Source organism: Lates calcarifer, linkage group LG14 (genome assembly GCF_001640805.2).
Source record: "Lates calcarifer isolate ASB-BC8 linkage group LG14, TLL_Latcal_v3, whole genome shotgun sequence".
Lineage (NCBI taxonomy): Eukaryota > Metazoa > Chordata > Actinopteri > Centropomidae > Lates > Lates calcarifer.
In genome coordinates, this window is record NC_066846.1 from 11,020,029 (window position 1) to 11,088,285 (window position 68,257).

The following is a 68,257-nucleotide window of genomic DNA, read 5'->3' on the forward strand; positions in this document are numbered from 1 at the left end:
TTTCCACTGTCTATGGCTAAATTTAGGCATCTAACTCCCCCCTAGTAGTACACTGCACACTTTATAGCATATAAGGACACTGGCCTTTCTTTATTTCTGTCTTTCTTCCTTTCTTTCTTTGTTGATGCTGTGTTTTTTTTTTTTTTTTTTTTGCTTTGCTTTGTTAGCCTGACCTCATTCCACTTTCCCCGAAGGCAACCGAATGCGGGGTTCGGCGAGCACAGCATGCTCGCTGTGAATGAGAGGAAAGGATGGGTGGAATAAAAAGCTTGTCTCACTGCTGTGATCATGAATGGAGCAGAGCTGCATATAGTTTGTCCAAGATGGTTTAAGTGAAGTCCCCACATCCTCCTTAAAAACCTCTTGACGTCACGGCAGACAAGAGCTTGGCAAACAGCGGCCAGGGCTTGTACATACCATTTATACACTACAGCATCTGTACAGTGTCTCCCTTAATCCATGCTTGCTAACTTAATATTCTCCTCTGCTTGTATATGTTTATCTACATTCACTTCTTATTATGCTTGACGAGAATATAATGTACTTGATAGTGAAAGTAATCGGTGCAGTATGCCAACAGCGGATATTTGGGCCCAGCTTTACAGCCTAGAAATGACATCAAAGCCATACTTTAGAGAACAAAAACATGTATATTTAGATAATCTGTTCTATACATCCCTTCTTTATGTTGTCTGTAGTGCAGTAAAGTAACAGTCAAACAACCCAGAAGAATAAATCCATTGTATCCCACCACGATGACCATGCTGCAACTGAGACAAGCGTGTTTTCAGTGAACGGCGTGGACAGTTTGTCCACAGTTACGACGAGAAAACATGTAAAGGAGGATTTTAGTTTGATGGTTGTGTGTTCACATTGTGGTGTTGAGGCGTGGCCTGACCCCTCACAGCGTGGCCAATCAGTGACCACTGTCCTTTCAGGGAGGCATCTGCCAATCAGGAAGCTCTACAGGGCCCCATCTCACAAATCCACCAATCTTATTGTCTCATCACTTTCTTCTACCATAATGATTGATGCTTTATTACTGGTTTATTGAATTATGTTTCTATGATTTATGTGGATACCTGCGGTGGTGTGAACTTCTCCAACTTGTTTTGTTGTGTTTCTGGTGTGAAGGCATGTGAAATCCAGATTTGTATGTTTTACGATATGAATTCCCTCTGTGTATTTTGACATTTCAAACTATGATGTGTTGTTGGATTTTAAGAAATGGTGGCTAAGGTGAGAACGCACAAGAACACTCCTTGTATTGTGTTTTCTGCACTAAATAAAATTTGCTGCATATTGCTTTGAACTCTATTCAGTTTGCTTTCGTCAGTTTTGTCCCTTACTTGCATTAAACATCATCAGCCTCTTCCCTTTATCTGTTTTAACTGCACTTGGACTGACCAATAGTCTATACATTTACATATATATGATCCATTGCCATAAGTTTATTACATATGATGAATCAATTTCAGTGTGGAGCTCCCAAAGTTGCTTGAAGGAGATCTTGCTGACCTGGACCCTTCAGGGGATGTTAGCACTGCCCCGTAGGAGCTGGTTTCAATCTGGTCCCCCCTGGGTGCTGTTCCAGTTCAAACAGGCTCATGGATGACGCTACTGAACATGGGTTCTTCATTATAGTGCTGGAATTTAGGAATTTGGAGCACTCAATTATACACAGGGTAAATAGGACGCTATGTCTTTGCATACCCCCTTGACACAAATGAATGCATGTGCATGTCTGATACCACAGGGTCATAGAGGTCTGCAGACTGTAACGGTCTGACCTGAATACTTTGTCTCCATTTATCGACAAGAAAATTATGTAAAAATGATAATGATCAGTTTAATAAATGTCAACAATCGACAATCAATGGATTTTTACCATGTGTAGGATGTTTAAAACGTCGCTGGTTTATCTCCTTATAGCAGTGGCCTCGTTACACCAGGATGGAAAATAGGCACAAGACATCTTCAATTATTAGGAAGAACTGTGATAGAACTACAATGGCTGCTCTTGATTACAAGAGACCAGCGCACACCTCTTGTCTGGTGGCAAAGGGATTATGGGAAATAGAGGATATCAAGTGAAATAGAAGCAGTGGAGGAGAGAAAGTGGGAATACCAAATAAATAACTTAGGAACATTTGGACTGCACTTGAACTTTGTGATAAATTCCTTTTCCACTTATTCATTCGTCAGAGTCCTCCACCCTGTATATTTATGTTTTTAACTGTGACAGGAATAGACATCACTCTGGTTTGGGGGGTCTGAGGTTGAGACGGTTGAGGAATGCTGCAGATGAAACTATGATTTTATTCTGTCCAATTTAATGATGATCCACAACTCACTCAGTAGTTTATTTATTTAGCTATTGGTGAAAGACTTAAAAGAAAACAACTTCAGCACATTTAAGGACGATTCAGTGACAGACTTGTCAAGGTTGCTGTGAGCAGCACAGACAGGGAGGACCCAAATGCAGTCTTAAATGGAAACAGATACAGTGAAGATATTTGAATGGTGAAAAAACAAGGGCGGATGAAGAATGGCAGGTCTGAAAGGGAGAATGTGGAGATGAAGGAAAGTCAGTGAGGGCTTGAGACGGGGGCCAGGAGGGACTAGGAAGCCGGCTGATACAAGACTTCAGACTAAAAGGAATTCCCTTTCTTGTACTTTGACTTGAGTGATAATTCAAGATTCAATAAGATTCATATAAGATACTATAAAGCATACTTCACAGTGTATTTGATGGGAAGAGTTTGAATTCTGGGGGACATGGAAGATGCCTGAAATGAATTTGCTAATATTTCTGCAGCGTTACTTAGATGGAGCGGTGTTCTCTTGACCCCATAACCTTCGTTTCACTACACCTTTGCAGTGATCTGAACAGAATGCTCCGTCTGTGGTATCACATTTCTCTCTTGAAGATCAATTTTCTTTTCTTTTGAGAGATCAGTTTTCCCTCTTGTCAATTTCTCCGTTAAATCAATAAAGAAGTCAATGCACTAAAAGCTGAGGATCACGTCTGTCTCTTTTGAATTCACATTTTAGGTCGATCAGCTGATTATGTTTCACAGAATGACTGACACTGTGAGTAAAACTAAACTCAGTTCGACTTGCTTGAGCGCCAGCGTCATGAGGCTGAAAGACCGGATCATCCAGACAAAGGATTTAAGATACATCCATTATACCCTAGAGCACGAGTAAAAAAATCCTTTAGATGGTCAGAGGTCATGATGCTTGGTTTATGTAAAAAGAAAATCCTGTAGAAGGTCAGAGGTCATCCTGCTTGGTTTATATTTATAAATTAAAAAAGAGAGAGAAAATAGAGAGAATGTATGTTTGAAGACAGGTGAAATAATTTGACCAAGTCATGTACCTTGAATAAACATTTCCAAATAATCTATATGATAAAGTCCATTTTATTTCTATGTGGATAAGTTGCTCAGATAAGGAATAATGAAAAGAAAACAGTTTTTCCCAGTAGCTTGACTTTAGATCCTTCAGCCTGAGATTCTGCTTGATCTCGTATTTCAACACTCAGCTTAAACAAAAGAATCCTGCAGCTAAAAGGAACCATTGTTTTCAATAGTCCTATTTTTGGAGTCCATAATTTAAGGCTAGGATTTCACATGTTCATTGAACCTCATGATCTTTAGCCTCAAAATGTCTCGTATCATCACATGATAAGGCAAGCTGTGTGCCTTTTGTCTTCCGTGGCTGTCAGCGTCTTTATTAAGACATATGCGGAAAATATTTCAAAACTGCACAAGATGAGGAGAGACAGGATGCGATCAGACGGCATCAGATGAGATCAGATCACATCTGAAGGGAGAGGAGATAATGCCGCTGTCAACTGCAGCGCTGAGCTCAGCTGTTTAAGCTGTTTAAGCAGAATATGGTTTAAAGAAAATCCCACATTGGCCCGAATGCACATGCTTTCATGTCTCAATTACATTCAAAGAACACATGAGTCATCAGGGCAATAAAAGCCATGTGATGCATGAAAAGGTATTACCTGATACGGGTGTGATACAGATGTTACAGTGAAAGAATTCAGTCATGGAATGTAGACGTGAAGATTTACTTCCCCCATCCAGGGATGGCAAGCACACACACTCACACACACACACACACACACACACACACAGAGAGAGAGAGAGAACAAACATGCAGCAACAGGCAGGAGCTGCAGGAACAGAGTGCAGGCCACAAACCGATGCTGCATGTGAATGAAGCATTGCAGTGTTGTAGCTCTTCAGAAGCTGCATGTATCTGGGTGGTGGAGCTGCACGGAATGATGGGGGAGAAAAAAAATGCTTCTCTACAATTGTTTGGCTAAAAATAAAATCATTTCAGAAGGAGAGTATATTGTGGTTTTATTGCTTTTCTCAGCATTGTTTTGTTTCACATTCACGCAGTGGCAGTCTTTACCACGCAGAGACTGCTGATGTCAATGGAAGTCATTCTTACTGGGGAAAATCCTCTCCTGCACAGGAGGTGAAGAATTTTAGCATTTAAAGCAGCAGTAATGGTTGTTTGGAGTAAAAATTAAAAGGTTCAAGGAATGTAAGAAGCTATATCTACACTGAAAGTCTTATTTAGCATCTAGAATGTGTAATACATCGAAGGCAAGACGGATGCCAAAATCAACAGAAGCCACAGTCTTGCAGATGATTACGGGTTGCCGCTGAATTTGAGGTCAGTTGGAACAAGGCTTTTATTCCTCTGCTCAGACCTTTCCAACCTCTGAGTCATTATCCCTCTTCTCAGACTTTTAAGCTGCTGCTCTGTGTAGACATGGGCTGACATCGTGTAACAAGAGTCTACATGCTTGAGTCACATGGCACTGTGAGGCTGTACATAGGCACAGCAATGCTTTAAGCTACATGCTAATGTCACAATGCTAACATGGTGACAAATAACATGCTTATGCTTCAAGGGTTTAGTGTTAACCATGGTCACTATCTTTTAGCATGTTAACATGCTACAATTTGCTAATTGGCACAAGCACAAAGACTGAGGCTAAAGGCAATATCATCAGTTTAAGGTATTTGATCAAAAACTTAAAATATTCTAAGTTTTAAGTTTTTTTTTTTTATTGTTTTACATTTTGGTAATAAGTTTATGAGCTTACCGCTAAATGTTAAATGACAGGATTGATACCACTCTCATATCTACATGCTAAATATGAAGATACAGCCAACAGATGATCAGCTTTTGTTTAATCCATGCAAACCCCAAAGAGTAAAACCAAGCTGTTCCCTTCAGAGAGAGCCATGTTAGCTGTTTCCAGTCTAAGCTAAGCTAACCGGCAGCTGGCCGTCATATTTTCTCCACTGCAGCCTAACTACTTTTAATCTGTAAATCGGCAAATGAATGCATGCATGATTCATTAAACAACATACATTTTGGGGTTAAAGGTTTTTTTTTTCCAGCTACTGAACAAGCCAAATAAAATGAGGAGTGCAGCTTGGTGTGTATGTGCGTCTGCCTCATGTATTTTTTAATTTCATGACATGACTTGTTACATCACTGATTAACACATCAGCTATTTCACAACACTCCTTTGGAAGAATCAATCATTCAGTCTGAGCCAGTACTTTTACATAACCACGGTCAGCTAGGGTTAGCTGTGTTCACCTTTAAAGTAGCAGACATGGGGTACACTCTGCTTTAGTGCTGTAGTATCATCTCCTGACCTCCTAAAAAGTCCAAACAGAATCTCCAATATAAGGCTCACTATGCACTTAGGAGCGCTAATGGTGCAACATGATTGCATGTTTACCCCATAGAGGAAAAGCCACATGATCAGATCCAGGAGGTGGCATCTTAGCTGTGGGTGTTATCCTCCAGTAGCCGGGGCACAGCGAGGTTATCAGTAACATAGAGAGTGTGACAGTATCCGCACCGACTATCAATAATGCTCACTAACGCTACCGTATCCCCCAAAGGAGGTGAGAATACCGATACCCTCTCTGAGAAACCAGAGAGCATCTGGAGGAAGGCGGAAGACGACATGGAGTGTGTGTGAGCGGGGAAGGCTCAGAGGAAGCAACATGCTGAGATGTGGGAAAACTATATGGAGAGCGAGCTTAGCGGTTTTTCTTGGGTGTTTGAGGGCGATGAGGATGAAGCGGAGGAGAGGAAAGTGAGACGAGCGGGTTACCTAAAGCTACAATTTCTTGAGAAAGACCTATGTTTATTTACAGACAGCTGAGTTCTTCAAATTATAAGATGAAGGAGTGAGATGGAGGTGCAACATGAGGGAGTTTAAAGTGAGAGGTGAGGAGAAAAGAGGAGGGGGGTTCAAGGCAGGGAAAAAAAACAGTGCAGTGTAGCTTCCAGCAGAGACTCTGCTGAGTGCCGGATTGCAGGGAGGGAGAGAAAAAACAGGAAGCAATGGAGAGAATAAGAGAGGGACAGACAGCAAAGAAGAAGGGTATAGCTTCTATTTATAAACCTGAAAGAGAACATTTGGATGGGGTTATGGAAAATAAAACACAGAGAGAGAAAGAACAAGGAGAGGGGGTAGAAAGAGAAGACAGGCAGATGGGTGAAAAAGATGAAAAGATGGATGGATACAAAGAGGGGCTGCCAGTGAACAGAAAGAGAGAGGAAGAGAAGGGGGGGTGGGGTGGGATACATTTACCTTGACTGACACTGCGACAGGAAGAGAAAGCAGAAATCCCCCCCACTCCAAGAAACTGTAGCTCCATAACATCATGCGACACAATCTCTGCAGTGTGTTTGCTGTAGGGGCTGCACTGACTATCATCACCACGTGCACATATAGAGAGATAATCAAAGACTAAGAAGAGACTGTGGTTGTGAGTGTGGAGGTGAAACATCTGTTTTACACCAGTCCAGACCACAGAGTTCAAACACCTACAAAAGTACACAGATGTACTGCAGTAATTAAAACACTAATAAAGCCCTGAGTCAATTTGGCAAGTTTTAAACAGACAGCAGGAACATCCAGCCACATAACTGGTGGAATATGACTATAAACAATACAAGCAAAGGCAGTTTCTCAACAGAAACAGAGGAAAATGAAGATGTACAAGACGATCAATAATATACAGCAGATAAATAGAGATGCAGTGACATTTGCAGGAAGCAAGAATGGTCGATATCATCTGAGAGACCTGGACAAGTGGTCATTTTTAGAACAGAGCCCCCTCTTTAATGCCTTATTGACACCAATGTTGTCAATATGCTGCAGTACAAAGAAATCTGTCTCTTTGAGACCTGGGTGCTGGTGGATTTAAGGGTCATAATTCCAAAGAGAAGAGTGGAGATAAAAGAATATTCTGGGAAATTACAATGACTGCATCTTATTTCCTGTATAGTATCTGGTGGGTGCAGCAGTTTGATTACGTGTTGTGTGAATAACCACAGGATTTAAGCCTATATTGTAGTTGTGCTCATACGTTGCCATGGACGACAGCATCAGCTACTGTATAGGGTAAAAATGCATGATGAATGTAAAGTGTCTGTTGACAGAGGCTGGTGTTCCCTCAGTGCTGACCAAAGGCTGCCCACTTGTGGTCAAGATAAAGAATTGCAGCTTATTCCACATGTAACTGCTGTCTGCAATAAACTGAAAACCTATAGCCAGAACATATGAAGGGGAGTAAACTGCAACTTTGCAGCAACTGGGAATTTGTCTTGGCTGATTCACAAGATGGCTACACACAGTGGACAATTTCATTTCAGTATTACTCTTCACAACATAAAACCATGCCCTTATACAGAAACTGTTATCATTTTGTGGACATTTGCCACCAACAACAGCTTCATTCTTCGACTCTGTCTGGCCCAGCGAACAAAACCCGTCACACAAAGAACTTAGAGAAGCTGACTGCTGGTCTCTGTGGCAACTGCCTCTTGCTTATCAAGCAAGTCTGTGCCTGGCGCTCCATGCAGCGTGAGAGCCACCACCAGGTCGCAGGAGGCGAGAACAGTGCCACTGCCAAGGTCAGTGAAAGGACAAACCAGACTTTAAACTTTTCAGCTTTAAGGCCAAATGATGTCATTACACAGTGCTCCATGACGAATGGCTATCGCCTACTATCAACAATTGCTTCTTCCTCATGATACACTCAGTGTGGGAGCCTATTTTTAACCTGTTAGATTCCTTTAAGCCTGCTTTATGAAGGAAGAGATGAATTTCCCCCAGCTACACTGGACATGAAGGCAGGCATCACTGACAAAATTTCCACAAGTTTGACTGTAACAAAAATTCAGTCTGCCTCATGTTAAAGTCTGAAGAAAATAGTAGCCATTTTATTCCAGTGTTTGATGCTATTAGGCTCTTTCTAGCTTTTAAAAAGTACTATAATTCATGTTATGTTTTTTGCATCAGTTTCACACTCCAACCTCGACCCCATGCAGACAAAATGTATATTATTTATATATTTTAAAAGAAACCGGAGCTTCAGATCAATGTCTCCTTCCAAGAGACTGTCAATCATTCTAAAAACACAAAGGCCCAATAAGGGACAGTTCATATGTCAGATCTGTGCTTTGACTGGCCACATATGTCCCCAAGTTGTGACAAAATGTTTCACTATAAAGAAACCAGGACCTCTCCCACATATCAGTACTCTCAAACAGGCTTCTAACCTGTGCAGGAGGGAAATTCAGAGTGTTACAGACAAAGCAGAGCAGCTCGTTTAGCTCGTTTTTATCAGGTGTGCTCACCTGCATCAACTCAAGCACACCTGTTAGTAATGTGCCTTGATTACTCCCCCACTCTCCAAACCTGAAAGTCTTATTTACACAAAGAAATGCTCCCAAAGAACCATTTATGGTCACAAACATTAATTTCTGACACAGGAATTTAAACTCGAACTAATTTCTTTTAAATCCTCACTTTGAGTTCAGTTTCTTTCCCACACCTTAAAGTCCATGTAAAGCAGTAATACTAATGTGTTCCAGGTTAGTCACGCCACAGAAATATGCTATTAACCACCCAGCTAAATTTGAATGGTTAAAATATATAAAATGAGGTTTCAAAATCGTGATAAAATAAGAAGCTCTCTGCTCTGAGACGTTGGGGGCGTGTCCGCTGCAGGCGCTGAAACCACGCCCACTCTAACGTGCAGCACAGTGACCGTTAACGCCCTGTTAGCATCCTGCTAGCACCCTGTTAGCATCACGACCTGTAAAACAGATACTAGCAGCCTTAGAGTTGTACAAACGTTCATGTTTGAGCCACTACAGGATACACACACACAGACAGTGAGCAATGTAGGCGGGACGAGAGTGTGTGTGGGCGGAGGGGGCGTTCAAAAGTGACAGCGGACTACTGGTGGATTCTCGTTGTCTCTGATGAAACCTGGGACGACGACATAGCTAGCTTGCTAGCAAACCTTACAAAGGTTTACAGTCGAGCAGGAGGGGCTCTGTTGCTAACACAGAGCAGCTGTTTATAACGGTTACAGTGTTAGGGGCGGGGTTATGCTGAGTGGTGGCTCCAGTGCGTCATCGAGCCACCATTTTAGCCCCGCCCATAAAATCCAGAGAATTAAAATTGACGGAAAACTGTGAAAACAAAAAACCCTAACAAAAACAACACAGTGAGTACAAAGTTTACAGACTTTACACACATTCAGGAACTGTTTTCTGACTTAAATAATGTGTTTAGAAACAAACGTCTGAATTTGCTTTACACAGACTAACAATCTCAGGCTAGTTTCTTTGTTTGAACTTCAAATAAATTCTTAACTTTACACAAACAATTAACTTTTTGTCAATAATTTCCTTGTGTTGATAACCTTTTTTGTGTGTTTTTATCAACCCTGTCTCAGAGCAGTTTGTAAAAATGCAATCTACTGAATTTACCATTTTTTCGTGACAGCCAACATGACCTACGGATCATTAAATCCTCACGGCATTTAATGTATTGATTCATTTAGTCTACATGGACAGGAATTACAATATTGCTGTGATGTAGGAATATAACATAAATTTATGGTAATGTTCAGGCATACGCAGCACTTGGTTAAGGTTGATGATTGTGGTCTCGTTAACAGTTCACAGTGACTGCAGACACATCCTGTTGACTTAAATTTAACCAAAATTGTGATCTTTTACTAACCTTAACCTAAGTGCTTCTGTTGCTTAAAGCTAGCCACATCTGTCAGCATCCATGCCCACAGATTTGTTATAAAAACAGAGTGCAAATCCAAGAACACGGCTTAAACCATTTGAACAGATTTATGCTTTTCTTTTTGACCCAACATTAACAATTGTTGGATGTTAAACATACTCACGTTTAGCATGTAGCATGTTAGCATAATAGTCTGTTAATTTCATCATGTTCGCAGTTGCCAGCAAGCTAACAACAGGCAGTGAAAGTGTTGTTTTTGTTTTGCATTCAACAGGCATTCAGTCGAGCCTGCACAATCAATCAGCTCAGAAATGGCCGAGCAGCCCTGTTAATGAAGTGGATTTGGATGTACGTCAAACATCTCTGATTAATGTGTGTGTGGACTGATGTGATATAGCCCTCTAGCTACACGGTCTGAATCTTCCACTTTCTTTTGCTCAATGCATGCTGGGCTTACTAAAACTGGTTTAAAACACTGAAGGAATTAATGAATAAAGGAAAAAATGCTTAATAACTCTGACCCTGTATCACTGGAGGGTGTGATAAAGTGAATGGAAAAATGCACATAAAGAGGATGATAAACTATGTTGTCAGCAAAGATGATTTGAACACAGCAGGTGATTTGATAAATAGAGCTATTTTTAATCATTTAACCACTGTGTCATTTATCGTTGAATACATCAACTGCACCATTTATCTCCTTGGTAATTATGTTCTGTCTTCTCCTGTAGAGCTCAAGAAAGCTGAACGATTCGCAGGTTTGTCATTTTTTACTGAGCACTTCAAACTTCTAAGTTGGATGTCTCCATGTGATCTTTATTCAAATTTAAAATGGAGTTGATAATTTCTTTTTAGCACAAAATAATATGTGTAAAAATGAGATGCAACATTTTAATTTTCACATCCCATCTGTTCTAACAGAGGGCACCACCATCAACTCTGACAATGCAAGGCCCTAGCTTATCGTCTCTGAAGATGGGAGAGAAGTTATAATGTTGTAAATTAACAAACAGGATGTCAGTGGCAAAAACAAACACAAACAAATGCATAGTTCCATCTGTGTTTTTCAGGGAAAGACCTTAATTCAAATGGGGAAAAACACAACGTCCTTTGGTTTAGGGCTTTGCATATCTACACCACAGAGCCATAGAAATTAGCGTGATAATAAAACCAGAGCATGTGTGGAAATCTGGGTGTGTCACCGAGAGTGGGAGGGCCACCTCACGATCCAGGAAGACTACCTGAGCACCTGTCGCTGTGCGCTTCATAGGCAAGTGTGTGAAGTGAGGGACAGCACTGATCCACGTCAGAGGAAAACATGCAGAGTAAGTTCTACTTTACCTTACTCAGTTTTAGTAGCAGTAACTTTGTTTCACTGTAGAACATATTCTGTTTTGTGAATCTGTTTTTTCAGCACAGTTTTCTGTCGGGCTTGTCTCATATATACAGTAGAAGAGTTACAAACAATGTGAAAAGTTAGGCTCAGTGTTCTACAATGACACATTTGAGAAAACATATTTCAGTGTCATTTATTAACAAGAAATCACAGCTGACAATGATTTGTTTGGATAAAAACACTGAAAAAACATCATTTTGAAATTACACAACATAAAAAATACATTCTTCTTTTATAACGTCTGATTCTATACAATCCAGTTCATTTTGGATTAAAGAGACAAGCTATTGAAGGCTAAAAAAATATACCAACAGTGATTGTTTGTTGTAAGAGGTACAGTGTAACTTTCCAGTTTGAGTTGTGTTTTCTTTTCAAACCTGCTGTAAGGTAGACAGGCCAGAGTTTCTGCATTCCTTACATAGTTTGTCACCCACCACTGGGGGAGAATGACGTTTTTAAAGATACTTCCTGCCTGTGAGAAAAAGCTTTTGTGTTCTGTGGTGTTGATTATTTGGCAAGCTTTTATGGTTTTGGGGGAGTAAGAGTCGTTTTCTTGTCTCACTCAAACTCCTGCCGCTCTTTTGGAGTACGGGTGTAATGAGTTCCTCGTCCTTTATCAACAAGGCGTCTTTGTGCTGTTCCTATTGACACTGTCTCACTTATATCACCTCCCAAAGTATAGCGTCAGACTTTATATGGGTATCACCCTCACTTTGCTCTCTCTTCTACTTTGTGAGTTATATGAGACAGAACAGACAGCAATCATCAGAATAAGTACCACTTAGAATACAGTCTCTGTTTTAATCTACATTTCCACCCAGTTTTTTTGAAACCTTTGAAATGTTTTTGAGTTTCAACACTCACCACTAATTGCAGGGTCGGCCCTTCTGCCCACATGTTTAAGTGTACATGAGCATGAAGTTGAACCACAGTTCCTCCAGATAGTTCAGCCACAGCCTTTCATGGTAGCTCACTGCCATTGGTTTGTGAGTGTGTGTGTGTGTGTAAAAAGAAAACACTTTACTTGAATCACATCTATTACTCATTAGTCCCTCTCATAGAAGGCTGGTCTCTCATCCCACTGTGAGGTATTCAACCTCTGCCATTCAAGCATTTTTTGGAGGGTGTGCTATTCATTGCACTGATTTATCTATTTTTAAACACCATGTGATGGTTGTGGTTAACCTCACAAGGTTTTCATCAAACATCAGCACATACAGATCGGCTTAAAAAAGCAACTCACAAGTGTTAACGACCTTCTCGGGTAAGAGACATGTTGGAGACCAAACCAGTCTCATAATCAGAGTCAGGTAATGTAGCTGAGACTTGTGCATCTGTATCATGTCTCTCTGTCTTTGCCTCTCTACCCTTTTTCTTCCAGGCATAAGCTCCCCGAGAGGCCGGGTCCTCTCCGAGGACCAGTTCAGCTGCTCCATCTGTCTGGAGGTGTTCGTGGAGCCCGTCTCCACGCCCTGCGGCCACAGCTTCTGCAAGGCCTGCCTGCAGGGCTACTGGAACCACAGCAAGAGGTTCTCCTGCCCCATGTGCAAGAAGAGCTACTCCAAAAAACCAGAGATGAGCGTCAACAGGGTCCTGGCTGAAATATCCTCCCAGTTTCAGGGGCTCATGATGGCTGGAGGGGCCGGTGGGGATGGAGGGGCTGCCTCACGGGGATCCACGCTGAACCTGAGCTCGGATACAGGCCACAGTGGCTCTCTGGGCCCCGACACAGGAGAGTTTGCCCGGGCTGGGGAGGTTCCCTGTGATGCTTGTATTGGGAGGAAGTTAAAGGCACACAAGTCCTGCGTGAGCTGCCCTGGATCATTCTGTGAGACCCACCTAAGACACCATAAAAAGGTCAGTTAACATATGTGCCCACTTCTGCATGTTCTCACGATTAAGTCTTGTTCAAAGGCAAATCACTGGCAGTAAGGAGAATTCCTAGGGATCAAAACCACAGTCCTGGGGTTTATTATGCTTACATTTGCACATTCAAATCCACGGCTCTCTCCCTTAATACAGGTGAAGTCTCTGATGTCTCATCGTCTGATCGAACCCACTTTCCACCTGGAGGAGAAGATCTGTAAGAAACACGAACGTCTTCTGGAAGTCTACTGCCGCACCGACCACACCTGCATCTGCACGGCCTGCGCTGAGGCCACGCACAAATCGCACGACATCGTCTCCATTGACCACGAGTGGAAGAAGAAGACGGTGAGCTGCAGTCACTCATTATATATATATATGTGCTGGTTTTGCACGGTATGTGAGGTTTAGATTTCCTCTCTTGCCTTAAAGGTACCCCATGAAGGCCTCACTGACATTTGGTCATGTGATTTTCATTTTCAATGTACAATCCTGATTCTCCTTTAACAGAGTAACCTGGGGAAGAAGAGATCGGAGCTGAAACATTTGATCAAGGAGAGATCCAAGAAACTGGAGGAGATCAAACAATCCATCAAGGTCATCAAGGTAAGACCACTGACGGTTTAAGAAAGGTGGTGGAAGGAAGTGGTTAACCTGCCAGGAATCAGGATCACACCTATGAGTCTTACCTGCTTAAAGCCCAGGTGACTGGAAGACAAAAACACAACATGTTTGCAAGTTTCGGTGTCAGATTTTCTGCTCCTTGAAATTTAAGTCCAGTGCAAGTATCTGCAGTTTTGATGATGCCTTTAGCTCCTATTTCATCAATACCGCATTTTATATTTCCAAGTTAAAAATTAACAAGAGTTTGATAGACTGATATGAAAATTCAAGTCAGCCTCTTGGTTTACTTTATGCCTTACTCCATTTTAAACTGGCTTTTATCATGCCTGTCACATGTCTGTTGTATTGCAGTTGTTATTTCCCTTGTGTATCCCATGTTAAATATTTGCCCAGTCCACTCTAATGTAGTGCTTCTCATGCACCGAAGCTCAAAAGCTTTATTTGCACTTCAAGCAGCCCTCTGATCCAGGCGCATTTACAAAACGTGAGCAGGCTGTTGCTCAAGGGCACTTTGACAGGACACTGGAAAGATGACCTTTAAATCATATTTTCAGATGGGTAATCCTGCCTGCAAATTTACCTTGCAAGAGAACAAAAACATATTTTGGCAGAACTTTCTCAGTGGAAGCAGAGAAGGCAGCTCGCTAACATAGTTTGTTTTTCTCTCGCGTATACAGACTCAGATCCATGTCTGAGGCTGTTCAACCGGTGTGACCAGTGTAAACATTTACCTTCAGTTTCACACACCCTGTTTTTACCTGCAGCCTCATCACAGTAAAACTCACCTGAAGCGTAAGAGATCAAAACACCCAGGGTTACACTTCTTTTGTTGATAGAAAGGATTGTAATTACAGTCGTAAAATGGGTGAAATGTTACTGAGGTTTTAAATGATTTTTCATTACAATTCAATGAGTGATAAGAGTGTGAAATGTAAAATGCAATCAGATTAAAAGTAAATTATATAGAATATGTATAACTTGTATGTAACTTTCCGTCAAACAGTAAATCATCAGTGTCAAATGCTTTCTGATTAGCAAAATGTCTCAGGTTCAGTGCTCCTCTTAGTTTTCTGCTTGGTGACATTTTTAATCTGCTTTTACAAATACAATGAGGATTAAGTTACCAGCAGGTTGAATATCACAGCGACCACATCTGTGTGTGTGTGTACTGTACAAACAAGTGACTGTACATGCACATGTTACACTGTGTGGGTGCATGCTGCTGTTAGCCTTAGAGAAGACACTGACGCATCGCTGGACTATTTTAGGTTTTGGAGAGGAATAATACACCAAAAATAAACTGCATATTAATGAATAAAAAAACCTGAAACTCTTTATACACTTACAGTGTAATTTTACACTTTTTTGTTAGAGACTATAAAACATTAGTGGAAGCTAATGTTGAAACCTGTTAGATGAAAGGCTTGACCAGGGGAAGTTGTAACCTGTTGGTCAGGTTGTGCAGACAGTCACTTTGTGAGTCTCGCAGGAGACAATGGATGAAAAGAGCTGTGATTACTGAAGCTGTGTCATTACACAGGTTGACTTGTTAGAGTCTAATTGGTTGTAACAGTTTTATTTGAGGCCTAATCCTGTCAGTCACTGGCTGAGAGAGACAAAGATTAGGAGAGACAGAGATGTAGAAGTCATGTGAAGTGTTACAGCTATTTATTATCACTCTATGGGGGATTTACAAGCAACAGATTAAAAGATGAATAGTCAAAATCAAAGGCTGTAGAGGCCAGAATATCTAGACTTTAGTAAGGACTAAGCTCTTTAAAAATGCAGGATCCTACATTTCCCATAATGCAACTAATAGAATCTTTTTGTTAAACCCTGCTTGCTTGGTAAATTCCAATGTTTTTCAAAGTCTACACCTCAAGTTTATAGTGCTTTCTGTTGTAAATCTGCAAACTCTCAGGCCAAGCCTTTCCTCATGTCCTTTCTTTCGTAGGCCAGTGCTCAGAAGGAGCTGGAGGAGAGCTGGCAGGTGTATGCCGAGCTGCAGCGTCTGGTGGAGCAGTGTCAGGCGGAGCTGGTGGAGCTGATTGCCACTCGACAACGCGAGGCGGAGCGCCATGCTCAGGAACTGGCTCGAGGTTTGGAGAACGAACTGAGCCAGCTGAGGAGGAGGAGCAACGAGCTGGAGGCCTACGCGCAGACCCAGGACAAAGTGGTCTTCCTTCAGGTGATACAGGCTTTCAAGTGACATAGTGGCAGCCGTATTGGAGGTCCAGCTGTTGAAGATATAATATTATTGTATGTTCAGAATGACATATTAAGCTTAAAACAAATTTCTAATACGAAAAAAAGTTTCCCAAAGATTAGTGTATTTTTTGTTTTCAGTTGTCAACATTGTTGCTGAGTTGTTATTTTCTTCCCACAGGAAATGATGCAAGATGTTTTTCAAATTTCAAAATAATACACACATTTGCACCACCCGCTTCTTCCATTTCAGATTACATTCATTTCTAAGATGATGAATACCTCCGATCATAAGATGCATGCTGGCAGTTTTACAGTGTGTAGCCTACATGTTCAAAACAAAATTAGTATGCATTTGGGACAGAGCAAGGGGCTGAATTTGTGAGGAGGCTAAGGCATATCAATGTAAGGAGCTATGTTATACTTACAGCAATGGAAATCTGTAAGATACTGCTTTCCTAATGAACTATTTATTTATTAATAATGTTACCATCCAAGCTGGAAAAATTACATTAAAAAATATCTCTCTCAAATCTGTGTACAGTATTTAGTTCAGCCAGTAATCCAGTGAACCTCCATGGCTGCACCAGCTGTACTGGTTAGGATATTTGCGACACAACATCAAAGTGTCTATGAATAGAGCCAGCTGTTCTGGAAGTTCCCCCCTGTGCATTTATCCTGGACTGTTTATGTAGATAAAATGTTGATTCTCTCTCACATGAAAGACATCTTTGAGGTTGCTGATTTGGAGGTTTTCTAGATAGGAGGAGGGGAAGGGAAGGCCTCAAATTCCCAAACCCAGTGTTTGGAAGAACAAAGTTTAGAATATGCTGACAGATACATTCACTGTCCTGTATCTGTAACTCTCCTTTTTTGCTTATCCTGCATTGATTGTGCTTTGATTTTACTGTCAAACTGACAATGTGCAGAGTGTTCAGAGTTAGCATTTGCATCACTTGGTTTAGATTTGCAGAGACCAGCAGCAAATTTGTAAATCTGGGCAATGTCAATGTAAATCTATGTTAGGTACCACTGAAGTGAGAGTTTGTTCAGATCTGTTCAGAGTTCCACGTCAGCATCATATTTAGTTTGTTCTTTCCACTGCAGAGACTTTATTTCCCCTGAGAGGTCATTAATTTTTCATTTCATCATACCTTGTGTAACCTTTCTCTTCCATTTCCTGTAGAATCTGGCGACGCTGCCACCCGTGCCCGAGCCCACTGATTGGTCAGCGGTCAGCATCAACACTGACCTTTACCTGGGAACCATCCGCTCCTCCGTCAGCGGCCTCATGGACAAGTTCCAGGAGGAGCTTAAAAGGCTGTACGGGAAAGGTAAGGGCAGCTAGCCAAAGTTAGCCTCTCATTCTGTTATGACAAAACACAACTATTTGTAAAATGTGTTTTTAAAGATTCACTGTGTCCACAAATAAAGTAGTAATATATAGGTAACTGTACAAGAATGTGTTTTGATTACAACAGTGGATTATCATAAGACAGTGCACAGCCTACATGTATGAGTGATGTACATGGCTGTACAAAATAACAGAAACACCTTGCAGTGATGTAGCCACATTCAACAATACCATAAGTGGTGGCTGTGGAAGGTTGGATAAAAAAAAATATTTTGTTAAAAACAACAGTTAAACATCACAATCTTCATATGGTTTGTATTTATCAGAGAGTTAATGTGCTGGTTTGCACAGTAAGATGTTCCTGCTATTTATTCAGTTGAAAATTAATCACACTCAGCGTGCCTTGCTGAGTGCCCATGTGGATTATCTATGCAGAGTTATAGTAAAATCCATCCTCTCTTGTCCAATGCCAACCACACTTCCTGTGCAAAATCCAAATCAGGGACCTGTGGACCTCAGTACAAGCGCTTTGAATAGAAAAGTGACTCATCATCGCACCAACCTACCCATCACACTCGCACATTCACACATACAAGATGGTTGGACAGATGGAGATAGTGTTGATGCCACAGTTCATCCACTTGGAATCAAGGAGAAGGCAGCAGCGGAGAGCTGACTGACAGCAGCACATGTCTTGAGCATTTACAGCTCGGGATTAGTTCTACATGTTTACTACCCACACGTGCCATCTGCTTTGACTTTGACTCGTTAGCTGAATGACTTGCTGACATGGTCTTTCCCTCTTTCTCTCTTTGCTGTTTCTCTCTCAGAACTCCGGAAGGTGCAGAACTATTCAAGTGAGTAAGACTTTAAATTGTTAGCTTAGTGATATTAATGGTTCATGCTTATGCTTTGTTTGGGGGCAAGGACTCTTCTTAAAAGAGATTTTAGAGAAGAGCAGGGGCTTTTGGCAGGTCTTGAGCAGTGCATCCAGAGCTTAAAATGATATTCAGTTCTCCTAATTGTCCACAAGATGGTGCCACTTCTTCACTGCACAGACAAGCTCCATGCAGCAAATTTGAAAGTATGAAGTTCACTGCAACCCCGACAATTATATATTTAAAAAAGTCGTTTTCTCTGAAAGAGGCCATTCTGCATAATGAATAACCTACTTTACCTTTTGATACCTTGAGTACTTTTTCCTGACAGTACTTGTAGGAGTAAAAAGTAGATGTGAGCACAGGATCTTTACTCAGTGAATTATTCATAGTATTGCTATTTTTACTTGAAGGGGTTATTTGTAAGTTTTGCTACTGCTGCATCGTCACACTAGCATTAACAGCTGTTTACTTACCAGCCTAGAGAAAACATTGCAAGTTCAGAATCAAACTTGACAAGAACTCTGCTCTGTCCCGTCCAGGTGAGGTGATTTTGGACCCTGGCACAGCCCAGAGGAACCTGGTTGTGTCCGAAGACGGTCGCCAGGTGAGGTATGAAGAGCGTAAGACCTCCCACTCTGAGGGTCCAAAGCGTTTCAGCCCCGCCCTCTTCGTCCTGGGCCGAGAGGGCCTCAGCTCCGGGCGTCACTACTGGGAGGTTGACGTGGGGCGCAAGACGGCCTGGACCCTAGGTGTGGCCCGGGCTTCAGCCCGCCGCAAGGGTGAGATCAAGCTGAGTCCTGAGGGTGGGTACTGGTGTCTGTGGCTGAAGAACGGGGAAGTGAAGGCTCTGGCGACGACTCGCCTGCCTCTAATGCTGTCGTCCCAACCCGGTAAAGTGGGAATCTTCCTGGATTATGACGGAGGCCAGATTTCTTTCTATGATGTGAAGGCGCGTCTGCATCTCTACACTTTTGTTGATACCTTCAGTGAGAGCCTGTACCCGATCTTCAGCCCCTGTCTCATCCAGGAGGGGAAGAACACCTCTCCTCTCATTATAACCCCTGTTAAACATACCTGAGACAGTCAGTCAGCATTAGGTTAAACCATATAACATGTTGGACAGAACAGGCTTGGTGCAAAGTGCAGATACTTCATTTTAAACAGATAATTATGTTCTCTATTTGGTCTTAAAATACAATGTTTTTCTTGAAATAATTCTCTCAATTTTACTTGTTTGTATAGCACTTTACCTCACACAACTTGAAATAAAAAAGCAAGTTATTTGCACATCAAAACTACACACAACAACACTCTCTTGTCATATGGGCAGGTTATTGAATTTGTTCAAACAAAATAAGGTTCTATCCTGTTAAGTATCCTGTTACCTGTGTGTGTTTGGGTTATAGGAAAACAAAATGTAATATATCTGGTACTTGACTGACTACATATTACAGAGAAACGACTTTACAATTGGGTTACTCTTAAGTAACCGATAGTTCCATCATAGTGTATACTCTCATCTCAAGCTATATCTGAAATAAACAAGAAGGACATGATGGGGTGAAAACCTGTGAAGGACTAAAGTGAATTAAAGGCCAACTCTGACCTGTGGTTCTGCAGCCCTGGTTTAGTTGGACATGTTAAGGAGACATTTGAATTTGAGTAATGCTGTACTACTGGCACTTTCACTTTCTGTCTAAGTCTTTGTTTAACTGTAACTGTAAGGATTTGGAGACCTTACAGATTAAAACAATAAAGTTCATAGATGAATGTAATGTCTAGAGGTTTAAGCTTGCCTGGGGAACCAAATGAAGACTTTTTTGTACATACTGTAGGACCATGACATTGTTTGCAAAGGGCATTTTTTTTTAAAACTCAGACTTAGGATTGTTTTAAGGTCCATGGAAACTATAATGTTCTGTATTTTTATATTAAATGTTTGCTTTTGTACCTTCTTTCTGAACCTTCTTGTTCAATAAAGATGATCAGTCAAAAATACATATAATTTTTCTTTTTTTAACTAGTAATTGAGGGATTTTTCCTTTAGCTTGTTGGCGGGTGGAGCCAGAGACGCAAAACTACTATCAAAGCCATAAAAAAATAAAAACACTGACTTGACCAACAGCTTAGACAGTCTCAACAGAGACCATAGTGCACTGTAGTTTGTTGTTTCTGACCCAAGCTAGAATGCAGGTATTCTCTGAAGGGTTAAAGTTATTCCTCCTGGAGCTCTGAGGGCAATGACTAGGGAGTATAAATTTGTATCTGGGGTAAAAGGACAGGAGGGGAGGGGGGTATATTTTGGGTCTGAGGTGTGTGTGTTGCGGTTACAGCCTGTCTCATGTGTCAGTGAACAGCAGAGTCTCGAGGCAGCTGCTCTCTGGTGAGTGCCCCCATATCCCTGCTTTTTCTGTCTCTCCTCGTCCTCTCTCCTGCATTTTGATTTCTATACTTTCACATCTGCTTCTCTGTGCTCAGGCATATGTCTCTTAGGGGAGTGTTGTTGTTGTTGTGTTTGGGATTTTGTAACAGTGTTTGGCTCATTAAAAGCTGTGGCCTGAGCAAAAAGACTTTTGTTTTGCAGTCAGTGTAGCAAAGATTCAAACAAATGTGTAGATAAGTGAGGTGCTTGTATCTTAAAATAACTCTGATTCTTGTTTAGAACTTCAAAAAGCACTGAAAGACAGGTCATGGACTTATATATATAATATTTTAATCTGGCCTGCCATGAATACCTAGGCCTCAAGCAGAGTGCTGCCTGTCTTAAAACGTCAAACACACATACTTATAGCTTCACAGACATGCTAGTGTACAAACTAATTAGTACACATGAAACTGTCTTGTTTAAAAAGCAGCTGAAAATTCAAGGTCTGAAATGACACATGAACATTTTCAATAGATTATATAATCTGTTGAAAATAGCTCATCACAGACATGTGAATCATATGATTGAGGTAATTTAACAGATTCTTAATTACAATTTATTCCATCAGGAAGCACTGAGGATTTTTTTTTTCATTTTATTTCAGGCTCAAGAAAGAGGAAAAAAGTATATATACACATATGAATGGTCTGACAACACTCCCCCAAGACACACAGGGACTCATTTATTACCAAAAAAAGAAGCCAAAAAAAACTATATATATATATATATATATATATATATATATATACTCAAAACAATAAATGACTCCCATCATGCTTTGTAGATTTGCATGCAAATGACCCCACATAAAGTCACGCCATCTAACCGTAGCAACCTCAATATTACAGCAGGTTTGATGCCCCATTCAAAGGCTGGTTGCTTGCGCTGAAAATGACGCTGCCTCTCCGCCGTGTAGGAATGGCCACCACTGGGAACCTTTCTGAAGAGCAGGTGCACTGCTCCATCTGTCTGGACGTCTTCACCAACCCTGTATCCATCCCCTGCGGACACAACTTCTGCCAGAGCTGTATTCTGGGATACTGGAAAACAAGCCCCCTGTACCAGTGTCCCATGTGTAAGAAGTCTTTCCACAAAAGGCCTGATATTAGCGTTAACACTGTGCTGAGGGAAATTGCAGAGCAGTTCAAGGAGATTAGGGTTAGAGGTGTAGAAGGGAAGGTGAGCAAAGAGGAGGAAGAGGGGAAGGAGAAGAAGTTGACAATGGAAAGAAGGAAAAAGGAGGATCAGGAGAGACTTCTCGAGAAAAGTCAGATGCAGCAGCTTCTGGAGGAACTGAAGCAGAAGCAAGATGAGGAGAGGAGAAAGAAAGAACAGCCAAAGGAAAAACCAGACGAGAAGAACCCTCTGCAGGAGGAGCTACCTCCGTTAATCCCTCCTGCGTCAGTACCCAAAACCTCTCCTCCACCATCACCTCAAGCCACAGCTCAGGGTCCACCATCACTGCCCCAAACATCACCCCCACCCTCACCTCACATCCCTGCTTCTCTGTCTCCTCAAACCTTACCTTCACCTGCTTCCTCCTCGTTCCCACATCCTTCTTGGGAGGAGGTCTTGTGTGACGTTTGCCTCGGGGACGGAAGGCCGAAAGCGGTCAAATCCTGCCTCGTGTGTCTGACTTCCTACTGCGAGGAGCATCTGAAATCTCATGCTGCCAGGTTCACCAAGCACAAGCTAATGGATCCTGTTGCTAACATGGAGGACAGGATGTGTCCAAAGCATGAGAGGCTCCTGGAGCTGTTCTGTAAGAAGGATCAGACTTGTGTGTGCGTGCTCTGTACTGAGACAGACCACAGGGCGCACTACACTGTCCCTGTGGAGAGAGAATGGACTGAGAAAAAGGTGAGACAGATTTGCTACCATCCAAATACACAGCACAGTCAGTACAGGAGTCATTCCTATGTTCCCAAAGTCCTACGTTCCCTAGTTCTACATATGGACTCTGCCAGGGTCTTGTGTTCCCAAGGTCCTACATTCCCCAATTCTACATGTGCGCCCTCCCAAGGTCCCATGTTCCCATGCTCTACATAGCACTCAATGAGACCCTGAAAAAGATGTTCCCCAGCTCTGTATTCAATTAATGTGACATGGCCTATTGTGGGAACTCATCAGATGGATTTTTATGTTCCCCAGAATTGCTGTATAGCTCTCAATATAATAGGGCTACACTTGGAGGGAATTTAAGGGTAGGGTTAGGTAGGGACAGGGTTAGGGATAAGGATAGGGTTTAGGGTTAAGGTTGCAGGTAGGGGTGTTGGGTTTATCGTTTCAATAAAATTAACTGGATAATATTCCTGAAATATTTTAACTTGGAACAGAAACGGACTTAGGCAAACAAACTAAACTATATGTTCCCACATCTTGGGAACTTAAATATGTTCCCAATGTGTCTAAGAGTTAGAACAGCTTTTGTTGTAGAAATCTCATTGGTGAAGAATACCTGAAAAACACATATTATTTTATATAGTCTCTCTAACTAAACCAGAAAAGCCGAACTTTTCCCACAAGAAAATTGTTTTAAGAGTAAAGTAAAGATCATGACAAGTATCTTTTTACATAATTGAAAGTACAGGCTACCTGTCATCAGCCATGTTTATGTGAAATTTTGTTGTGCAGGCACAGCTGAAGAGGACAGAAATAGATGTCCAACAGATGATCCAGGACAGAGTGAAAAAGGTGGAGGAGATGAAACACTCCCTAGAGCTCAACAAAGTGAGTCCTCCTCAGATCAAATATAGGCTGATGTCATGCAACTAATAACATCAGAGATTGCATTTACCCAGAATTATTCATCGTAGATTTTGTCTGTGGATTCAGGCCAGCGCTCAGAGAGAGATCGAAGAGAGCATGCAGGTCTTCTCAGAGCTGGTGCGGTCCATCCAGAGGACTCAGGCCGAGCTGGTTCTGGCCATCGAGGAGAAGCAGAGGCAGATGGAGAGTTGGGCTGATGGCCTCATCACTGAACTGGAGCAGGAAATCTTTGAGCTTAAAAGAAGGAATTACTGAACTGGAAAACGTGGCTCGGACCGACCACATTCATTTCTTAAAGGTGAGGGCAATTAATGAGCATAGTTAGTGATCCCTTTAAATATAAATTTATTATTTGAGATTTACCCTGAAAGATTTTAAGAGGTAGATCTTGATTTCAAATTCAAATTAATCCGTGACTGAAGTGATTGGCATCTCTATTTCATGTTACTGGTGACATCTCTGTGAGTGTTTATCTCTTGCTTTTCACTGCAAAGAGGAGATTAACTTGTTCTATTAACCACTGTTTTATTTATAGGAGTAATCGTGGTAAAATTAACAGTTCCTTTCAAAATTCTTTTCTCCTTCAAAGAAAATCATAGACTGTTACAACAGTGCCCCCTTCCTGCTGTTTACTGTAATGCAATCTAAATACATTTCGTTTGGTGGCAGCCAATCATTCTGTAAACAATCTTACAATCTTCTGTTTATAAGGTAGATATACTCCATTAAAATCAGAAATAGTTTGAAGAGGACTCAATTGAAAAAAAGAATGGATATGCAAATTTGTTAGCCATTCCTTGTGTTGTATCTCTCTGTAGAGCTTCCCAGCCCTAAGCACTCCTCCATCTGTTAAAGACTGGTCTGAGACCAGTGTTCCCACTGACATCTGTGTGGGTATGATCAGGAGATCTATGTCCAAACTGGAGGCGACACTGAATGAAATGATTGACAAACTGGCTGACAGCGGTAGGATTTTCTTTTCCAGTATATCTTTGATATGTTTCTGTTTGTTTTGATTTTAAATTGAGAGAATATCTCCAGAGGCAGCTGAACGCAGTCTATCCTTAGAGAATTTTGTCTTTTGTCTTTTACAGAGATCAAAAAGATTCTGAAATATACAGGTAAACTTCTTCCTTTCATTTGCATTTTGTTTCATTTTTACATCTCAAAACTCTCCAGTGAAATAAGTCCTTTGTTGTGTCTTATGCTTCTGCAGTGGATGTCACTCTGGACCCTGACACAGCCAACCCATGGTTGCAGCTTTCTCAGGACAGACATCAGGTGAGACACCTGGGAGCGTGGCAGGACCTCCCAGACCACCCTGACCGCTTTGACACGGTGGTCATTGTCCTGGGCCGTGAGGGTTTCACCTCTGGGAGACATTACTGGGAGGTCCAGGTGGGGGACAAGGATGACTGGTACCTGGGAGTAGCCAGGTCTTCTGTCAACAGAAAGGGCAGGATCTCTGTAAGCACCACTCAAGGCTACTGGGCTCTTGCCATGAAGAAAGGCCAGGGTTACCGGGTGTCAACATCTCCACCATTACAGCTCCCCCTCGACCCCAAGCCCAAGCGAGTGGGTGTGTACGTGGACTACGAGGAGGGGCAACTGTCATTCTATGACGTGAGAGCTCGGACCCATATTTACACGTTCAAAGATACATTCACAGAGAAGATTCTGCCATTTTTCTATCTGTACTGCTGCGACAAAGCCTCTGATACCATGGTGATCTGTCCTGTGAATGAGAAAGCTGTGATCAAGCAAAGCTAAGAACGACAGTGAAAACACTGAAAAAAAAACAGACTGTATTTGTAGTAGGCATACCTGTTTTAACAAAACCCTGTGTTTTATGTTTTATGTATATTTATTACATTTATAATGTAGCTCAACAAATACGTTAATTGTACACTTTATGCATTCATATCAGTTCATTGAAGTTTCACAAGACCTGGAGGGGCTGGTTCAAAATTTCTGATTGTTTGCTTCCCCCCACAAACTGCCTACTAGCATTTATACAGATCAGTCAGTAAGGTATTGGTTTGACATTTTGGGGAATACATTTACTTATGTTTTTGCTGTGAGTTGGATGAAAAGATTGATACCACTCTCATGTCTGTGTGCTAAATATAAAGCTTGAGCTACAGGATGGTTAGCTATTAGCATAAAGACAGGAAACAATGGTAAACAGTTAGTATGGCTCTAATGAAAAGTCACAAAAATCTAAAGCACCTCTGGAGTTCACTAACTGATATTGTAATATCACCTTTGTATAAACATGATATAACATGTTAATTGCTGTTATCAGTGAACAGAGCCAGGCTAGCTGCTTCCAGTCTTTATGCTAAGCTAAAGCTAACCCACTGCTGGTGGTAGCCTCGTATAAACAGATGTCAGAGTGGTTGATTAGTATTAGTTTTCTCATAAAACCTCTGGCAAGAGTACGTATTTCCTAAAATGAACTGTCCTTTTAAATACATAGCATGTCAAAAAAACAAAAGAAAGTGTAGTTTTTACGTCAAATTTCATAACTGCATGTTGGTTTTTACTTAAGTGTGGACTGATCTTGATATTGTATGCTGTAAAAGAAATGTATTCATGGTTTACAACAATAAATGTTCTCTCAAATATTCTGGCTTCATGAATGAAATACAGTAAGTTTCATTTCAGGAAAATGATGCCAGTCTGCCCCGCCCCTTGATGTGACTGGAGCTGCCCCAGCTTCCCAGGACTCGTCTATATCCATTCTCTTGTAAGACATGAGTATTGAGTTTGCAGTGCCTTAATTACTGCATATGGTCTTGAACGTGAAAGACAGCTCAGGTTTCTGGAAGGTACAGAACTACAGAGTGTTAGGTAAGTAATTCTTATGGCTTATTTTACCGTTTTTGCAGTTAAAACACAGAACTGTAAGAATGTGATGCAGGATTAATATGTGCAAGCTGATTCATGTGAAAATGACTCATCGGGTGTGTCTGGATTCACATTGTAAACAGCCTAAAAATAGACTTAATTCTGCAGACTTATCTAACTTTTCAAAACTTTTTTCTTAATTTTTGTGTCTCCGTTCAGTTCAAGTTAAAAACCTTGGGTTATGTCATGCTGCACATGATGTAAAAAACCTAAAATAAAACACATATAATGCATATAAATCGCATTTTTGCCCACAGAGATCCCATAATGTCATCACTCAGTATCCTTGCCTCATTGCCAGAGGATCATTTCCAGTGTTCGATCTGTCTGAATGTCTTCAGCGACCCAGTCACCACACCATGTGGTCACAACTTCTGTAAAACCTGCCTTAGCAAGCACTGGGACAACAGTGAGTTATGCCACTGCCCAAGTTGTAATAAACGATTCTACAGCAGGCCTGAGATCTCCACAAATACGGTCATCGAGGAGATTTCGGTCCAAATAAAGAGGAGAAAAGTGGAGACACCTGAAATCATTGATGGACCCTGGCAAGTGAAGTGTGACGTGTGCACAGAAGGAAAATTCAAGGCCCAGAAGTCATGCCTGGTGTGTCTGACGTCGTACTGCGCAGCCCACCTGGAGCCTCACCAAAGAGTTCCCTCCCTGATGAGACACAAGCTGATCGACCCGGTGGAGAACCTGGAGGAGAGGATATGTGATAAGCATGAAAGGATCCTCGAGCTTTTCTGTCGGGATGAGCAGGTGTGCATCTGTCTGCTGTGCAGTGAGACAGACCACAAAGACCATGAGACAGTGCCTGTGGAAGAAGAAGGGGCTCAGCAGAAGGTAAGACAGTTCATTTTTTAATTTTCGTATATTATGAGAGTAAACTGAACCTTACAAGAAAAATGGCTTTAATTATTGAATCGCTGCCTTTGAATTCTACATTTCAGGAAAATATTGAGTCCAAGAAAGCAAAGATCAAAATGATGATTGAGGAAAGAATGGAAAAGATACATGAATTTACAGTTTCCTCTGAAATGACCAGAGTGAGTATTGAGGCAGATTCTGTACATGTACAATTTATACATTAATATAAATCTTTGCTAATGACATGATTTATGATTATAGGAGAAGGCACAGAGAGAGATTGATGACAGTGATAGGCTCTTCAATACTCTGATGAATGAAGTACAAGAGATGCAAACTAAACTAAGACTGAACATAGAGACAAAGCTGAGAAAATCACAAGAAAAAGATGAAACAAGGATTCGAGAGCTGCAGGAGGAAATCGCAGAACTGCAAAGGACGCATTCGGAGCTGGATGATCTTTCGCAGAATGACGACCACCTTCAACTTCTGCAGGTTAGTACATCCCCGCCTCCCTTTGGCCAAAAGGTTGTCCATGTGGTGTATGTATTAAAGGAACTAGTTTAACATTAAGAAAATGCACTTGTTTACTTTCTTACCAAGAGTTAGATGAGAACATTGTCACCACCCAACAGACTGTTAGCTTAGCTTAGCATAAAGACTGGAAATCGCGTGGCTATGTCCAACTGTACCGCCTACCATCACTGCTCAAGCTCACTAACAACCACATCATATCTCATAATTTTAATCTGTAAAAAGGTGTTAGGAGGTGCTAGTAGGTGGCTTCCCCATTTCCAGTCTTTAAGCTAAGCTAAGATAAGCTAACTGGCTGCTGGCTCCAACTGTATGCACTGCACAGAAATGGGTGTGGTATCGACGTTCCCCTCTGATTTTGGGCAAGAGAGTGACTTCTGCTCTTCAGAAGGTGAACTAAGCTTTTTTGTGACAGGCTGTCAAAGCACATGATGAGTAGAAAATGTCTGCTTGGGTGCAGATGGTTGGGTTTAGCAAAATAAATATAGCCCCATGCCACTCACGATCATGTGTTGGTGAATCATTTCAGACTTTGCAGGCCCTGAGCACCATATCTGACACCAAGGACTGGTCAAAGATCAGGGTTTACTCAGACCTGTGCATGCAGTCAGTAAGGAGAGCCATGTCTTATCTTGTCCACACTTTTCAAACAGAACTGAAAACTCTGACGAACACAGGTAAATATCTGCTGCGTTCGCATTCAATCGTGAAGATGTCTCTATATCATGAGTTTCCCATAACTATACTGTGTTTTCACTTTTAACAGAGCTGACCAGAATGAAGCAGTATAAAGGTGAGATCACACATAACATATGATTTGGTCTTCCTGTTTAAAATTCAGTAATTATAACTAAAGACGGCAGCTTTAACTAGACTTTTTTTTTTTCCAGAGTCAGTCACGTTCGACCAAGCCACTGCTGGTAGCTACCTTGTGGTGACTGAATCTGGGAAACGATTGAAGTACTCCAAATATGCAAGCCCCTCATCGTCTGATGACTTAAACTTAGACAGGTTTGATTGTCCCATGGTTTTAGGGACGAAGGGCTTCACCTCTGGGCGGCACTACTGGGAAGTCCAAGTGGGCTTTAGAAACGACTGGGATGTTGGTGTTGCCAAGGAAACAGTTAGCAGAGCAGGGACAAAGACTGTGAAAAGAGAAAATGGATTCTTTGCGATAGAAAAGAGTGGTTTTGGTTATCAAGTTCATTCTACACCCTACACAGTCCTGAACCTGTGTCCCAGGCCAAGAAATGTAGGAGTTTATGTGGACTATGAGGAAGGAAGAGTCTCTTTTTATGAAGTGAATCAGAAGCTGCACATTTACTCTTTCATAGGAGAGTCTTTTACAGAGAAACTGTACCCATATTTCTATCTGTACAGTGGAGCAAAGAAATCAGAGCCCTTAGTATTGCAGTAACAGTAGAAACAGTAGAAAATTCTTCTAAGGTCAAAACTCACTTAGGACTAAAAGATATGATGTGTCTTATGTGCATAAAGAAAATAGATTTGAAATGTAAAAATAATTTGGGACGCATTTCTGCACAAGTGAAACACCAGCCTATATGGACAACTTCATTGATTGAAATACCTGTATCTGTTCTGTCAGACTGTGTGTGCAACAAACAACTGAAAAATATGGCTGAAATGCATCCTGATTAGACACGGTGTAATGCTGTTTAACTGCTTAGCTTGTTCATAATGATTTTTCCTTCAAGTTCACTTACATCCAGGACACCAGGTGTCTTGGTTTTGGAAGGGCTTAAAAGAAAGAGGTCGCCATTTTTCAAATTCTTCATGTGTTGAGCACTGCTACAACCCCATATGCACCACTTCAACAATTTGAGAAGTCTGAAGCTTGACAGGCCTATTGTGCTTGGTTAGGTTGCTTAGGTTCAGGAAGGTTTAGTGTCAGTTTACACTTGAATTAAAATCAATGCACTTGTCAGGTGAAGGTATAATCAGGTAGTGTACATAATAAATTACTTTGCATCCTGTCAAATGTTTCAAAGAACATCTTTCCTCACTAGAATAAAAGCTGAATAAAGGTAATATGTGTGTATTGCATTACTGCTGAAATAAACATGGTTTTGTTGCCTTGTTTGGAGCTTCACCTGAGGAAACATCAACCCCTGCTTTAACAGGCATATATGAGTTTATGAGCATCCAGGAAATTACAGGGTCGAGTAGAACCGCCCTCGTTGCCAGCAGTGATAGGCGTGTCGTCACCTATTTAGAGGAGGAACCAACTGATAAGAGTGTAACGCAACACTGACAGAGCCTTAGGAAACACAAGCTCATTGCTGGGAAAGACAGGTATGTGAGTTTTATATATCAATTTTAACTGTGTCATACAGAAGTGAAGTTTTGATTATTGTGGTCGACTTTTGTCAAATGAAAGCAACAAGCTGTGTGCTGACATGTACAAGAGTTTGTTTACATTCTTTATATTTCTCATAAGTAAGGACTAAGAGAAAGAAGAAGCCGCTCAGGATGTTTAGACTGGCATGTCACAACAACTTTACAACCAACTCCACTTTAAACATTTTTACTGTATATTCTTTTGACAACGGTCACAATTTTGGGTAAATCTTTCACCATGATCACAGAGAGTGCTCAATTCTGATTGGCTGGAGGATTTGCAATATTTTGAAATTACCACATGGCTCTGACGTAGGAGGCTCATGACTCTTCTGAATGAACACCGTATACAGTCTGTGATTTACACTCATAGCCAGGGGTTATTCATTCCAGCTGTACCAGGTTATGGCTCATACTTGTTATGGGAGGAGAATATTACGTATTTCAGTGTTAACAAAGAGAGTGCCAACAGAGAGTCTCCACTGACTGAGTATTTTCTCTTGAAAAATATTCAACACTGCTGATTTTGATCAGTATAAACAGGATTATCCAGTCTTACTTGTGTGATTGTGACAAACTCTGCCACATAAAGACTTGAACTTCTCTGCACTGTGGACGAACCGATGTCACCTACACCCAACACAAGTCACACCACTCACCTGACTCAGAAAACCATCTGATTGGCCATCACATATCACATACACAATCACATACAGTTGCTCTTAACTGTACATCTCATTCACCGTCACATACAGTATGATGCAAGTGTGAATGCCCCACTAACTGTTGAGCTGACCTCAACTGCCTTATATGTGTATAGCCTATGTACATGTACTTTTAAAGTGTTGTTGGATGACCCTTATGAGGATCAAAAGCCAAGTGAGCTGTAATGTTTAAAGTATTTCTGAAGTTTTCACCTTTAATTTTACCTCCGGGACCAAACACCAACTCAGACCAACTGCTATTAAGATTAATGAGAGGCTGAGGTGCTAATTTAAGAGGCTTATTTGTGTCTGTATTACATTATTAATCAGTGTTCTAGTTATAGAGGGGTGATTAGCCTGTGTTATTAATTATTTTTTATAATCACACAGCTTGTTGTGGATGATCCCTCCTTACTTGTTAAACTGATACCAAAGTCATATATTGTCTTTTATAAATAAATCTATTATCCTGGACAGTTTTACATATAGTGAGCAAGAATGGAAGACAAGTTGTAAACAGCTGTGTTGATGCCTGCAGCAGCTGTGAGAACTTACAACAACAACACACTCTTCTACTCGTGAATGTTTACATAATTTAGCAGATAACCATTTATTGTCATCCTCTTCAGCCTGCATCCCTTTCCACTTGAAAATGTAGTGACTGTGGTCAACTGTGTTTTTCCACTGCCCATGAAATCACCAATCCCCTCCAGACTACTATGTCCCAGAATCAGGGTGCTGGTTCTTCTCACTGAAAGACCTTCTTTTAACAATCTCAGTGCCTAAACACTACACTACACAGTTAAGCACTTCATGCTCCTTCTAAGTACATGGTTACATAAAATATTCCTGATGCTTTCTGTGTCAGGTGTGACAAAAATGTTGTGGTTAACTGTTCTGGAAACCTGTCGACTACACCAAATTAAGAATTTTGAAAGTCAGGTGTCTGCTAATACAAGATTTTGCTTTCTCTACAGATTTCCTGTGCTCAGCATTAAGTGGAATACAACATTATCTATGCAAACTAGTGTCACACCAAGCAGGCAGGTTACATGCATGTATGTGTGCACACATGCAAAGACAGACATTAACCTTTGACCTAATGTCAGAGCCTCCCAAGTGCTGTATCTGTCTGGATGAGTTCACAAACCCGGCTTCCCTCCCCTGTGGACACTGCTTCTGTCTGGGCTGTATAGGAGAATACTGGAGGATCCATGGGGCCTGTCAGTGCCCCCTCTGCATGGCTGTCTTCCCCACCAGGCCACAGCTCAAAACTGACCCAACAACACAGACTGAAGATACAACTGTGCCTTTAAAAGCCGGAGAGGTTCCCTGTGATTTCTGCCCGACAAAACGTCGTGCAGTCAAGTCCTGCCTGGTGTGCCTGGCCTCGTACTGCGACGCTCATCTGGAGCCACATTACCAAAGCGAAGCTCTTGGGCGCCATCTTCTGATCAGTGTGGTGAAGAACATGGAGGACTCTGTGTGTAGAGTGCATGGGAAGCAGTTGAACAGGTTCTGCAGGAGTGACCAAACATGCATTTGTGCTATGTGTGCCCACACAGAACATAGAGGCCATCACATTATTCCCATTAACAAAGAAGCTGCGAAGAAGAAGGTATGGTCTATTAAAAGCATTGCAGGTGGAAACACTGAGTCAGGCAATTGTTGTTGTGTAACAATAGCATCAGTAGAATATTTCTTCTGAAGAACTTTATCATCATTAAAGCAACAGGAAATAACAGAGTATTCTTCTTTCAAATGAAAAGTTGAATTCAAAAGCAATAAAACACACTCACTGGGTTTTATTTGGTTTGGTATGACCAGTAGCTTGTGATGGCTACTGTTAGCAAGTTTGACCTATATACTGCAGACAGTTTGCAGACTTTATTCCTCTTTTCTGCTTGTGCTGCTGTTACAGTAGCTTAGCGTTTTAGCTAAATGCTAAACTACTGTTTGGCTATGATCCAAACATAGCATTATCCCATTACTCTCTGCTAGCTGCAATGGCTGCTGTTCAGGAAAAGCTGCACAGTCTTGGTTTAAATCATTCCCTATACAGTCACTATACACAATACTGGAAGCCTCTACACTGCTTTTTACCAAACTGGTGGTAAATCTGCTTGTGCATGTTTATGGTTTCATGTTTGTGGGGGTGCTGAGAAACTGAATGCTATGCTGAAGCTTTCAACAATTGTTCATCATCACATAAACATCATTTGTATGGCAGTAAGCAAAAAAGTTTCAAGAACATCTGGTCTTAATTGTAAGAAACAAGGGCAAAAACCACTGGCACGACATAATTATTTCAAACTTGCTTTCATTTCATTTCACATTTATACAAAAATACCACAACTGATTTATTGTGATGAGGGTGTGGTCAGCAATGACATGAGAATTGCTTTTATTTAACATGAATTACACTGTCTCCATAGCTCTGCTGACACAATATTTTTCCACAGGTCAAACTAAAACGGATAAGGATCAAGCTTCAGCAGGCGATTCAAGAGCGAGTGAGTAAAGTTGAGAAAATCAAGCTCTCTGTAGACCGCAGTGGAGAAAATCCAAAAGAGGCATGGGCACAAAATAAAGAGCTGGTCCAACAGCTGGAAGAAGAAATATCTGAGCTGCAGAGGAAAAACACTGAGTTGGAGCAGCTTTCACAGACTGAAGACAACCTCCACTTTCTACAGGTCTGCAGCATGGTCAAAAGTCAAAACATCAGTAATCAGTCTTACTAATCACTCATTTTCTTTTTCGTGACCTTTAATACTGCACAGCAGCCACTGATGCCATCTCTCCTTTGTCTCTACAGAGATTTCTATACACAGCTACATCATGATTGGATGAACATCCTGATGTCTCATCTTCAAGAGCACTGGAACAAAGTTTATTTAGATTTTTTTCTTTTATAAAATGGTTAATAAAAATCCATAGTTGGATTTCCTTTTAAGTAATAGGTTGACATTTTGTAAAATGCTCACTGTATATTATCTATTTAAAACAATAATTATGTGTAAATAAAATATTAATGATGCTTTGCACAGATTTAAAGAAACTGTTCACCCCAAGAACAAAATTGGTTTAAATCCACTAATTTTATAAAAGTTGATCCAGGGTATGGCCAGTTGCTGACTGAGAATATATTGTATGAATGTAATTTATACCTGTGTGGATGATGTAATGTATTTTATGGACAGAGTGAGATTATATGCAGTACAGTATTTCAAAGTTGAAATGTTTTTTGCTTTTTCCTTTTTCATGGAATAAAAATGAGAAAATGTCATTCATGTGTTTCTGCTTAACATTTTTGAGAACAACATATATCAGCACTTTCATGCTTTTAGCTCAGAAACGAAAAGCGAAACTTGCAGCTACGATTCACACTCAGCCCACCAGTCAAACTGGCTTAATAAAGAGCAACAGATAGGGTTGCATACATACAATCTCTACCAATGCCCCAGCAAAACATTTAACTGAAGTTCAATATTTGATCTGTGCAAACTCACCATGCAACACGCCCTGCAGGAGACAGACATTTGAATTGGTTACTTGTTTGCATGTGGATATGTCTCTTTGAATAAGGGAAATGACGGGCTGGGTTTTTGAACAGAAATACATGACCAAAGGAAGATTCAGACACACACACACACACACAATCCAGGTGGGAGTAGAAAGAGAGAGAGAACTCTGTGAGACAAGGAGCATCTCAGTAACTAAAAGGTAATAAAACACTTTCTTTTTTTTTTTACTGGATCACATTCTTTTAGTTAGGTTTCTTTTAGAGGGAGTGACTGATTTTTACTTGTACTTCAGATGACTGTTGTTCTATTGCATTGCAATGTAATACACTCTTAAAATGTGTTAAGCAGGGTTTTGTCTGCTTCACTAATGGACACACACACACACACACACACACAGCTGAATTTTCCATTAGGTGTGGCACCTGTAATACCTCACCACAGCGGTGATGTTTCCTTGTTTTGCAAAAAGAAACCTGCTTTGTAATCTTGAATTTTGATATATGTCCAGTTAAAATTAATCTGTGTAAATCCAAATAAACAGACACACAATGTAATTTCTACACACACAGGTGTTGTCAGCCCAAACTCACTTGAAGTTGCGGTGTGAAGAACTTTATCATCATTAAAGCAACACCATTAGAGAAAATAACAGAGTGTTCTTCTTTCAAATGAAAAGCTGAATTGAAAAACAAGAAAACACACTCAGGGGTTTTGCAGTTTTATTTGGTTTTGTATGACCAGTAGCTTGTGGTGGCTAATGTTAGCAAGCTTGACCTATATTCTGCAGACAGTTTGATGCCTTTATTCCTCTTTTTCTTTTCCTCCTTTCCAGCAGGTGTGGCACCTGTAATGCCTTAACATAATCCCTTATACAAGCAGATCTGTGTCCTGGGCCCTACTGTCCATCTGGTGAACAGACTGACACAAAACTGCCATATTGCCACATTACTTACATGCTAGATTTCTAACTGAGTAACCTCATTGTGCTCTCTTTAAACAGATATGGCCTCTGCTCCTGCATCATCCAGTGAGACCTGCTCACTGGACAAGCATCTAACATGCTCCATCTGCATGGATACATTTGAGGATCCTGTCACTACAGCTTGTGGCCACTCATTCTGCAAGAAATGTCTGAACTTCAACTTTAGGTACAACGACAGGGTGTGCCCCCTATGCAAGAATCCTCTGAGCAGAGTCCCAGATGTGAACATCATCCTGAGAGATATTGTCCAACAGTATAAGGAGAAAAAGAATGATTTGTACACTGGGAAGGACGGCGAGGTGGCCTGTGACATTTGCACAGAGCAAAAGCTGAAGGCAAAGAAGTCCTGCCTCGTGTGTCTTGCCTCATATTGTGAGACCCACTTGAAGAATCATTCTTCAACTGAAAGACTGAAAGGCCACAAGTTAGTGGCACCTGTGAAGAACTTGGATGACAGGGCCTGTCTGAAGCATGGACGTCCCTTGGAGCTGTACAGCAGGAAGCAGCAGAGATGCATTTGTGCTCTCTGCCTGGAAGAAGGTCTGGAGGAGGTCGTCTCTACTGAAGACGAATGGGAGAAGAAAAAGGTGAATTAACCTATGAAAGAATGAATTAAGTCATTATGTACACACATGAAAACGTCACTGTGTATCAAGTTGTCTGTCTTCATCATGTTATACCACCAAGGAGAATGTTTGAAGTTGGGATATTGACTTGTTTTTTGGTTTATCACAGGTTGAACTTGAAAACGCCAAGACAGAATTAGAAGCAAAAATTAAGAGGAAGAAATCACAGGTGAATGAGATTAATACATCGCTGAAGAGCTGCAAGGTAAGCTCCAAGGAAGACAAACTGATGTAGTTCTTCAAAACCAAATCAGTTACTCTACAGATTTAGTCTGGTTGAAAGTGGTGTTGTTGTTCCGGCCAAACAAGTGCAGTTTTGTAGAAGTAATACAACTGTATGTTGTGGTATATGTAGCATTTCTGATACGTTTCTTAGTCATCCAGGTCATGATTATCCTAGAAGGTCTGAATCAAGGGCAACTGGACTTCATTGTAGATACTCAACGATGTTTCATCTGTTTCTGACTCAGTTCTGATTGACTGGTGGGGAGACCCAGGTATTAATCCTCTCTGGGTACACCATCAAAGCTACTGATGAAATGAAATTTATAAGACAGACAAAAGGGTCAAATGTTGAATGGACAGTGCTTGACTTTCTCCCATTTTCAGGACCAGCTTGAAAATGAGTGGTGGGAAATTGAGGCTGTGTTCACAGCTGTGCTCGCCATTGTGGAGGAAGCCCAGGAACAAGCTCTTCGGCCACTGAAGGACAGAAGGCAGGTTGTGGAGAAGGAGGCAGAAGACCTCAAAAAAGGGTTAGAAGCAGAGATCAGCCGCTTCAAGACCACCATCTCTGAGCTGGATGATATAGCTACACTTGAGGATCACATCAATTTTCTGCAGGTGAGAAGAAATTCAAAGCATTTCAGGACTTCTGAGGAGAGTGCATTATCAGGTGCTCCACAAAGATGAAGTTACTTAAATTTCTTTTGTTGTTGTTGGTATATTATTACCTCTTCTTTGCTGGATTATCTACTGAAGCTTTATTAGCTACTGCTGTAAGTTTTTCTGTCTGCTGTCTGTGGTTGATCTCTTTGTTTCTCAGAGCTACCCGTCTCTTCAAGACCTGGATGATCACAGGAGGATCAAAGACTGGGCAGAGGTGGAGTTTGACACGTCACTGTCTTTTGGGACCATGAGAAAAATCACAGCAATTATGATGGAGAAAATTCAACAGAAGCTGGAGGAGCTGACCTCCACTGGTAACAGTTAAATTATTGGTGGAAAATGATAAAAGCTGAAATGTTGACCAAACTGATCTAACACTATTTATTCACCTCACAGAAATTAAGAGAGTTCAAAAGTTTACAGGTGGGTAATATATTTGGTTTCTTCTGTACAATATCTTTGAAAATACAGACTTTTTTGTTTAGATCATTTAATTATTTTTAATTTGTCCTTAACAGTGGATGTAAAGCTGGATCCAACCACTGCACATCAACGCCTCGTTCTTTCTGATGATGGGAAGGAAGTGAAAGATGGAGGGGAGGATCGGGAAGTTGACGATACACCACAGAGGTTTGACATGTTTGGAAGTGTCCTCGGGCGCAACAGCTTGACCTCTGGGAAATCATACTGGGAGGTGGAGGTTGGCAACAAGACTGGGTGGGACCTGGGTATCACAAGAGGTGACGCAAACCGCAAGGGGAAACTCTCGCTGAATCCAGACAATGGTTACTGGGTGACTGTACATTATGAGGAGGAAAAGTTTGCAGCTTTGACAACACCACCAATTCGTCTTTCCTTGAAAAAGAAACCAGAGAAGGTGGGGGTGTTTGTGGATTATGAGGAAGGTATTGTCTCTTTCTACAATGTGACGGCTCAGTCTCACATCTACTCTTTTACTGAGTGTTTGTTCAAAGATGACCTTTTCCCATATTTGAGTCCACATGTAAAACAAGACGATAAAAACATTGATCCTTTGATTATTTCTGCTGTGAAACAATGTGAACAGGACATGGATGAATCATGAAGAGTGTGTGTGGCTGTGTTGTATATCACATGTTGGCAGTCCAAAGGTTTGGTAGAGGTGGAGGAGGGATTTGATTATAAAAGTCTACTGTCTACATATACTGCTGGGTATGAAATGTCAAGTGTGTGTGTGTACAGTCTATGTCCAATGTGCCATTTATACATGTGCTGTAATTACAATATGCTTCTTTTTAAGTATCAGAATCAAAACCAAATAAAATCCCAACTTTTAATAAAACATGTTTTGCATTTAAGTTATTAATTTCTCTCTGTCACTTTAATTCACAACATGCATGTGTGTAGTTGCTGCTTCAGTCATTTCCTATTGACTTACCAGTGAATGTATAAAAAGAGGAAGAGAAAAAGAGGCTGGTTATGTTCAGGGCTACACTACAATGCTTTTCATATCAGTAGTAACCATGTGGTCATGGCTGGGTTTAGTTAACCCTCCCGTTGCCCTTCGTATTCCGTATACTTTTTTCTTCTTACTATTACTCAAAAACAAAAGATAACAGCTTCAGAATCATGAATGTCATGCACAACAATTCCTACTACACACACACACAGACACACAAAGGCACATTGTCGGCCACCGACCCTCACTTTGACCCAGAGGACACCGCAGGGGTTAAGAGATGGCAGTGGGCGTTGTTTTTTGTTTTTTTTTTGGAGGGGGGTTGTGGAAATGAAACTGACAACAAAAAAGAACGCTGGCAAAGTGGGGTTATCGTTCAAAGCAGGGAAGTAAAAGAACAAGGAAGAAGACCACGAGGTAGGCAAAATATTAATGCATCTTATTATCTCTTGGTCTGTTCAGTGTGATTTTATTGATGTCTCCATATTGAAATCTGCTTTCCCATCTTGACTTTGAAGTATGTGTCATTTTCTCATTACCTGCACAAGCGACGCTGTGTCCTGAGCCCTACTATTCATCCGATGTCTGCTCATGACAGAGATGAGTAACTAGTTATAACAGAGATATAATAGAGATGTCTAGTTAAGCGTTTGATGCTGAGGATGCATCAGGGGTTAGACTACAGAATGGGACAAGGGTGCTGACATTAATTGAGATAATTTAAAGATTTTTCTCACTCATTGAACACAGGTCTGGGTTGATGAGCCAGAAGCACCATGAGAAAGTACTCTCCTCAGTAACCTAGTGGTGTTCTTTTTAGGCAGACATGGCCTCTGCTCCTGCATCACCCAGTGAGACCTGCTCACTGGAGAACCATCTAACATGCTCCATCTGCATGGATACATTTAGAGATCCTGTCACCACAGCTTGTGGCCACTCCTTCTGCAAGAAATGTCTGAAAGCCAACTTAAAGTACAATGCCAAGGTGTGCCCCATATGCATGACGTCTGTACCCAGTTCCCCAGTTGTGAACTTTGTCCTGAGAGACATTGTCCAGCAGCAGCAAAAGGAGAAAAAGACTCCAGAGGAAAACGAGGATTTGTACACTGGGAAGGACGACAAAGAGGCCAGTGACACTTGCACAGACCAAAAGGTGGGGGCTGAAAGACTCAAAGGCCACAACTTAGTGACACCCGTGAGGAACGTGGGTGATGGGGCATGTCTGAAGTATGGCTGCCCCTCGGAAATTAAAACACCTCTGCAGAGCTGCAAGGTAAGCTGATCTTTAACTCAACTGGATTGAAAAGCCAATCAGAGCAGGCTGTCAAAGTCAAAACTAAGGAAAGAGAAAGTTTATTCTTTTCAATCACTATGAAAGTTAAATATAGCAACTGTAAAGTAACTGTAGTGTTATGCCAAAATGATGATACCACTTCTGGGGCTTTGGTGATAACATGAATGTCTGCCTGAACCAGGGATGGGGAACCTTCTTCTTATCAAGGGCCATTTCAATTTTCAAAACATCTTTCAAGGACCATACTAAATCATTCAACATATACTTTATATCACATAACCTATCTTATGCAATGGCTGGAACTTCTTCGCCTTGGTGAGGTGTCTGATATCAGACGGTAGTGATGGTGCTGAAACTCACAGCTGGTTTTCGTGGTTTCGAGTAAGTTGTCCCATTAAGAGATGCAGACTTCAGTGCATGTCTCCTCAGAATGGAAGCGTAAACACACACTTTGTAAAGCTCAAACAGAGGGAGGTTGTTGTCTGAGTTTGTCACTGCTCTGTGGTTCAGTGATTATGTGTTGTACGTGGAAATGGGTACGGAAATTATCCGGCGCCAAAGACATATCCGTCATTTTCACAAGTTTGAAAATGCGTTTGTGGTCCTTTTTCACCTTTTAATGTTTTTAGTGCAAAATCCTGGTACTTAAATAACTGCTGTTATGTTTCCATACTTGTCAGTGTGAACACACTTACACAGTCAAAATAGCAAATGTGAGTATGGAAGTATGAATTTACACACAGAATATTTCCTGTATCTTAAAACAAGAGAGCCAAAAGTCAGACAGTTTGAGTGATAACAGAGTCTTATTCTTTTGTATTTATATAAGAAATGTCTTTAGGCTCTGAAGATTTTCTGTGTTGCAACAGGTTGGGCTGGCGCTCCCCCTAATTCTGCAAATTAAGCATGATTCTAGTGAAGTCTTATCAGGTTGTCTTTTGTTATGAAATACAGCCAGACAGTAATGCTTAAACCTCATGGAGAAAATTTATCACACTAATTACAATAATTTGAAGAGAGAGAGAGAGAGAGAGAGAGAGAGAGAGAGAGAGAGAGAGAGAGAGAGAGAGAGAGAGAGAGAGAGAGAGAGCTTGTGCATCTTAAATGCATAAAAACTTTACCGATTTTACTAATGCATGTGTGTCGTTGATGTTTCTGTTATTTCCTACTGGCTTCATAGTGAATGTATTCAAAAAAAAAAGGAGGACAGGGATCCACCGAGGCTGGTTATACTCAGATCTAAACACCCGTGTTTTTCATGTCTGGGCATATTAAAAAGAGGACGGTTGGCGGGTTTTTTTGAAAACGAAACTGAAAGCAGAAAAACGTTCACTGGCAGAGCGCGGTTATTATCAGAACGAGAGAAGTAACAGAACAAAGAGGAGGACCTCAAGGTAGGCAACAGAGCAACACAGTTTATTATCTCTAGTAATAATCTCAAGTATCTCAAGTAATTTAGTGAACTTTTCTTTTCTTTTTTTTTTTTAGTTTTATTGAAAATACCTATGATGATTGAAAAACTTTTTCCTGTATGAGACAGAGGTGCAAGTGCAGTTACACTAACCACAAAATGAAAAAATATATATACAGATGAGTTTTCCTATGTTTAACTGCATAAAGGGAAGTGATGCCTTGAGAAGCTACAGTAGAGGAGAGAAGGGAGATTGTGGTGGCAGGGGCGGTGGCTGGGCTGGTTAACCATCAGGGCCTGAGTCTCTTGTTTAGTCTGGAAATTCTGTATTTTCCTCTGAAATTTAGTGCAGTATAATTGTAAAGTCGCATTAACTAACTTCAGAATATCACTGTATTGAGTGCATGTACATAGTTACTTTCCATCACTGCTTGCGGCATAGTTTAATAACAAACGCAACCTGATGCAAGAGAAAAAGAGGAGGTGCAGCATTCTGTGTCAGTATTGTGACAGTGATTTTGTGTAAAATGTTTATATGTGGACAGACAGCAGAAATGAGCCTCCAGGTTTGCCATTGTGGCTGGTCCAAAGTCACAACGTACCAGGGCCTAAGAACTCACCAGGGGAGGATGGGATGCACAATGAAAGGGGTCAGGGTTGCAGAGAGTGACCAACAGTTTATGTGGACAAATGTGGAACTTACAAACGCTCAAAAGGACCTCAGGCTGGATGTCTACACCTCTTTCAAGACTGGTGGGTTTTATAGAAAAATTCCTGATTACATGTTCTGTTAGGGAAAAAGACTAAAAGAAGATCTTGACCTAATATTGCCACAAACAAGACACAAAGCTAAATCTGTGGAATGAATGGAAGACAACAACAAAAAAGTTGAAAAATGTCAATACACTCTAAACCAATATTATATTTTGTTTCATTGTCCCCTGAAATAATCAAACAGACACATACTTCTATTCAGACAAGAGCCTCCAGGTTTGTCACTGTGGTTGGACCAAAATGACGACTTATCAAGGCTTAAGAATTCACCAGGGGAAGATGGGATGCACACCGAAGGGAGTGAGGATCCCAAAGGAAGAGCAGTACTACTGGAAAAATCAGTGGGAAGTGGAAGTGAAAGTTAAAGTGGATCAAAGGAAATGTCAGCCAGCTAAAAGAGCAATCATCAAGGAGGAGGTATAAATTGTAGCATAGGGATATTTTGGGTAACCAGTCGTGTTAAAAGTAGTGTTTTAGCCATGAGATTGTGTTGTTTGGTCAGTGCATCACTTTGGTTCAGACTGAAATATCGCAAAACAAATATTTGTGCAGACATTCATGGGCCCCAGAGGATGATTCATCCTAATGTAATGCTAACATGCTAAACTGAGATGGTTAACATGACATCAGTTTAACATCTGCATGTAAACATTGGAACTGTGAGCATGTTATCATGCTGATGTTAGAATTTAGCCTAAAGATCATTCATTATTTCAGTCATTCATTCTTTCAGCGGTATAATGTATTTATGTTCAACTTTCCACCTTAACCTGATAGAAAGTGCTGGAGCCACCAGGCATGTATGTCAGCACCAACTCTGCAGCCACAGTCAACGAGAGATATAAATCAAGTATGTCAAAGATTATAATTCAGTCAAAACAAGATTTTTTAAATCACAAAATACAAAGCTAACACTGAGACTGATCATATTCTTTCACTACAGCTTTTGCACCTCCCAAAGAGGCCCAACGCTCCTCTCGGAGAACCACCAAGTCCAAGTCCGACTATCAGCATCAGGATTTCTACACCCTTCCACAGGTAAAGCAGATTCACAAGTAGTTGAAATTCTGACTTAAAACGGTCAGATGATGAAAGGTAACATGTAAGGGGAATTATCATCTTCCAGGTGAATAGATCAGTAAGGGAACCTCCAGTTACTCTTCCACCAGTAGTTCGACCTAAGGAGAAAAAAGCTAAACATCAAACATTATCACAGGTACTTAACTGTTTATTTTAGATCCTATATTTTACATTTCTTAAAAAGTATTTGTAGTGACTTTTTGCCTTTATTAGACAGAAGACAGAAGAGCGATGACAGGAAATCAGAGGAAAATCCATGACTGGACCGACTATGCAACAACAGCAGCCTCAATCAAAGAGGAGCCCAAATCACGTATGTACAGAACAACAGTTACACTTTGTTCATTATGAAATTTTTGAAAATCAATCCAAAAAATTAAGCAGCTATGGTTAAAAATTGCAATCTTCTTTATTTGTAGCATTTGCAACTCCACAACCACATTTCCAAAGACCCACAAAATCAAAGCCTGGCCATCAGCTGTATGATTTCTCCATCTATCCACAGGTAAAGCAGATTCATGAATAGTTCAAATTCTCACTCTGACTTCCATGTAAATAGAATTGACATCTGTCAGATATTTTCAGTGACTTATTGCCTTAATTAGACAGCAGACAGCAGAGCAATGACAGGAAGTCGGAGTAATGGCCGTACTGACCTTCGAACAACAGCACCAGTAATCAAAGAGGAGCTTCATTCACGTACGTTTATTCAAGACTAAATCTTTCAAATCAGTAAAGCAGTCAAGGGTGGGACTGACCATCTCTTCTCACTACAGCTTTTGTGACTCCTCAATACTCTTTACAAAGACCTACAAACTCAAATTTGGGCCATCAGCGGCAGGATTTCTACAACCTTCCTCAGGTAAAGCAGATTCACAAAGATTCTGACTTTAAAGCGACATACACTGAAAACATTTTTTTAAGCAGTGACTTTTTGCCTTTATTAGACAGCAGACTGTAGAGCAATGACAGGAAATCAGAGGAAGATCCATGGTTGTACTGGCTATGAAACAACAGCCGTGACCAAGGAGGAGCCTAAATCATGTACGTACAAAGCAAGAATTACACTTTGTTCAAGACAAAGACTTTGAAAATCAGTCTGAAAATAAAATGGTATTATCCTTTAATTGCAGCACTTGAAGCTCCACAACAGTCTTTCCAGAGAGCCGTAACCTCAAATGCAGGCCATCAGCTGTATGATGTCTCCGCTGGTGTACAGGTAGAGCGGATTTGTTGGAACTCTTGGACTTTGAAATGGAACCAGTATAGTGTTAAATTTACAGTGTAACTGGAATAAATATCTTGTTCTGTTCCATCTTTTAGGCGACTAAATCAGTAAGGGAGCCTCCAATTACTCCACCTCCAGCACCAGTAGTCTCACCAAGGGAGAAAGAAATTAAGCATCAAACATTATCACAGGTAACTAACCATTCATTTAATCACAAATACCATACACCACATTACAATAATCCAAGGACAATGTAAGATAGATGTAATCTATCTGTAAACCAGAACTAATTTGTTTGACTTTGAAATAATATCAACACTTTTTAACTCTCCACTTGTACCTGTCAGGATGTGCCAGTGTCATCAACCATCAGCTCTGCAACAATCAAAGAGGAACCAAAATCACGTATGTAGAGGATTATAATTCAGTCCAAACATGACTTTGCATGACAATCTGAAAAATAAAGCAGCCATGGTTGGAAGTGACCACCTCCTTTCACCACAGCTTTGCCAATTCCACCACCGTCTTTCCCAAGAGCCACACACCCAAAGCCAGGCAATCAGCCGCAGGGTTTCTCCACTGGTGAGCAGGTAAAGCAGAAATCTTTTACCATGAACATAAACCAATGCAACCCTTTCAAAACATGTAGCATCTTGTGACATGCACCTATTTTCTTTATTGTGTCATTTCTCATTGTTCTGAAAAGTACTAGTTAATGTAATTAATATCTGTCAGGTGAATGGATCGGCCAGGGAGCATCCACCAACAACAGTAGCCCAGCCGAGGGAGACAGACAGGAAGGAAAATGAGGTAAGTTGAAATGTAATATAAATGGACCTAAAGTATATCACAAGCATTTTTAGACCAGGCTGTGAGAGACACACTCAACACCTTTTGCTTTGTATTATCAAAAAAGATATTTAGTTTAAGATTAGTTTAATTCTATGTGAACATGTGTGTGGTTTCATTCAAGGTGAGACAGAAGAGACCCAGACCTGAAATACTGCCAAAAATACAGATGAAAGAAAAAATGAGAAACATCAGAGCAGCTGAGCGAGCCTGTGAGGTATACTGCAGCAGGGAATCATCAATCATCAATCAATACCTTTGCTTACAAGAGAGCTGTGTTTGTATCTGAAAGTCTTTTCCAGCTGATTTCTACACAGTTTGTTGTAATCTAAAGTAGAATGCTTCATATTAGAAATCTTCCATCTTTCCCTGACAGAACGTACCAGATTCAACAAGTACCACCAACCAAAGAAATTCTGCAGCAGCAGAAGCCACGACAGAACATGTTGAATCAAGTACGTAGCAGTATGGTGTATTTGAGGCAAGAAATTGCTCAATAATCAGAAACACTTACAGTTTTCCTTCTTTACAGTGGGTGAAACTACACAGCCTGATTTCTCCACTGGCCTGACGGTACAGCAAACTCTTCATTTGAATATCTTTTATCACAACCAACCTTTTTTATAACTTAACATTTGCTAATTTTATTTATTCATCCATGTCTACCTGGTGTGCTTGAAGCCCAGTTGTTGAATTCATGAGCTGTTTTATGGGGTCCAGCTTGCACTCAGTGTTCAACATTTTTTAGGTGAAGGAACTGGCCCGGATGTTTTCAGCTACTACAACCCAGAACACAGCAGTCCAGTCAAAGGAGCAAAATGGAGAGAAACCGGTACTATCACAGGTTGTAGATCTTATTTTTAATCTCACTGTGCTGTCAAACAGGAGAGGAATGCTAGAGTAAAGATGATCAGTGTTGAATAGTATTGTATTTATCTGTTTTTGCTGTACTTAAGTGCTTCATAACTTCTAAGTGCTTCTAGCCCAGAAACAGCAGTCCAACAGTAGCCATCCCTCACTCTTTTAATCACTCTGCGTTGTGTTGGTGGACGATAAAAAAATAAGATAGACAACTGCTTCTTTGCCAGCCACAGGGGGCAGGGAGTGTTTATTCTCTCACAGGTTGTGTATCAAACAAAATATCAGTACAGCAACTTCTCATGCCAGGGTTTCTACATGCACACCTCTCTTCAGCAGAGCCTGGTTCAAACTCAGTGCACGATTCATGTATATCCACATTTGCCACATAACAAACAAAAAACACATCATTTTCAGACCGCATAGTTACAATCGCAATGCCCGTTCAAAAGCTATATTACCACCCAACAGCTGCAATTTTGTAGAGTACAGATTACCACTGAAATATGAACACAACATGCAGATACACATCTGTGTTAAACTAGAATTATCAATACGAAACAGATTTACAAAACAACACAAAGAGGGCGCTCACATACCTGTATCAAACAAAATAATATCAGTACAGCAACTTCTCATGTCGAGGTTTCTATATGCGAACCTTTAAACGAGAGGAGAAAACCACAAGAGAAACCATACCGGAGCTCCGTTAGCCCAGCTAGCAAAACAGTGAACTAGCATGCTACATGAAAGTGCTGTACTCGATGGAACATGCACATGTACACTGAAATAAATATCACAACAACAATGCGATATTTGTCACCTGTACAAAGTAAAATCTGCTCCTCTGATTAGCGGGTTTTCTCACGATTCTACACACACTGATCGGAGCACTCGTATGGCCTCTCCAATCTGAAGAGACTACTGCGAATGTACAGGAAGTGACCTCATCGAAAGAACGAAATTAACAAAATAAAAGCCCACCAAAGGAAATATACACAAAGCAATTATATACAAATAAAAATGACAAAATATGAACGGGTATGGATTATTGGTGAAATATAAACCGATTATATAAATACAGAATAAAAAACTGTCACTGTATATAGTACCTCTATTGTAGTCTATTCATGACAATGTTCATTGATCAGTCCACCACTTTAGTCTATATCTAATTAAGTACTGGATTTCTACACCATTAAATTTTCTATTCATGGTATTCATGGTCCCCAGAGGATCAGAGGATAGTTTGAGTCACTTTTCTCAGAGAAACTCTTAATTACGCTGTTTCCATTGTCAGGATTTGCTGCTTTTATCTGGTATTTGTATTCATATTGTAAACTTAATCTCTTTGGGTTTTAGACTTATTTGTTGGATACTTAAGTGCCTCTTATCTTTAAGGCAAAGCCTCTGGTTCAGAGGTTTTCAGCAACCGCAGCCCAGCAAACACCAGCTCAACCACTGGAGAAAGACAAGGAGAATCAAAAACTATCAGAGGTATGGTACCAGTGCTTCTCTTAGAGTTTATCAATGGGAGTATCCTTTAATCTGTAAAAAAAAATATATATCAGTTACTGAATGGATTGCCATGTTATTTTCCTACAAACATTCACCTTCAGTAAAAACTCCATTCAATGATCATTAGTTGCACCTCTAGAAAATAAAGCTCCACAAGTGCTAAATGATGTTTCTCAAGAAAATCATGCACTGAAATTGAAAATACCCTAAAATGCTAATTTATTTTTGCAGAGCAGTAATTGATTTGGTAGCAAATGCTTCAAACGCTAAAAAAACCTCTCTCTCCCTGACAGAATGTGCCAGACTCGACAAGTATTGCCCAAACAAATTCTGCAGCAGCAGAGGCCACAACTAAAGACGACCCCAAATCATGTATGAAGCAGAATGGTTTATTCAATACAGGAAATTGCTAAGTAATCATGGAAATGAAGCTGTAACTGTTCCTCTTTCTCTACAGTGGATGACACTGCTCAGCCTGATTTGTCAACTGGCATGAAGGTACTGTATATCAGTTGTGACTTATTGGAATATGTTGTGAAGCAAAAGAATTGTTATCACAACCTGAGACACATACGGTTTTTAATTAGTTTGACAGATTTAAAAAGGTGCAACAACAAGATCATATATGAATGTTTAACTTTTTTTTTCAGGTGAAGGAACTGGCCCGGATGTTTTCAGCAACCACAAACCAGGAAACAGCAGTCCAACCGACAGAGAAACGAAAGCTATCACAGGTTGTTGGCCCTGTATCATCTTATTTTTTACTTCACTGAGGTGTCAGATGGGAGAGGTGTGCAGGAATACAGAAAACAAACAGTGTTTTATTTCTTACATTTTCCTTTTTCATTTCTTTGTTGTTGTTGTTTCTAGATTATAATATGGAAGCATTCCTACAGTAGCTCCATGATTCGTTGCTTTATATTTTGAAAAGTGCAAAACAGACAAGTTAGTATAATTTATATTGTTTGATGGATACTCAAGTGCCTCGTTTCTTTCAGGTGAAGCTTCTGGCTCAGAGGTTTTCTGTCATTCCAGCCCAGGAAACAGCAGTCCGACCAAAAAAGAAAGACAAGGAGAATTATTACCTATCACAGGTACAGGTATTAGTGCTTCTGTTGTACTGGATCTGTGAAGGCTGGGAAATTTTGGGGGGCATTTTTTGACTTAGTTGTAATCAGTTTGGTCGCAAAAGACATAATAAAAACTATTTTTCTCTTCTAGAGGGTCCCAGATTCAACAGGTGCCACCGCCAAAATGAATCCTGCAGCAACAGAAGCCACAACTGAGAGGGATCCTAAGTCATGTATGTGTTACGGTTTATTCAACACAGGAAATGGAAAGATAATGAGGAAAAGCTTGAGAAATATGGTTGACAGTAACCTTTTTTTTCCAACAGCCTGTGAAACAGAACAGCTCTCAGATTTCTCCACTGGCATGAAGGTACACCTGATTGTTTTACACCTTGTCCTGTTACAGGCAAATGTTATAAGCACACTTTGGTTTAAGTTTCCTCACTGCACTTTTCAGAACAATCCACAAAGTGTATTATTGTGTTTTCTTCACTTTTTTTTTGGGGGGGGGGGTTCAACTTCCACTGAGTTTTCAACATTTTTTTTCAGGTGAAGGATCTGGCTCGGATGTTTTTAGCTGCCACAACCCAGGACACAGCAGTCCGACCAAGGAGAAACACAGAGACATGAAAATTGGCATAGGTGGTAGATCGACTGTAAATCTTATTTTTCATGTCATCAGTTTTTTACCCCATCTGTGTTTCCATTTCAGAGTTTTTCTTTAGACGATCACAGAAACATTGGATTCTTGTAGACAATGTAACAAACACGTAGTAGATTAAGCTATATATTTCTTAGAAATCATATTTTATCTGTAATCTTGCCATGGCAGACAGGTCTAAATACCACAGTATCATGGGTGTTTGATTGGATATATTCAACAATTCACAAGCAATAAAACACACTGTTGCTCAACACACTGTCAGTCAGTAACTAATGTTAACAGTTCCTTTGCTTACTTTATGATTCCTCTTCACTTTTGCTGCTGTCACTTTATTTTAGTCAAAAGCTAAACTATATTTTGGTTAAGTTTCAGACAGGCATTTTAGCATTATCACTGTCAGCATCATTTCACAAATGAGTGAAGTGTTTGTTAAATATTTTCGTGGGTGTTTCATGGCCAGATAAAGTTGGAATAAAAAGACACTTTGTGTGCATTTCTATCTCCATCCTACATCCTGTCAGAACACCATCACTCTGACCTCCGACTTCTTTTTCCTGTATGCTTCATGTCATGTGACTTTAGTGGAAACTTGTTTTACTGCAACTTATTTGGAATTTTCACTAAAGAGTAATGGGTGTGTCTGCACAGAGCAAATAATCACTGTTTTTATCTCAATGCACCTGATCATGACACTTAAACTCATAAGAGATTAAATTTACAATTAATGCTGCAACATTTTAAAATTATGAGCAACCAAGACTATGATGCACGACTGGTGTTGCTGAACATATTAATGGCAGCAGTTTAACCTATGTGTTTATTTACTTGGGGCAATTAAAAGAAAGCATCAGGATTGTTTTGCCTGAATCGAAACTGAAACAGCTGAGAGTGTACAAAAAGGAGGAGAGTCGGGAAATAAGAGACAGATCACTCAGAGGATCATCGCGGTTACAGAGTGCAAGGTAAGCTGCAGGAGATCTGATCTGATTATATTGTTATTTATCTTTTAAAAGCACTTTGTGATATCTATCCATGATGAAAGTTATCCACGTCACAGCTTATATGATAAGGGGATTTATGTTCTTTAATGACAAAAATAATACAGTAGAAGGAAGAATGAAATAATACTTTAACATATTTTATGCGTTTAAAGAAATGAATCTGACTTTTAGATGCATTGTAAAAGTTATCTGGGCTCAGTTTATTTTTATTCGCCTAAATGTTATGTCAAAAATGAAGATGTCAGCCGCCTGATCCTACAGCTGTCCTGTCTATATAATATTTATGACACGATAGTACGTCCCGGAAAAAGGGCAAGGCAGTAATGCAAATATAGGTAAACCACAGGTTTCGGGGCGTGTACTATATATACGGAACACAGCGGTGTGGTGTGTGTGGTGTGTGTGTTATACAGCATTTAAACAGGGTGTTTTTCTCGCTGTTGTCAGGATCACAAACACCAAGTTTCCTGCGGTGATAGTTATTTTTAGATGTGCTGGTGTTACAGAGTTAATATTGACTCATTCAAGTCCAAAATCCACTGATAGTGTGATGCCAGTAAAAGGAGAAGATGACATTACTACCTGGTTTCACGGAATGGAAAACTTTGGACAAGGGGAAATGAGTAGAGGAATAGGAGTAGAAATACCCACTGTTTCTCACTAGTTGGTAAACTTTGATTTGACTCACTCCAAAAATAAGGTTAAGATACCATTTCAGTCTCGTGACACTGGCATGGTTTTCTTTAAGGTTATCCACAACCACACCTAAGTTTGAGTCTGTGTGTACAGTTATTTGCAGCAGGACTTGACAGTGTAGAATATACTCTGCGCCACCAGAGGGCGACTAAAACCATCTAATCTGATGTCTCAGAGGATGAAATAGGACCAAATGCACATTTTACAGCAGATCTAACAATAAAAAGGTATGGTGGACTTATGGGCTGTTCAAATAAAGTTCAATAAAGCAGGGTCATACTGAGGTACCCTTGCACTCAAATGTGCACTTTTCTTTCTGATACAAAGACAAAACGTTTTCAGCTTATGGTGTGAATAAGTGAGACAGCAATGCTCTAAAAATGCAATTTGATTTTGTGTTTTAAACAATAAAGACACTATTGGCCACTGAGGAACACAGTGTGCAGCTTTCTATGAACTTCAGATATTGAGAAACAATCGCTGCTGCTTCTACAAATGGGAAGCAAGCTATACATAGTGGGGGAAAAAAATAAAAATAAATCACACCTCTAATACATGAAAATGTACAAATGTTTTCTACAGATAGTCAACACATCTGACATGAGCCTCCAGGTTTGTCACTGCTGTGGCTGGTCCAAAGTGACCAGCTACCAGGGCCTGAGAGTTCACCAGGGGAAGATGGGATGTACACCAAAGGGGATGAGGATCCCTGAGAACGAACAATTCAGAGTTAACAGTTACATGCCTCAATTTACATTCATGAGACCTACAATCAAAATAGAGGAGCCTGTGATGGATATCTTCACCTCTTCTCTGAGGCCTGGTGAGTGGTCCTTAAATAAATGTACACACTACGTCACAGGTGTCTCCAATTCTGAAGGTAATACTGAAAAATAACTGAACTTTCCAAAAATAAAAGAAAACTTTCCATAATGTCTCCAACAGACTCCACATCAGACATGAGCCTCCAGGTTTGCCACTGTGGTTGGTCTGAATTTACGACTAAGCACGTCCTGAGAATTCATCAGATGAGCTGCAGGCCGAAGGCAATTAGCATCCCAGAGAGTGAAAAAAAGGACAGCAGACCAGTGAACAGCACTTTAGTCAAGACAGAGGTATATTCAAGAAAAGATAATAGATTATACATTACAATCAGTTCTTGACAAAACTTTGTTTTGTTGTCTGTTATATAGTTATAAAATTGAAGGATAATTTAAAGCAAGACAGTAATGTTAGCAAAGCTAGGAAAGTATTACAGGACACTGAATGTGAATAAAGGTCAGATTTATAAAGCTGAATAATCTTATCCTCCCCCTCTCCTTACAGAATGGGCCAAACCTCTTCGCTCAACCAAACCTTAAAGTCAATGAAGCTGCAGTGATAGGGATGATCAAATCATGTATGTTTTATAATTGCAGTTAATTCATAATAAGAAAAACAAACTGTGGTGTTTAACAGTGAGCCATCCTCTCTCCATACAGTCATTGAAAATCAGCAGCACTCTGCACAAATGAATGCTAACGTGGACACAAGTCATCGAGCACTTGATTTCAACACTGGTACACAGGTACAATAGATGTCTGACATTTTTGCATAGGTTATTTCTTCTAAACAGCACTGCTTTTCGTGCTTCTTTCTCTAACCTATTGTCCATTATTTAAGAATGATTTATGGATAATATTAAAGTTAAAAGGGTCAAAACTGTCAGTGTAGTATTGGGTGGTAAAGTTGGTAAAGGTCTGAGTGAACGTGCTAAAATTTTGTCTCACTTTTTCTGACAGCCTGTCATGCCGGTGTCACAGACCTTCACCACCCAAACGTATCCTGCTATTACAGAGGTCACAGTGGAGGAGACGAACAAACCATGTATGAATTAAGTGTTTTAATCCATAACAGGAACACAGCAAAAATAACCTGCAGGAATGGTGCAAAGCAGCTACTTTTAACAGTGACTATCTTCTTTTTCTACAGTCTTTGAGACTCCTCAGCGCTCTCACCAATCCAACACCAACTCGGACAAAGCTCGTCGAGTGCTTGATTTCTCCACTGGTGCACAGCAGGTACAGCACACACTCGACTTGTTGGAAATCTGATTGTACAGATCAATAGGTTCTGTGCTGAGAGAAAAGTTTTATTCTTTAAAGACTATGCTTTGGTTCTACAGGTGGAACATATGAGCTGGAGGCCTCCGACAACCACAGCTCAGGATATAGCAGTCCTTCTGAAGGAGAAAGAAATGAAGAGAGAGAAGGAGAGAGAGATGGAGAGAGAAAGAGAGAAAGAGAGGGAGAAAGAAAGGGAGGCTCAAAAACTACTAAAGGTAATACACTTCTAATAATACAGTATGTTGCTTTTAAAGCTTGCAGCATGGCTCTATGGATGGCATTATTGGTTTAATGATTGGACCCCACTTTGGTACAGACAGAAATATCAACCACTATTGCATGTATTCCCATTAGACTTGGCACAGATACCCATGGTCCCCAGAGGATAAACCCCAAAGACTTTAGTGATCCTCTGGTTGACGTTAACATCCATCCATTATCTATACAGTTTATCCATTAAGGGGCTAGAATCTATGGTTAATGTGTTTCGTTTTAAGTGAAATGTCTCAACATCTGCTGGATGGATTGACATGAAATTTGGCACAAGTGTTCATGTCCTCCTTTAACAGATCATTGTGAGCATGTTAGCATGCTGATGTTTAGCTCAGAGCACCCCTGCACCTTAGTCCTACTTAGTCTTGTTACACTCAATTGGGTATTTTACGGTTCTTTACTGCTCTTTTTGTATTAACTTCAAGGCAAAACAAGACCGGAAGAGGGCTGAGTTACAGCTGAAAATTCAAATCAGGGAGCACAAGTTGGGTGAAGTCAGATCATCCGTAAAAGGCTGCAAGGTAAGCAGCAGCAGATTTTGGTTAAAATTTTACTGATTATTGTTATGATTCATGATTCTTTAACATCTCAACTGTCCATTACTCCTTTCAGGGCAGCTTGGATGCAGAGTGGCTGGAGATCAACAATGCGTTCACCGAAGGTGATGAAAGTTGTGGAGGATGCTTGGCTCAAAGCTCTTCAACCTCTAGAGGAGAGGTCGGTTCTTTATAGCTCACACTGTAGAGCAGTAACACTTGATCAATTAAAAGGTGCAGTCAGTCAGTGCTAAAAATGTAGTGTAGTCAGACATTTTAACATACTCTATGTGACCTTTAGGAGACGAAAAGTAAAGAGAGAAGCACAAGATCTGGTTGAGAAGCTGGAAAGAGAAGTTGATAAACTCAAAAAGACCGGTGGACGAGTTGGACAAAAAACCCAGATGTGCAGGTGAGCCCTGGGGATGCGACATCCCGTTTGTCATGTTTTATCATCACAACATAAAAAGCACAAACAGGAAACATTTCAGTCAGCTCAGCTTTGTCAGTTCTGTGCCTTATTCCTGATTAAGTGATTTTATCCTTGCAATCACACACAGGTTTCTCTAGATGAATCTAGAGATTGGAAAAATCTAAGTCTTGACACTTCATTCTCCTTCGGTTCCCTGAGAACCACAACTTCAACCATGATGGAACAAATTTGCCTGGAACTTGAAAAACTCTCTTCTGTTGGTGAGTCCTTCCTTGTGTTCATCAAGGTTTGCATTTCATTTAATCGGAATCAATATTTAATTTAATTTAATGTAATTTATGTTTCCACAGAACTCAGGAGAATTCCCACATTTGCAGGTGAGGGTCTCAAAATTTAAAACCTTAAACTTCTAAAACTTTACTTTATATCTGAACACTTTTTCTTCATTTATCTACATGAGTACCCTAAACTTGTTATGGGAGTTAAGCTGTGAGAGAACCTAAGAATTCCATTTTGCTGTGCCACAAGTTCTCCAATGAGCCACTCCCTCTAGAGCCACCCATGGGAGTGTTTTCTGATCTGACAGCCACTGACAAAACATTTGTCAGTGCCTGCAAACTTGCCTGCAAATCACCATTGAGATCTATGGTTACAGTTCATTTTGATAACTTGGTTAGGTTTATGCAAAGATAACTGGGTTAAAACTACTGAAGTTATGGAGTGGTTGTGACCAGGTTTTAAATCAAAATGACTGTAGGCCTTCACGGTGAAAAGATACAACAATAATTAGAGTTTTGATAAAAAGCATTGCTGCCAACATGACTTGCTCAGGGTGCTGTTTTTTGTTTTTTTTTTTTTTGTTTGTTTGTTTTTTTTTGTTTTTTTTTTAAAGACTTTGAACTTGACAGGTCTTTCATCAGGATTTCAAATGAGGAGACACTGCCTGAGCCTGACCCTTTTTATACATTCATTTAGGGGTGTGTCCTGATTGGGTAACTAGGACAACAGGTGGCAGATAATGAGGGTCATTCAATGACTACTACTACCTTTCGGATTTTCACCAGCATTTCAAGGCTTAAATGAAATAAAAGGCTAATATTTCTAATGCATATTCCAATAAAATGTTTTATATATAGTATGTCTTTATTTGACAGGTTATATAAACATATCTCCATTTGATTTGTTCCTTGGATTTTGAGTTGTTTGGTTTGTGAAATTTTGGGGAAGAAATCTTTGAGTGACTCATTATCTACCACCTGTTGACCCAGTTTCCTAATTAGGACACGCCCCTGAGGGAGTGTATAAAAGGGTCAGAACAGAGGCTGTTTCTTCATTTGTTACTGAGATGAAGACCTGTTAAAATCAAAGCCAGTTTTTTTCAGTTGTCAAGCAATATAGTACAACCACAGAAGGCTTTTTTAAAATCAAAACTGTAGATAATTTGCTTCTCTGTGCATTGAGCGCCTGAAACTTCTCTTCTGCACATTTTGAGACCTTGGTCCCTTTATCTAAGAATAGCAGCATTTGTTTGTTGAGTGCATCTCAAGTTTTAAACACTAAGCACACCATGGTCTTCTTCACTCTCTTCTTTGTTGACCTACCCTCCACTGTGTCATATCCCTTTGGAGTGTTTGCTGAAACCACTGATTACAGTTTTTTTTTTCTTGGGAGGTCAGTCTCCACCCTGTGGTCTAACCGAGTACTTCTGCAAAAACCTGTGACCTTGTTTCACAGAAGCATATGTTGTCCAGTCAACATTAATATTTCACTTTGCATACATTTGATCCAGTTAGTTTTAGTTTCACATTGAACTTTGCATGACTTACTTACATTAATTGGTCCAAAAGTCTGAACCATCCAAAACAGTGTTTTCACACTGCAAATGAACCAAATCATGGCTTAGTTTGATCCAGACTGAGACCACCTCTTATGGTGGGACCAAATTTCTGGCCTTTGGTCCAGACCATGGTCCGGGGCACCTTTCACACCTGCTGTTTTGGTTAGGACCAACTGAAAGTCAGAAGGAGGAAGGAGGAGGAAGAAAATCCATTTTCATTGTTTGTTTTTTTTTTCAACTGCAGTGGATGTGAAGCTGGACCCTGCTACTGCACATCAATGCCTGCTTCTCTCTGATGATGGGAAGAAAGTGAAAGATGGAGGAAAGAACCAGAGAGTTCCTGACAGTCCAAAAAGGTTTGACATGTTTGGCAGCATTCTAGGGCTCAACAGCTTGACCTCTGGGAAATCATACTGGGAAGTGGACGTCAGCAACAAGACCGGGTGGGATCTGGGTGTGGCAAGAGGTGACGCAAACCGCAAGGGCAAACTCCTTCTGAACCCAGACAATGGTTACTGGGTGACTGTACATTATGAAGACAAACAATACGCAGCCCTGACAGCTCCACCTGTCAGCCTCTCCCTGAGAAAGAAAGCTAAGAAGGTGGGGGTGTTTGTGGATTACGAGGAAGGGCTTGTCTCTTTCTACGATGTGACGACTCAGTCTCACATCTACTCGTTTACTGGGTGTTCATTCGGTGGCGAGATCTTCCCATATTTCAGCCCACATCTCCAGCAAAATGGGAAAAACTCAGATCCCCTGATTATCTTGCCTGTGAAAAGGCAGTAGTGGCTATAAAGTATGTTTTTCCATGTGTACTGATAGAGCATATTGCTACACATATACTCTGGGATGATGTTTCATCAAGTGTCACAGCATTCATCTTGTAACTGAATAGATCAAATTTAAAGTAGGTGAGAGGATGCTATTTACCATTTGATATCCTGTTACAGTCTACAGTTTAAAATGCAAATAGCTTTTAAATAACCATAATGACCTGGTATATTTTAGGCCATGATTGTTTCTGCACAGGGGCATTATGTTTTTGGGTTGTCTGTCCAACTGCCCATTCCTTGGTCAGTCCATCCATTCATTCCATCCATGTGAATACAACTTCTCAATTGCACTTTTTTTCAAATTTGGCACAAACATGCACTTGGGCTCAAGAATGCACTTATTCGATTCTGGTTAAAGGTCAAGGTCACTTTTGTCCTCCTGGATGCCAAATTCCAGTAACACCTCAAAAGGAATCCCTTCAAAACACATTTGTAGACAGAAGTCAGTAATTCATGTTAATGAATGACTGTGCGTCCTAGAAACAAAGAATCTTGTCAGTAGTAGTAGTTGTTCACATCTTAATCTAAACATTTATTGAAAGCTTCTATTCATTTCTGTGTAGCTCTTGATCAATGTTTTCCTCTTACATCTTCATCAAATGAGGAATAAGGGATATTTGTACCACTTTCTTACTCTCTGTGAATATTGCAAAAGTTACACTGAATATCATTTTGCACTCATACACTTGTGTTTCTATTTGATGTAGGATGTGATCATGTCTATATTCCTGATTGTGTCATTTAATGTAAACATTCTATTTGTATGTACATAATATTAATGGTTTGGAACTTTTTCTATATTTTCATTTTTTTGGTGTTGTATAAAAAAATAATAAAATGATGGTTTGGCACTACATTTGTAATGTGCAGTATTTTTTGTGCCTTAGCACGTTCTTGTACTTGGTGTCAACCACAGTGACCAATCCTGTTGTTGCAGAGGTGGTTTCACACATAGCTGCCCACATGAGTGCACTTTCTCACATCAGAAGTAGCTGTGTCAATACATGCCCCCATATCCTTATTGTCTGGCAATTATCATGAACATACATGGTGAAAGAGCAGCTTGCAGTAGTTTCATTGGCTGACAGTCTCTTTGCTTTGGGTTAAGATAATTGGCTGTGATCAATGTTCACAAGTCAAAGGTTTATAAGGGGTGGAATATTTTTGGACTTGTAGTAGAGAAGGAATCGTCAACTGGTATCAATTGACTCCAGACTAACACAGCAACACAGAAAGGTGAGAAGAATTCATTTAACTCTGAATGGGTTTCTGTCTATCACAGGGAAGACAAACAGACTTAATATAAAACATTAAAATGCTATAGGCAAGTGTGATAATGGTTTAACACACTTTTTTTTTTACACTGTTAGTGTACCACACTGACAAATAGATTTTTAGTGTTATTTTTGAACAACACATTTTTCAGCTCAAAAACTCAGTCTTGTATTCTTTCTGTACTCTAGACAAAATGAACCTTATTCTCCCGACTGCCATCATCTTCACTGCAGCCCTTGTTCACGGGGGACAACGAGTGTCAAATGGCGGCAGCATGACCAGCGATTTGAAACCCTCTTACAACTCAAAGCCCTGTCAGGAAACATCCAGCTGTGATCGTTATGAAAAATTCAAGTGCAAACACATCCTTCAGTCTGACTTTAACAGAACTTCTCGGGAGGAATGGAAGCGGTAAATTGAAAATTTTATTTTCTTGTGAAAGAGTCAGGAAATATAAGAAAAATTTTTATTTAGTGCAATTCTTCTTAATCCTATCCTATATCAGTACTAGGTTTACATTTTGGATGCACCTATTCAATGGGTTTATAGTGAATGACCTGGCAGTTAGTCTACAACACAGAGGGTTCAAACAGCAGCTGTGTTTTATTTCTTGTTTTAAATCTGCAGCAGATACAGTAAATGTAATTTGTAGGTAAAGCTTTGTAGTGTGTAATTCTTCAAAACAAAAGTTAATAAGAAGATAATAGTTGGACAATGTCAATACTGTGCAGTGAAATATTGACCTCATTATACAGGTATTTAGAGCAGCAACAACTCTGTGGCAGAGCTCCAATGCAGTCCTTCATTAAAGCTGGTGATGAGGAACAAGTCAAGCAGATTTGCAGCAAATCAGGCCGGTGGCTGAACAAAGGTAACTTGTGCATCAGCGAGTCAGCCATGGTGATATATGATGTCGATTCATATATTGAATGTAACATATGTTATGTAAGTCATGTAGAACCTGTTGAGCACAGAGTGATTGTGGCGTGTGATAAGGTCGGAAAACGCTGCCTCCCTGTCCATTATGAGAAATACAATAATGAAAATCCAGGCAGTGTCCCCTGTGTCTCATGCTTAGGGTAACCTGCATGTTTGGAGGGTCAGTGCACACTTGATTCCAGCTCCCAGGTTTATTATTCTTTGGTATGTAAACTTTCTATCAGGCTTAGCTAAATGAATGTCTTTTTGTTTTTGTTTGAGCCACACATTCCTTCTGTTACATCTTTACTCAGTGTGTGTGTTTGACACTTTTGTTCACCTCTGCTCACAGTTCTGTTTTTTCAGTCCATTTTTGTCACCACAACCGCTAACACGTTCATCATGTGAAGAAGAACTGAACTATGAATACTGCAAAGGCTGTGATTTTTAGATGTGCTGGTGTTACTGCTTATTACACATGCGTAGGGACTGTATATTCCTGTTTGATGTCATTTAATGGAAATATTCTTTGTATTTCTTTTTCATGATGTTGGTAAAAATAAACCATTGTTTGACATTACTTTTGTTGTTGCAACTGACCATCGGTCATGTTCCTTTTATTACATTTTAACAGAAGCAGTTTGATTTGCCTTTATATCAAATGTCCTATTCAAAGTAGATCTCCTGCACTGCTGCGTTATACTGGCATAGCACAGCAGGGGGTGCTGTTTATTTGGTTTCATTAAATACTCATGAACCAGTGATTAAATGTTTTATGTAAGTGCATTTGTGTAATAAATGTCCCATTTAAGTGAACCTGTCTTGCCAACAAGGTGAGAACTGAAGCAGATTTCCTTCACTGCTTCACCACACTGGTTTGGCACAGCAGAGGGCGCTGTTTTCTGTCTGAACTAAGACCTTTATGTGTGTTTAGTGGTCTGTCTGTAACCTGCCATGCAGAGGCCTGAGTCATGGGTAGAAACACAAATTAATGTTCCATTTACATTCATGCATTTGATGGATTGAGAAATTGAATTGGTTTAATAACAAAATAGCAGGCCAAGGAGACTTTACACCACTTGCACTCACATATTAGTTTTAATAGAAGACATGTTCAAAATGCAAGACAGTGTGCACAAGGACTAATACAGAGGAGGTTTTCTAACAAGGTATTGATGAGACAAAATAGAGCTTTAAGTTATTACTTGAGAAGCAGAAGAGAAACTAATAGAAGAGAATACGTTATTAATTCAGATTGAAGTTGCAGCCTTCAATAAGCTAAAAAAAAAAGTTACACCTTGTGGACAATCCTACTGAATTTTACTGTAAAAAATGGTCTTTCAATTTGAAATGAATTAAAATAAACATATTGCATTTTAAATACTCTGATAATTTCAGATCTGTTAAAATTGTAATTATAGTGACAAATGAAACATATCGTCATTCACTGTCTCTTAAACTTGTCTGAGCAGAAAACCGCTGAAGGTGGTAACAACGTTATTTCCCCAAACATTTGTATTTGCACCCAAGCGCAGATAAACCTGGTCCCTTTGCTGCAGCTGCAGAAGCACTGCGTTTCCTCCATTATCAGCCCCGTCATGCGATGTACTGTGGTCATGGGCCATCACAATAAGTTCGTTGTTCTTGATGAGAGATACAGTAACCGGATGTGCTCCTCCAGCGTGATAAAAAAAAGCTGAAGTAGTAAATGCCTGCAACAGGTGCTGTGAACATACCTGTGGAGACAAACACATCCCTGCTATAATCACATTAAACTTTTGTCAATTAAAAAATCTGTGTGGTACAGAGAGTAATTTAAAAACAAGTCTGCAGCGTGTGGCTAAATGCTCACATCAACATGCTAACTAGCTTGCTTACAATGATAATGCTAGCATGTTGACATTTAGCAGGCATAATTTTCATTTTAGTTTAGCATGTTAGCATGCTAATGTTTGTTAATTAACATTTAAAACCAAGTACAGCTAAGGCCATAATGTTCATCATGTTGACCAAAGTACGAGGCCACTACATTTAAATTCATCACAAAATATAAGAAGAAAGAAATGAATTTACATTCAGCTGCACTATTCTTTTTCCTTATATATTTGGAAATAACAGACTTTAAAAATGCCAGTATTGTACTTACCTGTGTGTTTATTGTAGGCACTGCCAACGTTTGTTTTCAGCGTTTTGTAGATTAAAGTTGTATCTGTGTTGAAGGGTCCAATGGCTTTATTACCATCTGATGCTGCACTGAATGCTACCACTGTTGCTTCTAGATAAAGCAAAACACTGCAATCAAATTATTTTGTAAATGTAAACATTGTTCCACTTAGTTTATTCCATCTCACTCATTTCCTTTACCTTTGCTCTTCAGTTCAAGAATCTGGTTATCACTTTCCTTCAACTTGGTTTCCATGACTCCCAGTTTTTCTCTCATGGCACCCAACTCGGTCATGACATTAAACATCTCAGAAGGGCAGGAACACTGTGCTTCATCAGTTTTTCCTTTTTCTTGAGAACCACCAATATCCTGTGCCAAAGTAAGGCCACAGAACAGCAACGCAAACAAAACATTAAAAGTCATCCTCCACGTTGATAAGTCTCCTTACCTCTGGTTGGTATGATCCCTCCGGCTGTTTTTATGCTGTTTAACGACAACTTGTTAATTTTTAATATCCCTTTGACATTTGGTTTTATTTCCTTGTTTCACAGGATTTGTTTACTGTGGCTGTGCAGTTGTGAAATAGTACTTGCTCTCAGTCAACCTTTGATATCCTAACAAAATGTAAACAGAAAAATATTCCCAGTTTTCCCCAGTCTGTTTTGAGGCGACCTTTATCTCTACACGTCTTTTATCTTATACAGGTGGTTGGATGTGATCAGTCAGAAACTGAACTGGGAGAAACCTTGTGCGATTAAGGAGAGAAAAGTGGAACATAATGACAGTCTAGTGTCCCTTCAGGGTGATCCTGTGTCGCGACCATACGCTGGCTGTTCTTGTAGAAAAACAGCTCTGTCCCAGGGCCTCGTCCAGCATGGTGGAAGATGGTAAAGTTATAAACACCTGCAACAGGTGCAGTGAAGATACCTGTGGGAAGAAGAGGGTGGTGATAACATTTGATAGGTTCCTTTTTCATCACATTATTTTGTATTGCCACTCTATAATCAGTGTTTTATTAAACTCACTAAAATCAATCAAAAGCATTTCTGCAGGACAGAAAAAATGTTCTGTCTCTTGTATCATAAGATTCCTTTGACTGCTGATGAATGATAATGTAAGGACTTCCCCCTTGGCACATGCCTCTATGGAGTTCCTGTATTTTATTCTCATTTGTTGAACTAAATGTCATGCTGTAGGTTTGGCCCTGAGGAGAAATGCTGGAGTTTAACTGAACTAAATGAAGGTGGACTTTTTACATATAATTCATTTTGTAATTGTTTGAGTTTGTACTATATTTTTTGGTCTTTGGTCTTTTATTTGTCACTTTCTAAAACAAAGAACATTGAACCACAGAACCACAAAATCATATTGTATGTGTGTTCAAAACCTTATGCAGACCTCAATGAGACACAAACCATTTTCCCTCTCATAGTGAAAGCTTAATGCAAGGTCAGAGGTTTCACTTCATGTGAGATACTGAACCACTTCTCATATTTCAACCTGTTGGTTAGCCAAGTATTTACCAGTGCGTAATTCAGTGATAGCAGCTTAAACTGCCAGAATCAGGCCCTGCAAGGTCAAAGTAATGCTGGACTGTAGATCAAGACTTAAACACTGAAGCAATTCAAAGTTCTTTATATAAGTCAAAGACAACAATTAGAATGATGTCCAAAGCCAAAAAGTAATAAAAGCCAAATACAAACACAAATAACATGAGAGCAGGAGCAAAGCAGAAGTAAGTTATTCTGAATAAAATTGCAGTAAAGAAACAAGTCAGTCAAAGGCACAGAAGTTTTTTAATTTGGATTTGTTTTACAGTTGTGACAAATCTGGGATCAGTGTGAAAATGGTTCTGTCTGATGGTGGTATTTGAAAGATCTTACAACAGACTGTTACAATATGGTGGCACACAGTTCATGTACAAACAAATCTTCAGTGAACAGATTAGCCTGAATCAGTGCTTGTACAGGCAGGTGGCGCTAACTGAAGAACTGGCTGCTGAGACCTGTGTCGTTAAACACACCAAAATTTCCAACATAGGTTTTCATCTTTATAGCTGTCCTGTTACCAAATACAATGACTTCTGTCTTTTACTTAATTGAAAGTTATTTCCTTCCTTTAACAGAGATGTAATGTATTGATTCTCATATTTGACCGACCAAATAACCACTGAAAGTACTGTGGCTAGCTCCCCAAATATGACTGTTTGCAGCCAACTGCACATACACCTGGTCTCCATGCTGCAGCTGCAGGAACACTGCATTTGCTCCATTATCAGCTCTGTCACTGTCTGACTGGAAATCATGTGCTATGACAATCTCCTCACTGTTTTTAAACAGTCGCAGCATCGATCCATGTGATCCTGAAGCATGATAGAAGATGCTAAAATAATAAACACCTGCCACAGGAGCAGCAAAGATACCTGTGAACATAACAGGGAGTTAGACATATTATTTTATTTATTACAAATGACCACTGACCATTTAGTTTTTTAAAACCAGATAATTGTTACAAATAACTCACTTGTGCACACACTCAAAAATCCACAGGTCATTCATTTTTAAATATTTTATTCATGTATTCATTTTTACTTATTTATTCATTGCAATTAACTAAATTGACTCACAAGAAACTACACTACACACATGCAAACACTAATGAGATCTATATCTCACTTTATTGGCTGAATCATTGTCACTAACACTGAGAGTCTCAGTTCAAAAAGAAGTTAAACATGTTTGCAGGAGACTGGGTCTTACCTGTGGATTGACTGTAGGCATTACCAATGTTGGTGATCACTTTTTTGTAGATTACAGTTGTGTCTGTGTTGAAGGGTCCAATGGATGCATCTCCTCTTCCTGCCTCTGCGCTGAATATCACCTTGGTGCTTTCTGTGAAAGACAATTCATTCTCGTAACATCACTCTGTAAATATTCCTCCAATTAAAGAACAAGAGTTCTTGATCATCAGCTAAAACGCATTTTACCAACTTAACACCGCTTACAACCATGTGAATTATGACTTGTCCATCAAAATCTCTTTAGTTTCACCTCACCTTTAGTCTTCAGTTCCAGAATCTGGTTTTCACTGCCTTCCAGTCTGGTTTCCATCGCTTGAAGTTTTTCTCTGAATTCTCTCATGATAGTTGACGTGTCAGAAGAGGAGGACAACTGTGCATCATCAGTTGTAGCTCCAGTATCTATCTGTGCCAAAGTCAGGCCACAGAACAGCAATGCAAACAATTTGCAACTGTTAAAATTCATCTTCCAACTCGATTAAGTCTCCTAATGTCTTGGTATGATCCCTCTGGCTGTTTTTATACTGTTTTACCACAGTTTATAAATGTTTAACATCTTGTTTGGCTTTTGGCTTTGTTTTCTTGTTGCAAAAGAACCAGTGTGCAATTGTGAAATTCCGTTGGCTCAGTCAACCGTCAAAGAGATGTCAGCTGCTGTTTTATTCAAAAATTACACAAAATACTTAAATAAATACTTGTTACTTTTTCTAATTATCCACAATTTCTTGATCTATTTAAGTTTATTGTCTAGTTATTAAATGTCAGAGTTTTTTCATCATCATTTGCAAAGCAAAGCACAATGAAGCTGTCAGCCTTATGAATGAAGCAGTAACTTAACAATAAGGACTCATTTTTTATTTGTTTCTGTGAATTTACAGCAGAACTAACTGCATTCTGTCTAAGCTGAAAAACCACTGAAAGTCGTGTGGTAGTTGGATCCCCAAACATGTGAGTGTGCACCCACACACCTTGTCTCCTCGCTGCAGCTGCAGGAACGCTGCGTTTTCTCCATTATGGGCCGTTTCGCGCCAGCTGTTTTTATAGAAACCCAGCTCTGTCCCGTGATCTCCTCCAGCATGATGGAGGACAGTAAAGTAATAAACACCTGCAACAGGTGCAGTGAAGTTACCTGTGGGAAGAAGAGGGTGGTGATAAGTTTCAGCCATTGTTGAATTTACAGTACAAGAGGTTAGAATACTTTTATTCCCGCTGTACGTTTGGTCCTCAGAAAAATGCTGGAATTTAACTGAATTAACATGCATTTTTAAGGATCATTCATTTTGTAGTATTTGATTAGTTTGTACCATATTTCAACAAAGTAAATATGGACTTTGTTATTCCATTTGCATCATTTTCTAAAAAGATCAATGAACCACAAGTTTAATGCAAGGTCACAAGATTTCACTTCACGTGAAAAGTCTGTGCTGTCCTCCTTCACCAAATATGGTCATCGGTTGGGTGCTCTAACATCATTTTTTCCACTATGCTGACCTCTGATAGAGCAGCTGGTGGTTTCAACATTAACACTGACCGCTCAAACGTGTTCTTTGTATGCCCACCATCCACCAGCACTTCATTTATCCATTTGTTCTTTAATTCTTTCAGGCGTTGAGCTGAGACTAAAAACAGATACACCAGAAACACATCCCCAAATTAATGCTAAATGTGCCGACAAGCTTTCTAAAATGTTGCAGGTTTTAACTGCTATAAGCTGAAAGAGACGTGGAGTCTGGCATTGATTAAACTTCAACTTTGATCACACTAAAATAAAACTGGTTAAAGCTTGTTGATTTTTAGATAAAATGACCCAGTTATTATTTAGAAAAGCTCATGGTACGGGGGCCTTTATTACTTGAACTTCAACATGCTGCACTATATGTACTATATACACTTTATTAGGCAAAACCTAAGAGATTTGGAGCTGTGCCACCATTGCTGCCAAATTGGTATGCACAAGTGGTCTACACGAGAGAGGATAGTGTGTCTTAAACCGCCAGAATCAGGTGGAGCATGTTCAAAAGTAACACTGAACTGTTGTAGATCAGTTAAAAAGACTTGGAAGTCATTAAAGACCATTGTTCTTTTCCAAAACTCAATGGGGAAACTTGAAAAATATCAAGAATTAAAAATGGTTTGATGTGGCTCTTGAAGCCACCATGTTTCAGTTCAATGGGACTACACAGTCAGAGCTCCGGTCTTGAACCCAACAGAATTAATTATAACTCATGACTGCAGAGGGCACTGTTGCTTGACAAAGTTACATTTTGTTGCTTTAATTCTCTAATTTTTTTTTTTTTTTTTTTTTTTTTGGCCTATCAAGCAAAACCAAATAGTGCTCAACAGGGCAGTTTACATGGGGTTGTTTGAGTAGCATTAATGATACCCACATTTATACCAAGTAAGGTAGTACATAAACTCACAAACCAGCTTGTTTTATTGCTTGAGCCTTTTTAATTATGCATGATACAAGAAAGACCAATCACTCTGCAGAATAAAGTTGTGCTAAAAGCATTCTTTTCATACCCATTCAATCTGCTCTGTTAAGACACAAGGCCTAAGAGGCAGCTCCCCTTTACGTCACTTGTCGCTTCTTCCCTTGAGTAGTTTTACAGCAATGGCAAAGAAATAAAGATCTGATTTGAGATACAAAGCTTTCATGTTATATATGAGACTGATGACACACAGACAGATGAGTTTGTTTGTGCTTTAACTTCATGCCTCTGTGTTCTTCCCTGGGAATCATCAGCGTCTCCTGGCACAAACAAATCCATGGCGGACGTGGCAGTGCCCATCATCCCAGCAGTTTCTAGCTGTGATTAGCAAAGATGAAGGAGACAGTCAGCATGTCACAAACAAAAACACGTTTTATTAAATAAACATGTACAACCAGTAATTTTGCTAATTACTAAATGATTTGACAACCTATATTTGACTGAGTAAAACTTTCTTTTCCAGATCTTTAAAGTTACAATCCTACTTTAATTTGCCTTTAATCATTTATTACACACAGACATTATGTTTCATGAGTAAATGTTGTCTTGTCATTTACCTCCCCAGTTCATTCGTAAGCAGTGCTGTCTATGCAAGTTATTAGGCTCCCCACGACACCAGTTGGCATAGTTGAAACGTGTGCCATCAATCCAAAACCAATAACCCTCCTTGAAGTCAAAATAAAAAACAGTGCTGCGTGAGTTAAAAAGGGGAACAAAAAGAAAAAAAAGATTTTTTTATTAAATAACTGCCAGGCCTTAATAAGTAATTTACCCGTTGTGCATCAGAGCCGCCGATCCACGCTACTTGGTTGCCTGTCAAACGCTGAACCCAACGTTCCTCATACACACTGTGCAGAGATGCTAAGCTCCCACCCAGTCTCTGACAGACTCTCTGCAGGAGAGAAACCAGTCAGTCAGAGAGCAGAGGGGCCAAGGACAAAGACATCACCTGATATAATATATCCTCTAAGTAAGTCAAGTCACAGGCATTAGAATGAGTCTCCACCGACCACCTGTGATTGGATCTCTCTTCCCTGCTCTAGTACACTCAGATCATCCTGATTACCTGAGCTGTAACCCAGTTCGCTCTTCCTGAAATATAGCGGAAACAGCGAAGTCCGCACAGAGACCAACCACAGGGACAATACGTGGACCTCTTGACAGCATGATGTTCTCCTGAAATCAAACAGTGATGAGAGGATGTTGAATCTCCATTCAAGATGAATGCTAAATGGAAAAAAAAAAAAAAAAAAAAACAAGAAAAAGCCATCTACTGACCTTTCTCTGCATCTCTTGGAACTTTGTCCGCTGCATCTGGAACAGCAGCACAGTTTGAATTGCCTAGTCATGCATATGATTTCTACCTCGATGCAAGAGGGCATCATCATTAGCAAAGTTAGAAATCAGTAGAAAAGTGCACTCACTTTCTTCAGCTGTTGAGTTTGTCCCAGGTTCGTCTTCTTTCAAAGAGACACGAGTCACAGAGACAGTTGATAAAACAATAACGAAAACTGTCATCATTGCAATGTAATGTGTTGATCTATCAAATGATTTAACAGTGAACATAATTATTTTACATAATACTCGCATAATATTAACATCTTGTTGTGCTCACCTTCCTGAACTGACAGTTCAGTTCCAGGTTCCTCTGTGTAGAGATGGACAGTTAAACAC

At 40.1% G+C, this 68,257-nt stretch overlaps 9 protein-coding genes and 1 pseudogene across 20 annotated transcripts in view; 7 read left to right on the top strand and 3 right to left on the bottom strand.

Annotated features, from left to right (window-relative positions):
- Window positions 1–11,310: 11,310 nt before the first annotated feature.
- btr12 (bloodthirsty-related gene family, member 12) lies at window positions 11,311–20,444 on the top strand. Its single transcript, XM_018662580.2, has 8 exons — window positions 11,311–11,445; window positions 12,898–13,373; window positions 13,539–13,730; window positions 13,893–13,988; window positions 15,961–16,194; window positions 17,398–17,545; window positions 18,396–18,422; window positions 18,986–20,444. Exons 1-8 carry the CDS (start codon window positions 11,439–11,441, stop codon window positions 19,522–19,524), a joined length of 1,719 nt encoding a protein of 572 aa, XP_018518096.1. The 5' UTR covers window positions 11,311–11,438; the 3' UTR covers window positions 19,525–20,444.
- A 304-nt stretch (window positions 20,445–20,748) lies between these two features.
- On the top strand, window positions 20,749–25,414 carry si:dkey-46i9.6 (nuclear factor 7, brain). The gene is given in 8 exon segments (XM_051075701.1): window positions 20,749–20,829; window positions 21,720–22,731; window positions 23,506–23,601; window positions 23,707–23,889; window positions 23,891–23,938; window positions 24,459–24,606; window positions 24,735–24,761; window positions 24,857–25,414. Coding segments are annotated over 7 exon segments (2,025 nt in total). The 5' UTR covers window positions 20,749–20,829; window positions 21,720–21,762; the 3' UTR covers window positions 25,411–25,414.
- A 923-nt stretch (window positions 25,415–26,337) lies between these two features.
- Window positions 26,338–30,003, top strand: LOC108874157 (E3 ubiquitin-protein ligase TRIM39). The gene is made up of 7 exons (XM_018662564.2): window positions 26,338–26,493; window positions 26,808–27,396; window positions 27,504–27,599; window positions 27,682–27,915; window positions 28,484–28,631; window positions 28,721–28,747; window positions 28,845–30,003. Exons 2-7 carry the CDS (start codon window positions 26,818–26,820, stop codon window positions 29,369–29,371), a joined length of 1,611 nt encoding a protein of 536 aa, XP_018518080.1. The 5' UTR covers window positions 26,338–26,493; window positions 26,808–26,817; the 3' UTR covers window positions 29,372–30,003.
- A 148-nt stretch (window positions 30,004–30,151) lies between these two features.
- On the top strand, window positions 30,152–34,302 carry LOC108874160 (E3 ubiquitin-protein ligase TRIM47). Its single transcript, XM_018662568.2, has 4 exons — window positions 30,152–30,267; window positions 31,994–32,634; window positions 33,479–33,709; window positions 33,832–34,302. Exons 2-4 carry the CDS (start codon window positions 32,077–32,079, stop codon window positions 33,856–33,858), a joined length of 816 nt encoding a protein of 271 aa, XP_018518084.1. The 5' UTR covers window positions 30,152–30,267; window positions 31,994–32,076; the 3' UTR covers window positions 33,859–34,302.
- A 301-nt stretch (window positions 34,303–34,603) lies between these two features.
- On the top strand, window positions 34,604–38,359 carry LOC108874159 (E3 ubiquitin-protein ligase TRIM39). The gene is made up of 7 exons (XM_018662566.2): window positions 34,604–34,739; window positions 35,541–36,109; window positions 36,258–36,353; window positions 36,758–36,991; window positions 37,194–37,350; window positions 37,433–37,459; window positions 37,555–38,359. The coding sequence occupies exons 2-7, from the start codon at window positions 35,543–35,545 to the stop codon at window positions 38,118–38,120; spliced, it is 1,647 nt and encodes a 548-aa protein (XP_018518082.1). The 5' UTR covers window positions 34,604–34,739; window positions 35,541–35,542; the 3' UTR covers window positions 38,121–38,359.
- A 169-nt stretch (window positions 38,360–38,528) lies between these two features.
- On the top strand, window positions 38,529–49,713 carry LOC108874164 (proteoglycan 4). 10 transcript variants are annotated; one of them, XM_051075443.1, is made up of 29 exons: window positions 38,536–38,891; window positions 39,225–39,747; window positions 41,725–41,932; window positions 42,138–42,370; window positions 42,731–42,803; window positions 42,897–42,991; window positions 43,080–43,169; window positions 43,247–43,346; window positions 43,453–43,538; window positions 43,639–43,732; window positions 43,810–43,895; window positions 43,981–44,077; window positions 44,167–44,252; window positions 44,357–44,452; window positions 44,609–44,666; window positions 44,766–44,851; window positions 44,997–45,071; window positions 45,235–45,327; window positions 45,487–45,565; window positions 45,643–45,683; window positions 45,859–45,954; window positions 47,370–47,465; window positions 47,780–47,858; window positions 47,944–47,984; window positions 48,137–48,220; window positions 48,485–48,586; window positions 48,708–48,789; window positions 48,883–48,926; window positions 49,106–49,713. In XM_051075443.1, exons 2-29 carry the CDS (start codon window positions 39,301–39,303, stop codon window positions 49,184–49,186), a joined length of 2,928 nt encoding a protein of 975 aa, XP_050931400.1. In that variant the 5' UTR covers window positions 38,536–38,891; window positions 39,225–39,300; the 3' UTR covers window positions 49,187–49,713. The 10 variants fall into 10 exon arrangements, with proteins under 10 accessions (XP_050931407.1, XP_050931400.1, XP_050931402.1 ...); XM_051075445.1 differs by having other exon boundaries at window positions 48,485–48,580; XM_051075447.1 differs by having other exon boundaries at window positions 44,357–44,368.
- A 372-nt stretch (window positions 49,714–50,085) lies between these two features.
- Window positions 50,086–57,677, top strand: LOC108891181 (E3 ubiquitin-protein ligase TRIM21). Its single transcript, XM_051075753.1, is given in 16 exon segments — window positions 50,086–50,182; window positions 51,500–51,740; window positions 51,863–52,032; window positions 52,244–52,316; window positions 52,399–52,484; window positions 52,699–52,783; window positions 52,889–52,977; window positions 53,082–53,237; window positions 53,721–53,816; window positions 53,908–53,952; window positions 53,954–54,012; window positions 54,133–54,202; window positions 54,235–54,243; window positions 54,392–54,524; window positions 54,615–54,641; window positions 56,346–57,677. Coding segments are annotated over 15 exon segments (1,866 nt in total). The 5' UTR covers window positions 50,086–50,182; window positions 51,500–51,517; the 3' UTR covers window positions 56,891–57,677.
- Window positions 57,678–60,209: 2,532 nt separating this feature from the next.
- LOC108891176 (complement C1q tumor necrosis factor-related protein 3-like) lies at window positions 60,210–61,857 on the bottom strand (annotated as a pseudogene).
- Window positions 61,858–63,071: 1,214 nt separating this feature from the next.
- LOC108891178 (cerebellin-2) lies at window positions 63,072–64,594 on the bottom strand. Its single transcript, XM_018688293.1, has 3 exons — window positions 64,350–64,594; window positions 64,054–64,185; window positions 63,072–63,716 (listed from the first exon to the last, which is right to left on the bottom strand). Exons 1-3 carry the CDS (start codon window positions 64,555–64,557, stop codon window positions 63,439–63,441), a joined length of 618 nt encoding a protein of 205 aa, XP_018543809.1. The 5' UTR covers window positions 64,558–64,594; the 3' UTR covers window positions 63,072–63,438.
- Window positions 64,595–66,437: 1,843 nt separating this feature from the next.
- The window catches only part of LOC108891180 (galactose-specific lectin nattectin), a 2,912-nt gene continuing 1,092 nt past the window's right edge, over window positions 66,438–68,257 (bottom strand). Inside the window, exons 4-10 of one of the 3 annotated variants that reach the window (XM_051075468.1) lie at window positions 68,199–68,231; window positions 68,008–68,040; window positions 67,862–67,897; window positions 67,650–67,759; window positions 67,356–67,475; window positions 67,141–67,249; window positions 66,438–66,901 (exon numbers count right to left, since the gene is read on the bottom strand). In XM_051075468.1, coding sequence (XP_050931425.1) covers window positions 66,834–66,901; window positions 67,141–67,249; window positions 67,356–67,475; window positions 67,650–67,759; window positions 67,862–67,897; window positions 68,008–68,040; window positions 68,199–68,231 — 509 coding nt within the window. In that variant the 3' untranslated portion in view covers window positions 66,438–66,833. Of the gene's footprint in view, window positions 66,902–67,140; window positions 67,250–67,355; window positions 67,476–67,649; window positions 67,760–67,861; window positions 67,898–68,007; window positions 68,044–68,198; window positions 68,232–68,257 lie in introns of all 3 variants that reach the window. The other 2 variants (XM_051075467.1, XM_018688295.2) reach the window with 2 other exon arrangements.

Bases quoted from the DNA above. Each gene is read 5' to 3' on its own strand.
- LOC108874157 (XM_018662564.2), top strand. From the start codon at position 26,818: ATGTCATCACTCAGTATCCTTGCCTCATTGCCAGAGGATCATTTCCAG. The intron at 27,600-27,681 runs GTGAGTATTGAG...TTATGATTATAG, and splicing joins TTTCCTCTGAAATGACCAGA to GAGAAGGCACAGAGAGAGAT. The intron at 28,748-28,844 runs GTGAGATCACAC...TTTTTTTTCCAG, and splicing joins CAGAATGAAGCAGTATAAAG to AGTCAGTCACGTTCGACCAA.
- LOC108874160 (XM_018662568.2), top strand. From the start codon at position 32,077: ATGTGTGCACACATGCAAAGACAGACATTAACCTTTGACCTAATGTCA. The intron at 32,635-33,478 runs GTATGGTCTATT...ATTTTTCCACAG, and splicing joins AAGAAGCTGCGAAGAAGAAG to GTCAAACTAAAACGGATAAG. The intron at 33,710-33,831 runs GTCTGCAGCATG...TTGTCTCTACAG, and splicing joins ACAACCTCCACTTTCTACAG to AGATTTCTATACACAGCTAC.
- LOC108874164 (XM_051075443.1), top strand. From the start codon at position 39,301: ATGGCCTCTGCTCCTGCATCACCCAGTGAGACCTGCTCACTGGAGAAC. The intron at 44,253-44,356 runs GTAGAGCGGATT...TCCATCTTTTAG, and splicing joins ATGTCTCCGCTGGTGTACAG to GCGACTAAATCAGTAAGGGA. The intron at 47,466-47,779 runs GTATGGTACCAG...TCTCCCTGACAG, and splicing joins AGAATCAAAAACTATCAGAG to AATGTGCCAGACTCGACAAG.
- LOC108891178 (XM_018688293.1), bottom strand. From the start codon at position 64,557: ATGAATTTTAACAGTTGCAAATTGTTTGCATTGCTGTTCTGTGGCCTG. The intron at 64,186-64,349 runs GTGAGGTGAAAC...TGTCTTTCACAG, and splicing joins TCTGGAACTGAAGACTAAAG to AAAGCACCAAGGTGATATTC. The intron at 63,717-64,053 runs GTAAGACCCAGT...TTATGTTCACAG, and splicing joins TGCCTACAGTCAATCCACAG to GTATCTTTGCTGCTCCTGTG.
- LOC108874159 (XM_018662566.2), top strand. From the start codon at position 35,543: ATGGCCTCTGCTCCTGCATCATCCAGTGAGACCTGCTCACTGGACAAG. The intron at 36,110-36,257 runs GTGAATTAACCT...GGTTTATCACAG, and splicing joins ACGAATGGGAGAAGAAAAAG to GTTGAACTTGAAAACGCCAA. The intron at 37,351-37,432 runs GTAACAGTTAAA...TTCACCTCACAG, and splicing joins GGAGGAGCTGACCTCCACTG to AAATTAAGAGAGTTCAAAAG.
- btr12 (XM_018662580.2), top strand. The intron at 13,731-13,892 runs GTGAGCTGCAGT...CTCCTTTAACAG, and splicing joins ACGAGTGGAAGAAGAAGACG to AGTAACCTGGGGAAGAAGAG. The intron at 18,423-18,985 runs GTGAGTAAGACT...TGTCCCGTCCAG, and splicing joins GAAGGTGCAGAACTATTCAA to GTGAGGTGATTTTGGACCCT.